The sequence below is a fragment of the Miniopterus natalensis genome, chromosome 13 (assembly GCF_054644295.1).
Source record: "Miniopterus natalensis isolate mMinNat1 chromosome 13, mMinNat1.hap1, whole genome shotgun sequence".
In the NCBI taxonomy this organism is placed as follows: Eukaryota; Metazoa; Chordata; class Mammalia; order Chiroptera; family Miniopteridae; genus Miniopterus; species Miniopterus natalensis.
In genome coordinates, this window is record NC_142093.1 from 62,203,229 (window position 1) to 62,274,325 (window position 71,097).

The 71,097-nt window shown below is 46.9% G+C and overlaps 1 protein-coding gene and 1 long non-coding RNA gene across 2 annotated transcripts; one reads left to right on the forward strand and one right to left on the reverse strand.

The window, feature by feature from the left end:
* Positions 1-14,235: 14,235 nt before the first annotated feature.
* Positions 14,236-22,837, forward strand: LOC148091741 (uncharacterized). The gene is made up of 3 exons (XR_015715567.1): positions 14,236-14,469; positions 15,976-16,015; positions 22,561-22,837. It is a non-coding gene; the product is annotated as an uncharacterized LOC148091741 (long non-coding RNA).
* A 13,411-nt stretch (positions 22,838-36,248) lies between these two features.
* Positions 36,249-47,039, reverse strand: LOC148091742 (ral guanine nucleotide dissociation stimulator-like). Its single transcript, XM_087823794.1, has 13 exons — positions 46,887-47,039; positions 43,343-43,536; positions 42,631-42,738; positions 41,803-41,993; positions 41,300-41,655; positions 40,369-40,584; positions 39,914-40,017; positions 39,365-39,434; positions 37,763-37,831; positions 37,270-37,341; positions 36,939-36,971; positions 36,474-36,595; positions 36,249-36,285 (listed from the first exon to the last, which is right to left on the reverse strand). The coding sequence occupies exons 1-13, from the start codon at positions 47,037-47,039 to the stop codon at positions 36,249-36,251; spliced, it is 1,725 nt and encodes a 574-aa protein (XP_087679920.1).
* Between the last annotated feature and the right edge of the window lie 24,058 nt (positions 47,040-71,097).

The following is a 71,097-nucleotide window of genomic DNA, read 5'->3' on the forward strand; positions in this document are numbered from 1 at the left end:
GGGCTGTCCCTGGCGCTCACCGGGGTGTCTGCCAGCGGGCTTCCTTGCTCCTGCCTAGTGATGTGCACGCGAAGTTGACCTGGGTGTCTTCTCCTTCCACTGGGTACCCCGTATTTCCTTTTGCACCCCACCACACTGTGAGGTCTGAGCGAACTCAGGTCCGGAGGACACAGGGACCTGGGGCCATGTTTGTATTCCTTCACGCCCGGGCCTTCTTCATCCCTGTCCTGGGGTCTGGGCCTTCCCGCCTGCCCTGGTTGGTGCCAGGGCCCTTTCCCCGTGTGCACTGTGCTTGGTAACTTAGAGACATCTACTTGCATAGAACCACTACTCTGAGTCCTGCTGTTAATTTTGCCATCGCAGAAGACACTGCCCCCCAACTTGGGGAAGCCCCTTCACCCGGTGGTAACAGCTGGACCAAGCTTATCCGCAGGCCAGCATTGTGGCCAGCTCCTCCACTCAGACTCCCAACTTCCCCATTTCTCCCATTGGCTCCTGGCTCTTCTGGTTTCTTCCCCATTCTGTTGTTCTGCTGATGAAGCTTCAGGCTGAGGGGGAGGGACATGCTCTTGCCCCAGGGCCTGGTTCTAGAACAGACAGCGGGCTGCGGGATGGGCTGCGGGAAGGAGCTCTCCCTGGGGAGACCTACTGGCCGGGACCTCAGGAGTGACACCCTGGCACAGAAAGTGGCTGGTGTGCAGCGTGGCGGCCACGCACTCTACCGCTCTCCTTAAGAAGGTGTCTTGGAGTGAAGTGTTGGGGATGCAGAGGGTTTGCATTTCTGGAGTGCAGGGCCCAGAGCTCAGGGTCGTGGTGGTGCTGAGGAGTTGCCCCCCAGTCTGACCTCTCCTTTTCCTGTTTTGGCAGCTGCCCCGGTGGGCAGTCCCACAGCCAGGGGTCATCCTGGACCCTCTGCCCTCCCCCCACCTGGGCAGGCTTCTCCTGTCTGTCTCTCTGCATTGTCATCAGAACACCATGGACCTTTGCAAGGCTGTGTTCAATCAGCGCTCCTGTCATCTGTGCTTGCCCCCTCCTGGGCATGTGCACATAGGCATGTTGTAGTCTACCTGTGCTGTGCCTCTCCACCGCCTTCCTGGGCTCCACAAAAGACCATGAAGGTTTAACTGGGAGAGGGGAAATGCAGGAGAGACCAGGGCTGTATGGGGTCTGCCCCCCGTAGAGCCGCAATAGGAAGCCCACTTGGTGTGCATGTGGGGATGTGGGGCTGCTCAGCACCGGGTGTCGGGGAGCTGCTGTTGGAGTGGTCAGGAACAGAGTTGATGGTCAACTGCACTGAACGCGGGCTCTGCTGAGTCCCCCTCGCTGCTGCCAGAGGTGGTCCCTCCAGGGTGGTCTTAGTTGTGCCCTGTGGGGACTTGTGTGCAAGGGTCATGTTTTCTCTGTCCTCTGTTGTGCCTGATCTCTAAGTGTCTGAGTGGTGTCGGTGCTGATGTCTGTCGCTGCTGCCTGGTGCCCCATCAGAAGGCAGCCTGCTTCTGTTGGGACCTGTGGCTTGTTTCCAGATTTGGGCCAGTGACAATCTTGTTGCCCTCGGCATTCGGTCCCTGTCCCTCACATCCACCTCCTGTGGGTGGGTGGGCAGGCCTGTTGTGAACACCTGTTGGCAGTGGGGTTTTGGGGCGTGTGCCCAGCGTTACTACTGGGCAGCTCCCCAGGGTGCTGTGCCAGCTCCGGCCCCCTCGGGCATTTTTGCTGGCACGGCCTGACTTTTAATTTTTGCTCGTCTGGTAGGTGTGATGTGTTGTGGTTTTCATTTGAATCTCTCTGATTCCTAATGTAGGCCACTTAGTCCACTTGTCTGTCCTCAAAAGTTAAATGTTTTCGTTTCTTTTACCAGGTTTGCCTCCTTTCGCTGAGTTGGTCTCAGCAGCTTGTTTGAGGGGTGGAAACCCTGTTTTGCCTAGATGTGTTGGGGCCCCTCTTCGGATGAGGTGGCATTGGCTGCACAGCCTGTGATGCTCCCGAGGTCTGAGCCTCTTCAGTCTCATTGTCAACATCGACTCCTTCCTGCTCTTCCCTCTTGGGTGGCAGGGTGGTTCGGTTTTGCGTATTTTCTTGTGGTGACACAGGGTTCCTCCCTGCTGGCCCCGAGCCTCCTGCACCAGGGCCCACCCTCGCCCCCCTTGTGTCCCTTGTCCCTGTGCTCCAGCAGGGTCTGGGTCACTTATATAGTCCCTTGTACTTACCGCCGCTGAGGGTCACAAGTTAATTGTTAGTTTCTGAGGTCGGACATATGTTTGCATCTTACTGTCCCTGTACACATTTTAAAAATATATTTTGATATTTTGAGAGAGAGTGAGGGAGAAAGGGAAACATCGATTTGACAGAGAAACACCCATCAGTTGCCTCCTACACGCACTCCAACTGGGATCGAGACCCACAACCTGGGCATATGCCATGGCCAGGAGTCGAACCTTTGACCTTTCAGTGCACAGGCCGACACTCAATCCACTGAGCCCCCTGGCCTGGGTGTTCCCACACAGTTTTCCCCAACCTCCTTTATGTCCCATCGCCCATTGAGGGAGGTCATGGGGGTTCCATTTACACACACAGAAGGTTCTTCAGCTGGAGGTGTGGATGTTGACAGCTGCATGCCCATCGGCCACCCCAGCAGGCCAGAAGGTCTGCATCTTGGCTCAGCACCCCAGCATGTCCCACCTGTCTCACCTGTCCAGGGACTTCAGGTGCCTGGCTGGAGGGGGCTCTGGGGCCTGGCCTTGCCCTGTCTGCACTGCAGCCCAGGTTCTCTTCCTTTTCCCTGCTGCTGGCCATCCCGTTGCAGGAACAAGACACACTCTGTTTAAACCTGCTGCTGGTGGTAGGCGTCTGGGTTGTTTCCAGGTCGGGGCTATTGTGTTCAGAGCTGCTGTGACCATTTGGCACAGGCTGTGGGAATGTGTCTTCTCTTCAGCAATAACTGGCCACAGGGCTGGTGGGTGGCTGTCAGTGTCATAAGAAACTGTCCCATTTTTTGAAGTGGTGGCATCACCATCCGCTGCCTCCAGCTATATTACCTTCCTTGTCAGCATCTTTTTTATTTTTATTTTTTTTTAATCCTCACACGAGGATATTCTTTCCATTGCTTTTCAGGGAGCATGGAAGGGAGAGAGAGAAACTGATGAGTGAGAGAGACATTGATTGGTTGCCTCCTGTAGGTGCCCTGACTGGGGCCAGAATTGAACCCAGGACCCTTCAGTCTGCAGACCGATGCTGTAACTACTGAGCCAAATAGGTCAGCGCTCATCATCTTTGTAATTCTAGCTCTTCTGATGGCTGTGTGATGGGTGCTCCTTAGGGTTTTGTTCTGTGCTTACTGTGAATGGACACTGAATGCAATCAGACACTTACCAAATTGACCTCATGTGATGCTCCTTTAGTTGCTGATCTGGTAATTACATACATGGGTTTCCTGGTTTTAAACTGGCCTTCTGTTCTTGGAAGCATAACTGCATCTCGTGCATTCATTGGTGTGCCTTAGGGTATAGATGTCTGTTCAGGCGTCTGTGTCTGCGTCTGGGGTTTGTGATTCCTGTCATCTGCTGCCCATGTCGGATTCTGGTGCCGGGACAACTTGTGGAATAAGTTGATGACTGTGTCGTCTCTCATTGAGCCACAGTGTCATTTGTGTAAAATCGTAATTGTGTGTCCCAGGAGTGTTTGGGAGAAGTCACCTATAACATAGCCTGAGCCGGGAGTTGCTTTGTGGGAGGTTTGCCCCTGGATTCGGTTGCTTTGGTTGTAGAGCATGTTCTCGGTCCCTGCGGGTTACTTTCAGAAATTTGTCTAGGAATTTGACCACTTTGTCTAGATTTTCAGGTTTATTGGCATAAAGCTGTTTTTGAATCCTCAGCTGAGGGTATGTTTATTGAATCGAGAGAAAGGGTAAGGGAAGAAGAGAGAGAAATATGGATGTGGGAGGGAAACATCGGTCAGCTGCCTCCCATATGTGCCCAGGTCGGGGATCGAATCCGCAGCCTTTTTGACATATGGCCGATGCTCCAACCAACTCAACCACCCGTTCTGTTGTTTTATTTCTGAGGTATCTGCGGGGCTGGGATGTCCTGTTTAATCCCTACATTGACTCTTTCTGCAGGTAGACACTCCAATCGATCGGTCTCACCACGGGCTCATCAGCTTTTGAAATGAAATTAGTCTTTTATTGCCTTCCGGTTTTTTTTTCTCCTCAGGTTAACTTTGCTGTTCCTGCTCTGATTTCTTAGGATACACGCACAGCTTATTGTCTTTCCCCCTTTCCTTGTGCAAATGCTTGTGTAGCTGCAAAGTGACGCTTTAGCTGCACCTCACATGCTTTTATGCTCCATTTAAAGTATTGTAACATTTTCCCCATGATTCTTTCTTTAATGTGATGAGATATTTCAAAGTTTCTTAACACCTTGCTGACCGGCTACTTAGTGTGGCTGGCTACTTTTCCGTCAGCAAGGGGCTTAAAGTTACTTAAAATAAGTGCAGGCACAAGTTTTCCCATGACTGGTCAGCAACGTTTGGACACGGAAAACACATGCATACTCGTGACCAACCAGCAAGGTGTATCCAAACATACGGATTTTTTCCTGGATATTTTTCCAGTGTCAAATTTGTGGCTTGTCCATTTTCCACTATTGATTTCTGACTTAGTTATGTTGGGGTCAGAGATGATGGTCATTGTGACTCCAAGTCCTTCAGACATGTTGGACCTTCTCCATGGCTGAGCTGGAGGTTGGTTCCCGTGTGCGCTCTGCTCTGTTCTGTTCGTATTGACGAGGACGGGTCTTTGGTGTCTGCACTCGGTCAAGACCCCCGAGGTTTACTGTGCCCCTCTGTCTGCATCCTTTGTATTCACGTCTTCTCACTGACGGCAGGTTTGTCCACTTTTCTGGCGGCTCTGTGACTTTGAGACCAACTTACCAGGTACACAGACGTTTAGAACTACACTGCCTTCCCAATGTGAGCCTGAGCGGCTGTGACTCCCGATCCGTGACGCCTTCTGTCTGGACGTGGACTGGACGGCGGCAGCTCTGTGCACTGCCCCTGGACAGCGCTGGCCTCACTCCCTTCCACCTGTCAGCTTCCCTGTGTCCTTACACATCTAGATGTGTCTGGTTACTTGATGTGAATCGAGATTCTGTTTTTACTCAGTCTGAGGATCTTTATTTTTTTACCCAGAACCTTCAGTCCTCTGTCATTTACCTAATTGGTGACATAAGGCCCCACATCTACATTGCCATCCTGTGTGTTTTTCTTTGTCTCTCCTGATTTTGCATTGATTTTCTTACTCCATTTCCCTCCATTAGCTACAGGTGTCACTATCCCTGTCTTCAGTGGCTGCTCTGTAAATGGTAATTTGTGTCCTGGTTGTTAAGTTGAATAGTGAATTGTGTCTTTACTTTCTTCCTGGATGACACGGGGACTATGGTGCTTGCCATTCTGACCAGCCCCTTCATGTTTATAGGCTTTTGTTTAATGTGTGTGTTGTCATCTCCAAACTGGGGGCATATCCCTCTTCCTTCTGCATGAAAGTGCATCTTCAGGGTTTCCTTCAGTGAGAACCTGCTCTTTCAGCAGAAAACGATCAACCTCACCCCTGGGAGTGTGTCCTGGTGTGGAGTTCCAGGTGCAGGTCCCCTCTGCATGAACAGGTGCTCTGCTGGCTGTGGAGTTCCAGGTGCAGGTTCACTGTCTGCACCTGGAGGATGCTCCTCCTTGACTTCGCTCTCAGTTTTTGCTGTTGAGAATAAGCATCAGACAGGTGTGACTCATTCGAAAGCCTATCCTTTGACCTTTGCGGCTCTGGGAAGCCCTTTCTGTCTGGTCTGTGTGTGGCTTCTCTTGTTACTGCCTGTGTCCATGTCATAGGCTCTGGATTGTGGACGGGTCATTTTGATTAGTTCTGGGAAGTTCTCGGCCACTTCCTTCAGTTGTGTGTCTACTCTGTTCTCTGTCTCCCCACCTTAAGAACAACGACCAGACATGTGGAGCCTTCTCACTGGGCAGGCTCTTCATGTTCCTGGAGCAGTGGGCAGTTCTCAGCCCTTTCTCCCCAACTATCTGCATCCCATTGCCCCGCCAGTATGCAAGGTGCTGTGGCAGGCAGGGGCTTGGTTGAGGGGCGGAGTCCAGCACCCCTCCTTCTGCCCAGAGTTCCTGCAGAGGAACCTGTAGTTGAACAAAGATGTCGGGTTCAGGATGTGGGTTTAAGTTTGGGGAAATTGCTGATCTATTTTGAGGGTGTGTGTTTGGGAAAAGGGTGCTGGAGCTGAGGTTGGGCTGGCTGCATGCAGGGGCAAGTGAATCGGTGCGGAGTCCGGGGTTCAAGCTGGGTATGGTGTTGGTAGCCTTTGGGGGATGGGCGCTGCCCCAAGGGAGAGACTGAAGACATTGATTTGGGGTGCACCGCCTGTGGGCTGAGTGTGACTGGAGGCCTGGCTGTACTGTTACCCTCTGTCCATTGCTGTGCGCACTCCTGGGCCAGTCTGCACCTCCCTGGTGCTTGAACTGGGCATTGGTCTCTATGGGACTCGTGCTGCTACAGCATCTCATCTTTGGGGGCCAGTTCACTGTCCTCATTTCCTGAACGCCCGGTGCAGGAGTGAAGTGTGTATGCCTGGTGGGCTCCGGCACATCGCTGGACAGTGACTCCACAGAGCAGCCCTGAAAGTAGCACTTGCTCGAATTCAGAGTCAGGTTCCTCCTGCCCCAGAGGTGGCACCATGGGTATGGCCGTGATCCAGGCGACTTGGAAACGGCATAGCGCACAGTGAGAACACCTCTGTCTTGACAATTGTCTGGAAGTCTACTTTGTGTTTCTGAGCATCTCCAGTGAACATCAGCCCTTGTTCACTTGAGGGAGCATTGCCCAGGGTGTAAAAGCAGTGCCTCCTGGCCTGGTGGTCATCACCTGGAGTCCAAATCTGCCATTGAGGGTCATCTGCAGGGTGAGTCCCCTGGGCGGGGCCTGGTAAATGAGGGCAGAGTGGGTGCTGGGAGATGCCAGGAGCCGGCCCTCTTTCTGAACCTGGCGCTCCCAGGTGATGGGCACTTGATACATTCACCTGGGCCCTGTGGGGTGGCAGCCGTGATCCAGTGGAGGGAGGTGCCTTGCTGCAGGTCCCCGCAAGGGACACGAGGCTGCCCATCAGCTGGGGTATCTGAGTTGAGGCCTGGGCTTGGGGCCATCTTTTGTGTCGGCCCCCCTCCTACTTCCCTGCTCTTGACAGGGAGACTGAATGGGACATGCTGGGGTGGCTCCGGGTGACTGTAAAGGTCGTCCTCAGACACCTGGCACAGACAAGGAGTGACTCTGGGGGGCTGAGTACCTGTCCTGGGCCCAAGGGAGAGACATTCACTCCTGGTTTCCCTCTTTCCTGGAGAAGGCTCCCTGGAAAAGGCAGAGGCTGGCTGCTCACAGACATCCCTCCCCTACCACAGCCTCAGGGCACACTCAGCACTTTGGCCCTGGACTGACTGACATTCCATCCCTCTGCCACCACCACAGGGACCCACGGGGGCTGCACAGCTGCCACGACCCTCCAATGCATCTCAGACAGTGCACTGGGCTCATGGTCACCCAAAAGCTGAGTCGTCTGCCTGTCCTGTGCCAGGGCTGCCTCTCAGTGGAGATGTGGGCCCTGTGGTGGGGGCAGGCACAGTGCAGAACCCTGAGTGTGGGCAGGTGCAGCAGCGTAGGTGGGAGGTCCCATAGCCACTTTCCTTAGGAATGAGAAAGTGTGGTTGCCCAGGCCCTTGGCAGGGTCCAGCTGGACTTCCTCCCGCACTCTCAGTTCTGCTGAGCTTCCTGAGGGGTTCCCTGTTCTGCATGTTAATGACCAGAGGGCCTCAGGTGTCACAGGGACCCAGTATTGAGCATCACAGATGCTTTAGCTGTGGAAGTGACTTCACTCAGGACCTGCCATCACCTTCACACTGGATGATGCACCAAGTGCTGTTTTCTTCTTGCCTCAGTCTCCAGGTCCCACCCCTGGGCAGTCTCTCCTCCAGCCTCTCAGAGTGGGGGCAGCAGGAGGCTGGGGTTTGCAGGGGTCCTGGGGTGATCCCTTGCCCAAACTGCCCGTCCAGACCTTCTCCTGGCCTCTTGCATGTCCTGTGCCAGGCTTGGCACTTACTTTGTTATTCAAGATTTGCTTCCTAGCTACTGTCGCTTTCCCTGCCTGGACAGAAGCCCCCAGAACCAGGCCCAGCTTGCTCTCCTCTGCCTGCTGCTCCCTCCAGCGAGCACCATCCACAGGACTCGACTGGTACATGGTCGAGGGGGTAACACAGGCCCTCAGGAGGTCTAGGCAAGTCTGGGGTGCTCCGCCTTGCCCCGCCTCTGCAGTGCCACACACCAGGGGCCTGAATATCCTTGGGGGGCCTCTGGTGGTAGGCATGTGGCAAGGCCTCTGCTCCCTCAGGCCGGCACCCATTCCCAGGGCTCGTGTAGTGGCTATTTGAGATCCAGATAGCCCCTCTGTTTGGGGCACAGCGGAAGACACTCCTGCAGGGGCCTTCCCGGACCTGTAGCTCTGGTGACAGACGGGGCCTGTTGTACCCCTCTTTGGAGGTGAGCCTGCATTCCAGGGTGGGTTCATAGCCCAAATGGGCAAGAACCTCTGTAGTCAAACTATTACCCCTGGGACCTGGGTGGGTTCAGAGGGAAGTGAGTGCCCCCCCACTTGTCTGCACTGCTACTCAGCATGGGGAGAGGAGGCTCCAGCCACACAGATGTCCCCTCAAGAGAGGATGGGCTGAGGCAGGATCCCAGATCAGTTGCTCAGCCACTCAGCACCCATGGACAGCACCAGGCAGGATTCTGATTTCAGGGTGGGAAAGCCAGGGGTCCCGACAGGGGACCGCTGTGCCCATGCAGGCGGTGGAAGTGAGCTCTAACACCACCTTGGTGGGACCCTGTCCCTCACCAGTGAAGCCCAGGCACACAGGACCACCTTGTTGGGGTGGCCTGAGGGCCCTGGAGTGGCTGACAAGAGAGGCCCCCTCATCCCTGAGCTCCACAGAACATGTGGTTGAAGGGTGAGACGGCTGACAGCCAGGAGCCCCATCCAGGCTTCTAGAGGAAAGACCAGCTGCTGGTGAAGTGTGTGGTGACTGGATCCCAATTTTGAGAACACCGAGGGGTGTTATCAGTGATGCGTGTGGAGCTTGGTGGTCTGTGGCCACAGGAGAATCAGAGAGGAGGGGCCGGGAGGGGGGTGGCTGTCAGGGAGAGGCTGGGAGCTGGGTGGCTGGATGTGGCTGGTATCAGGGTTTGCGTGCTGTGTGGGGCTTCTGCTGTTTGGGTGCAGGCCAGGACGAATGCCATGTGTTTACAGGTGGGAGCAAGAACCTACTGTCCCCCCATCACTTGTTTTTCAGCATAGCAAATGTGGAGCCAGGGAGGCAGGGATGTGAGGGTGGCCCCTCGAGTGGAGGAGAGGGGCCTAATGTCCCTGGACCTGGGCTGGCTGTGTCCAGCATCTCAGGTGCAGAGTGGCCAGGGGGTGGTAGTGGCAGAGCTTAGGGCTAGTATAAGTGAGAATGGTGGTCCAGCCACTTGGAGGTGGCACAGCACGTGAGGGCAGCATTGTGGTTTCTCACCTGTGTAGAGCCTGTGACCCCCCCCAGAGCCCAGCGTACAGTGGGCCTGCAGCCTTGTGAGCTGGGCTGAGGCCCTTGTAGACCATATGTAGATGTCATAGAGATGCGTGGCAGCCCCCTTTCCCTGCCAGCCTTGTCTGCTCCCCCTCCGACTGCCTGCTGTCCCTGGTTCTGTCAAACCTTCCTTCTCACCTCCGTGTCTGACACAAGGTCACCTAGTGTCTCCCCGATGGCCATGCCCCCACAGCCAGAGGGGCCAGTTCTGCTCTGCCCTGACTCAGACCAGGAGAGGGTGCCTGAGAGGCTGCCCCTTCCCAGGTGCCCCAGGGTGGCTATGCTTGGCACAGGTGCACTGGCTCTCTGGAGGATGCTGTGGGCCCTGCCTCCTGGTCCTCATAGAGTCCCACTACTGTGTTGACCGGGCTGGGTACTGGGTGTTCTTAGAAGGAAGCCTGGTTATTGCCAGTGTGGCCTGGGAATGTGCCTGAGACAGGCTGTACTGGGGTGAGGTGGGCTGGCTCTCTGAACCCTCAGGATAGCTGAATGTTTGTGGAGCCGGAAAATGGGGTTCCTGCTTCCAGGCCCATCCCCAAGCATCCCGCACTCCTCCTAACCCTCCCCTGTGCCCAATCAGAAGTTGGGGGGAGGGACTGGAGATGGTAGACTGGCAAGAAGCCCAAGGAAGGCATCGCCTACACCCTGTCCAGGCTGACCCTAGGGCAGCTCCGGCCAGGCTCCAGATCTTCTGGCTGTGTCACCTGGAGCCGGGCCATCAGGGCCATCACTCGGTCTCCAAAGTCTGCAGTGGCAGGTATAGTCCACAGGCTGTTCAGCAGGGTCACATGGCCCTACTCAGGTGCTTTCAGGGCTCCCCAGCCTGCGTCTGGGCTTCCTGCAGTGGCTGCTGTCCTGCACCCAGCTTCCCAGCTGGGACTGTGTGTGTCTGCTAAATTAAGGCCCTTTTCAGGGGGTGGGGGATTCTCGCTCACGGGAAGGCCCTGGGCAGGGACCCTGTCCTGTCAGGGAGGTCATGGGGTTCTCTGCAGCGTTGGAGAGGTGTGCCTGCAGCCTGGGGCTGTGAGCTGGAGGCAGGTGACCTCTGGGGCTCTGAGTCACCCAAGTAGAGGGTGCAGGCCTGCAGTGGGGGTGTCCTGATGGCTGGGACCAGAGTGGGCGATGGCCCCTGTATAGCAGCCTCGTCACTCGCTGGCGGGAGCTGAGGTGATGGCGTTTTCCAGCATTGTCCACACAGCCCCTGGGAACCCGTCCCCCACAGACACACGTGGGTGCTGGGCTGACCTGGCTTCTGGTGGGGAACTGGCCTTTCCATGAGTCAGTTGGTAACTGACAGCCTTTCTCTTGCTGCTTTTAAGATTCTTTGTGTCTTTCGCCTTTGCCATTTTCATTTTGATGTGCCTTGGTGCAGGCCTCTTTGGGTTCATTTTGTTTGGGACTCTGCACTTTTTGGACTTGTGTGTCTTTTTTCTTCACCAGAGTTGGGAAGTTTTCAGTCATTATTACTTTTAAGGTTCTGTATCCCTTGCTCAACTCTCTGAGGGGAGGCCTGCAAATACCATCAGAGGCAGGGCTTAATTTAGCACAAATGCTTCTTTTCAGGCATCATTTGACTGCCCACCATGTGCCATCAGGTGAGTTGGGCTCGGAAACCTGGTGACCCAGGTGCCGCCCTCAGACTGGAGATGCACCTTCCCGCTTGGGCACCAACAGCTGCCCTGGGGAAACACGCCTCAGGCCCATGCCCTGCGCCGGCCCCACCCCTCCAGCTACATTCTTAGAAAAAGGAAGCGAGAGCCCCTCAGTGCGCCTGCGGGGGTGGAAGTGCAGGGTGGACATTTGAAGAGTGAATGAGGCGTGTCGGGGGCGGAGCCGCGCCCCCACAGTGGTTCCCTCTGCAGGAAACCCCGGGCTCGGAGGCGGGGCCTCTCAGCAGCCGCAGTGGCCGTGCCTTGTGCAGGAGGGTGAGCGAGGCGCTGCTGAGCCTGGAGTGTGCCCTGCACCGGAGGAGGAAGCTGCTCCTGGGCATCGCGCTGCTCGCCTCTGTAGCCTGTGAGTGAGCCCCTGCAGCAGGGGAGAGGGGCTCTTTCATTCGTGGGCCGCCGGATGCGGTGCGGGGGTGGGAGCGCTGTGTGCGGCCCCAAGGGTGGCCCTGCTGCCCCGGAGGCCTCCCCGCCGGGAGGTGCGCTTTATGCTCCCACCCTTTTCCGAGGGCTTTGGGTTCTTGTCCTTTCCACTTTCCCGGCAAAGCAGCTGTCCAACTTGGGTCAAGACCTTCGACGGGTTAGGCCCAGTGCGGACTCCTGGCTGCCCGGCTGCGGGCCCCTGTCCTGAGCGCAGTGACTGCGATCCCACTTGGTCGAGGCGCGGCTGTCCTTGGGCAACCTCCTGAACCGAAGCCCCAGTCCACTGCCCCAAATACCCGCTCCCCCACGCGTGGGGCTGCTGTCCCCATCGCCCGGGAGTCTGCCAGCCCTAGGGGAGCCTGCTGCGCGGGGACACCCTGGGGAATGCGCTGCCCTGCCCTGCTGGTTAAGTAGGATAAAAATACTGTTGCCTCTGGCATAGACCCTGCTAGACTTTGCTCCGCAGGAAAATTACTCAGCATTTAACTGTTGGGGAGCCAAGTATTGCCGACCCTCGCCGGCCAGCAGCAGCTCCCAGGTGTGTGGGCGCCGGTTCAGGGGCTCCGCTGTGGGCTCTCCTTGCCCAGCGCGCAGGCGCTTCCCCATGTGCGGTTCTCATCGCTGTGGTCACTCAGGGTGGCACCCGAGCTAGGGCAGTGTTTTTTTAAAATTTAGGAGCTGTTTGATGGGAGTTTATTTTAAACATCTATTTGATTGGAGGATATTTTAATTGTTGTTATTAATACCTTACCAAGTACAAAAATGGAACCAGAAGTAGCTCCCAATGTGAGCTCTTTGAATCCTGACGGGACACACACTGAAATAAAACCACCTGCTAACGGGTTGAGTTACAAGATCTGATTCCAGAGGTGAGAGGGGACCTGGGAAAGCACTAGGAAGACTTGTGTGATTAGACCTTGTCTGTCTAGTGGAGCCCAGCTGCTTGGGAGATGGAGCTGAGGACTCTAGCAGGGCTTCTGGTTGCTAGGCAAGGTTTCAGGCTGGGGTGGGTGTTAGCTGTGGGGAGTTTGCAAGGGAGGAAGTGTGTGTTCAATTTTAAGAGAGCTGGCACCTGAGGGGAAAGACCACTTAAAGCTGCCTAATTATTGTTATGACAATAATAATACCAAAATTTGCTTAGTGCTTCCCGTGTATGTGCAGGCATGAGTCTCTTTCATTGTGTCATTTAATTATCTCAACACTACTAGGAAGTAGGTACTGTGATTATTCCCTATTTAGAAGTGAGAAAATTAAAGTGGAGACAAATTGGGAAAATTTATGGATGGTTACACAGGTGATAAGCTCTGGAGAGTCAGGTGTGGCTGTGACTGGTTACTACATCCCTCAGGGTGGAAGGGTCTCATCTTCCCCAGGTGTCAGAGTCACCTGGGACACTTAAAGAATACTGACAGCCCTGGCCCCTGTCCTGGGATTCTGAATGAGGAGGCCTGCCTGGGTTTTATCAGTTGGGACTGGAGAATGCAGAACCCCCCTGGACTGCTCCACCCTCACCTCATTCTTGGCATTGTTAGGTCCTGAGAGCCTTTTCGAGCTAAAGGGCACCGTGGGTTAGGAGCCTTTGCTGTAACACCACAGGCTATGTGGCCCCTGGCAGTGACTCAATAATAAGTGTTCCCATTTTGAAAAAGAGACCTGTGTTTGTGGGGGTGACTGTCTCTGTCACCACTGTGCAGCCTGCCGTTGCTCCCCATCCGGAAGGACTGTATCTTTGTGATCTGGTCAAGTTCCCTAGTGTCTCATTGGTGTCCAGTGCCCCACCTTTTCCTGCTGGGGGGGTGGGGGGGTTAAGCTGTTTCTTCCCTGTAGTCCCAGGTGGACCCCTACTGTTTCTGGTCACCCACGCCTTACCTCCTTTAGGATCAGTCTTTTCTGGCAACTGCTCTTGGGGCCCTCCCTGTACCTTACATGCACGTTGCTTACCACAAGCATGATGTTTTTTGCTCAGGGTCTTACACTGTGTGCATCCGTAGGCACCAACTTTATTAGGTGGATGGCTAGTACATGAGTGAGGACGGATTTTAGGAAACACAGAAAAAAGAAGGCGAGTCCCCCATGGGTTCCCCCATTCAGTAAACACTAACATCACTATGGCAAGTTGGTGAGCCCTGGTGCATGGATCAGCTCAACAAGGCCACGCCTTTCATACTGGGTTGGTTTTGCAGACAGGGCCTTGTTGAGCTGATCCATGTACCAGGGCTTGTGTTTGTCTCCTAAGGCTTCTGTGTGTGGCTAGGTGGGTTGTTCCCACCCCATTTAAAGGCTCTCTGTTTATTTAATTGGAAAAACTCCATTTTGTATTAAATCCCAGGAAAGCCCAGCAGTCAGAATTGTACTCCTGTAGACACACCCCTGCTTTGAAATCCCTTGTAGGGTATTATGTGAAAGCAAGATTATTTTATTTAATAGAAACAACTCTAAGGCAGTAGTGAGCATGCGAGATGGATTTAGGGTATTTCCTTTCCCTGGTTGACCTATTTTCCACTAGTGCATCCCCTTCCTGAGGGAACTGGCACATATGACTGATATTTGGGAAGGATAGGGAGGTGGTCTGCAGCCTTTGATTTGTGTTGTGGAAATTTGTTCAGAAATAACTATTAAAGTCATAAAGCCTTTCAATTAATCTCAGCTTTGTAGCTTTCTATTCAACAGGTCCATCCAGGAAAATGGTGAAATAAAAATTGAAAGGAAGATTGAAGAGGTTAGTCTCGTCCATATTTTGATTCTATTTTTTCTATATATTTATCTACTTTTGTTGCTTTCCTTGTACTGATGTGTTTATTGTAACAGCTTGATGCTTATCCATGATTTGGAGACAATCTCTCAAAAATGATCCCTGCCCAGCCACAGTGGCTCAGTTGGTTGAGTGTCATCCTGTGCACCAAAAGGTTGCCAGTTCTATTCCTAGTCAGGGCACATACGTGGGTTACTGGTTCGATCCCCAGTTGGGGCACACACAGAAGGCAACTGATCAGTGATTCTCTTTCATAGCGATGTTTCTGTCTCTCCCCTTCCACTCTCTAACATGTCCTCAGGTAAGGGTTAAAAAAAAAGATCCCTTATTTATGGATTTTTTTTTCCTCTCAGAGGAAGGGAGAGAGAGAGAGAGCTACAAACATCACTGATGAGAGAGAATCATTGATCGGCTGCCTCCTACAGTCCCCCTACTGGGGATCTAGCCCACAACCCAGGAATGTGTCCTGACCAGGAATCAAACTGTCACCTCCTGGTTCATAGGTCTCTGCTCAACCACTGAGCCATGTTGGCCAGGCTGCTCCCTTATTTAATAGGAGGCTTAATAATTCTTGTTATGCTACAGATACATCTTTGTGTCAGTCTTTGTCCATTTTATAAGTCTTAAAGGGAAAAGGAGTTTAAACTTTTATGTGATTTTTTTGGGTGAACCTTTCCAGAATTTCTTAGAGCAAGGGAAGTGATTACCTGTTCAAGGGATGGAGGCCAGTGCCAGCATTCACTCACGTGATCAGATGCTATAAGGAAAAATGCCCATCTCAGATGCTCAGACTCAGGGTGTCCATAGGCACAGATGGGAAAGTCACACACCTCCCTCACTGATAGCTAGCTCCTCTGGTTGGCAATACACCTTCTATTTTAAAGTAATTTCTTATGTTTTAGTCAAGTAAGTGTAGATATGGATAGGCCATTGTACTGTGCACCTGGGAGGGGATGAGGAGTTCCTCATTTTCATTTGAAGCCAGGTGCTGGATTCCTGGGGAAGCCCTTGTTCTGTCCAAGCTCATGGTGTTAACACACATAGATGGGGATTGCCTCATAGCCTGTGATTTCTCTGCTGGAGCTGATCCCTTGGAGATAATATGCAGAAGCAAGATGTTAAGCTTTTGTGGGCAGCCATTAGGGGTTTTTTCGTTTCTGAAAAGACACCAGTGGTGGTGAGCTGCCTATTTTTTGAGCCTGAACCACCTTTAATATTGTTCATAGTAAGTTGGGAAAGTTAAAAGGTTATTTTTCTCAGAGACTTATGCATCTATGGAGAATAATTCCAATGTGCATTTAAGTCTCTTGATTTTAGAGTTGTGATTGAAGTGTTATAACTTAATTTCAGACAAGAAGCAAATTATAGGAGGAATTGAAATCTGCCATGCCTATCTGGAACATCAGAGTGAGGGGAAAGTGGTGGAGCACTGTGTTTTTGCTTTAGAACTGATACCGGTTATTTTTGTTTTAGATTGTTGAACCACTTTGAAAATAAGAGGTTTGGAAAAAAGGTATGTATACTTTTTGTTTTGCTTTAGGAAAAGGTTTATGTCTTATATGTTTATCTCAGCTGAGTAATTCCTTAGTATGATAAATATACGGCACTGTCAAGACAAGAACCTTTTTACCACAAGGTACATTTTTACTCTAAACTTTGGATGCAGTGTTTTTTAAACCTTTTTTTCTTTTGCAATTAAGAACTATTTTATTTTAAATTATTATTTTTTATTTTTTATTACAGCTCATATACATTATTATATTAGTTTCAGATGTACACCCCAGCAATAAGACATCGCATAGCTTACTAAGTGATCATCCTGATAAATATAGCACCCATCTGACACTGTACATAGTTATTAGAATATTATTGACTAGCCCTAGCCAGTTGGTTGCAGGCTTGATCCCCAGGGCACGGGAGGGAACCAATCGATGTGTCTCTCTCACATTACTGTTTCTCTCTCTCTCTGTCTCTCTCTCTCCCTCCCCCCTTCTACTCTCTCTGAAAAGCAATGGATAAAACAGCCTTAGGTGAGGATTAAAAAAATATATATATATATTATTGACTATATTCCTTATGCTGTATTTTACATCCCCATGACTATTCTGTAACAGCCAATTTGTATTTCTTAATCTCTTCACCTTTTGCACCCATCTCCGAACCTCCTCCCATCTGGCAATCATCAAAATATTCTATATCTCTGAGTCTGTTTCTGTTCTGCTTGTTTGCTTATTTTGTTTTTTAGATTCAACTGTTGATAGGCATGTATTTATTGCTATTTTATTGTTCATTTTTGTAACCTTATTTCTTCTTAAAGAATACCCTTTAACACTTCATATAATCTGGTTTGGTGGTGATGACCTCCTTTAGATTTTTTTTGTCTAGGAAGCTCATTATATGTCCTTTGATTGTAAGTAATAGCTTTGCTGGGTAGAATAACCTTGGTTATAGGTCCTTGCTTTTCATCACTTTGAATATTTCTTGCCATTCCCTTTTGACCTGCAAAATTTCTGTTGAGAAATCAGCTGACATAATTATGGGAGCTCCCTTTTAGGTAACTACAGGGTAACTGCTTTTCTCCTGCTGCTTTTAAGATTCTCTGTCTTTAAACTTTGGCATTTTAATTATGATGTGTTTTGGTGTGGGGCTCTTTGGGTTCATCTTGTTTGAGACACTCTGCACTTCCTGGACTTGGATGTCTATTGCCTTCACCTTGTTAAGAAAGTTTTCTGTCATTGTTTTTACAAATAGGTTTTGATTTTTTTGCTTTCTCTTTTCTGCTTCTGGCATTCCCATGATGTGAACGTTCGTTTGCTTGAAGCTGTCCCAAGGCTCTTAAAGTATCCTCATTTTTTTTGGATTCCTTTCTCCTTTTACTGTTCTGATTGGGTGCTTTTTCCTTATATTGCAAGTCACTGATTTGCTTCATGGCTTCATTTACTATACTGTTGATTTCCTGTAAATTATCCTTCATTTCAGTTAGTTTATCCTTCATTTCTGACTGGTCCTTTTTTGTGCTGTTGAGGTTGTCATTAAGTTCATTGAGCATCCTTATAACCAGCGTTTTGAACTCTGCATCTAGTAAATTACTTGTCACCATTTTTTTAGTTATTTTTCTGGAGTTTTGTTCTGTTGTTTCTTTTGGAACATGTTTGCCTCCTCATTTTGGCAGTGTCCCTCTGTTTGTTTCTATGTATTAGCTTGAGCTTCTATGTCTCTATCTTGGTAGAGAGGCTTATAAATGTTCTGTAAGGTCCAATGACAGAGACTAACTGATCATCCAAGCTGAGCTCATAAGGTGTGCCTTCTGTGTGGGCTGTGTACACTCTCCTCTTGTTGAGCCTGGATTGCTCTTCGCATGTCAGTGGGAGGCCTTTATGTGTGAACTGATCAGCTGCAAGGACTGGCTGCAACCACCTACCTCTGTCCTCAGACCGTGGTGGAGGATCAGCAGTACAGGGGCCCACCCACAGAGCAGTACTTACTTCAGCCAGGCTCTGGTGCCCACTTAGTCTGCCCCCTGAGCATGTCACTTATAGAGGTGGTTGAGGGGTCCTTTAACATGGTATAAAACTGTCCACTGGGTACACCTGCTCTGTGGCCTCTCTGTAGGTGCAGGCCAAGGTCAGCCGTCACCTGTGTTCTGCCTGGGGCCATCCAGCATGAGCTACAAAATGATCTGCAGATGGCTGTGACTTGTGCTGGCCTTGGAGGTGCCCTGGTGAGTCAAACCAGTGAGCCAAGACTGGCTGCTGCTACTGCTGGGCCTGTCTCTTACCAAGAGATAGGAGGCTGATACTGCTTGTTTGAGAGATTTTAGGATGATCTGAAGCATGAGCCAAGACAGGCCATTCATATGGAAAAGCCACTGAAAACAGCTTGAGTGGGCCTGAAAGTTGGGCAGGTTGGGATCTCAGGGAATCTCCAAAGAGGTGCAAACAGTGTTAGCCATGTTGATGGCTATAGAACCTGATATAGAACCTGCCTGCCAGCTCTATGGGGGTGTTCTCAAAAAAGGAATAGTGGCCTCTCCCAGCACTTCAGTCTGGGAGAAAGCTGCCCCCCCAACTCTCACCCTGATGCCAGACAACTCAGTTCCTACCTATATGTCCCTGGTTCCTTTCAAGCTGCTGTCTCTCAGTGCTGTAGCTCAAGAGCTGTGAGTCTGAATTAGTCCCTTTAGAAGTGACTGCCTAGGACTCCTGAAGCGTCTGGCTCACTCACCACACTTCCCACTGTTTTTTACAGCCAGAAGTTCTGGGGACTTCTCCTGGAATTGGAACCCTGGGCTGGGGGGCCTGGTGTGGGCCTGGGACCCTTTATTCTTTAGGGGGGGACCTGTGGAACTGCGATATCCCTCCCAATTTTTATTCACTGCAGGTGGGTGTCTAACCAGCCTGTTCTACATCTTCGCCCCTCCTACCAGTCTTGATGTGGCTGCTTTTTTAATTCCTTAATTGTAGGATTTCCATTCAGTCAGATTTTAGGCTGTTGTGAATGACAGTTTTTCTATAGTTTACTTGTCAAGAACTGTTTTTCTTTTAGAAGTTGTTTTAATTGATTATTTTAGAGACAGAGAGAGGAAAGAAGAAAGAGAGGGAGAATCCTTGATGTGTTATTCCACTTCTGTGTACATTCACTGGTTGATTCTTGGATGTGCCCTGACAGGGCAGCCAACCCTGATGCTCTTGCATCAGGACGATGCTCCCACCAACTGAGCTACCTGGCCAGGGCTGTCAAGAACGATTTATGATGAAAGCTATGGATTCTCTCCATCGCGGAAGATCATGGGTGTATGTATGTATGTATGTATGTGTAGATGCATGTGTGGGTTTATTTTAATTTATTTTTTCAGGGGTCTTTGTGAAGCCCAACCAAAGATCCTATCTAAAAAGTTCTTCCTCCAAAGACTCTGTGAGTTTGATTCTTACAAACTATGATGATCTAAGCCAATGTCTATATAAATGTTTTTGTTTTTCCCCATTTGAGTAATACCCAAGTAGTCAGAACATTGGTAGAAGAGACGGTCTGGGTCTGTTGAAATCCTTCTTTTCTAAACCCTGTGCATTCCTAAATTCCTGCAATTTAATTACATTTAAGTGAGGCTGAGCCTGTGTCTTAACTTTTGCAAGGCGGTCAGATGGTTTCTAGCCTATATTAATTATTCTAAGAGAATTATTTCCAAAACAAGAAAATATTTTAGAGGGTATAAAACCAAGTACCATATGTTAAGTTCTATAAGAAGTTATGGTCTGTGATATCATGTTGAGCCATTTATTTGCTTTTATCACCAAAATACATCAGGAAGTTTTCAGAATTCAGTCCAGGTAATGAGTGAGGCAGTGAAGAATTGTGTCCTATGGTGGGAACTTGATTTAAATCAGATTGCAAAGAAGATTTCTCCTCACCCTTTGCGTTGGTGGTTCTGTTGCAATTTTCCTCTCTGTCTTAAACAGTTGAGCTTCAGGCACTATGACTTTTTCCTTGACTGTATTTGGAGAACTATGTTTCTGGAGTAACAGTTGGGTCTTAGAGGTTTACAAAAGAAAATTGATAACATTCATTAAAGTTTCTGTATTTTTTTTTTTTATAATCAAAATGTGTTTATTCATTTCCTTCTTGTCTTTAATCGGTAGCTTATATGTAGTCAGAAAAACTATTAATGTCAGCTTTTACTGGAATAAAAATTGTATTTTTAACAGATTCAGTTAGTTACAGAATACTCTTATTTGTGCTTTAAATCACTTTTGCCATGATTTGGTGCTGAAATTATGCTGCTTGTATAATTCCATGGGATGAGAGCCAGAATTTCTGTCTTCAATGACTGGCATAATTTGAGATTTTAATTGAAGCTTAAAAAAATAGAAATAACCCACTACAGGCTTTATGTTTGTCCCCCCTAAAAAAATAATCTGTCCACAAGCAATCATTTTATTTAGAGAATAATATTTATTTATCTGTGAAAAATGAATGAATTAGATTATTTCCCTATAAGGCAATGGCTTACACACATGATATCTTTAAGTTTGAGAATTATAGAATTCTCTTTGATACTTTCTTGATATTCTTTGTAATTTTAAAAAATTGTGATAAACTTGGCACATAATATTTTATCAGTTTAGGTGCACAACTTAATAATTCAGTGTTTATGTACACTACGGAGTGATCACCACAGTGAATGTAGTTAACATCTATCCCATGTGCAATTGAACCCCTGCCCCCATTACACCCAAGCCCAAACCCCCTTCCCGTCTGTCAGACATCAGTGCGTTCTCTCTATGTATGACTTTTGTTCTGTTTTTTTAGATTCCACATATCAGTGAAATCACACAGTATTTACCTTTCTCTGCTTGACTTATTTCACTTAGCATAATACCCTCAGGGCCCATTCCTGTTGTCACAGATGGTGAGATTTCACTCTTTCTTATGGCTGAGTAGTATTGCATTGTATATATGCACCACAACTTCTTTTTATATTCATCTATTGTTTTCATATCATGGCTATTGGAAATAATGCTGCAGTGAACATAGGGGTGCATATATCTTTTAATTCGTGTTTTTCATTGTTTTAGGATAAATACCTAGAAGTGGAATTGCTTAATCACATAGTGTTTCTACTTTTAATTTTGGGAGCAGCTCCATACTATTTTCCACAGTGGCTGCTCCAGTTTACTTTTCCATCAACAGTGCACAACCATTCTCCATACCCTCCCCAACACTTATCAGTCTTTTTGAGAATAGCCATTCTGACAGGTATGGGTGAAACCTCATTGTGCCTTTGAGTTTCATTCCTCTGATGACTAGTGACATTGAGCATATTTTCATGTCCCTGCTGGCCATCTGTAGGTCTTCTCTTGAAAAATAACTATTCATTTTCATATACTCTGCAGATTTTTTAATTGGTTGGTGTGTTTTTTTACTGAGTTGTATGAATTCTTTTTATATTTTGTATTTAATCCCCTATCAGAGATATGATTTGCAAATAGCTCCCCTTTTGTTGGTATCCTTTTCATTTTATTGTTGGATTCATTTGCTGTACAGAAGCTTTTTAGTTTGAAACCCTATTTTATTTATTTTTGCTTTAGTTGCCATTGATTTTGGAGTCAGATCCCAGAAATAATTGCCAAGACCAATATTAGAGAGCTTACTGCCTGTATTTTCTTCTAGGAGTTTTAAGGGTCCAGGTTTTCCTTCAAGTCTTCAGTCCATTTTGAGTTGGTTTTTGTCTGTGGTGTTAGATAGTGGTCCTTTTTCCTTTTTTTTTTTTCTTTTTTACATGTTGCACTTCAGTTTCCCCAATACCATTTATTGAAAAGATTGTCTGTTTTTCATTGTATATTCTTTCCTCCGTGTCCTAAATTGATTGACCATATATTCTTGTGTTTATTTCTTGCCTCTATTGTGTTCCATTTATTTGTGTCTGTTTTTATGCCAGTGCCATACTGTTTTAATTATTATAGCGTTGTAGTATAGTTTAATTATTAGGGAGCATGATGCCTCCACCTTTGTTCTTTTTCAAGATTGCTTTGGCTACTTGTGACCTTTTGTGGATCCATAAAATTTTGGATTGTTTTATTTCTGTGATAAATGTCATTGAAATTTTGATAGAGATTACATTGACTGTAGCTTGTTTGGGGTAATATGGCTATTTTAACACTATGAAGTCTTCCAGTCCATGCACATGGAATATCTTTCCATTTATTCGTGTCTTCAGTTTCTTTCATCATTGTGTTACAGTTTTCAGAGTACATGTCTTTCACCTCCTTGATTAAATTTATTCCTTGTTATTTTATTCTTTTATTGGAGTTGTAAATGGGCTTGTTTTCTGAGTTTCTCTTTCTGGCTACTATTCATTGTTAATGTATAAAAAAGGAAGAGATTTTTGCATTTTGAATTTGTTCCCTGCAACTTTACCAAATTTATTTATTCTAACAGTTTATAGTGGTGTTTAGGGTTTTGTATTTATAAAACATGTCATCTATAAATAGTGACAGTTTTACATCTTCCTTCCCTGTCTATGTGCATTTTATTTCTTTTTTGTACCCAATTGCTGTCTAGAACATCCAACACTATGTTGAATGAAACTGGGAAGAGTGGGCATCCTTGTCCTGTTCCTTGTATTACATAAACAGCTTTCACCCTTCCAGCATTGACTCTGATGTAGGTGTGGGCTTGCCATTTGAGGCCTTTATTATGTAGAGGTGAGTTTCAACTGTGCCCACTTTATTAAGACATTTTCTTTGTAAATGGATGTTGAATTTTATCAAATGCTTGATATCATCATGTGATTTTTGTCTTTTATTTTGTTAATGTGGTGGATCATGTTGATTAATTTGTGGGTGTGGACCCATCCTGGATTCCCTGGAATTTCCACTTCATCATGGTGAGTGATCATTTTAATGTATTGTTAAACTAAGTTTGCTATTATTTTGCTGAGGATTTTTACAAATGTATTCATCAGGTATATTGGCCTGTACTTTTCTTTTTTGTGGTGTCCTTTTCAGGTTTTATAATCGGAGTAATTTAGGCCTCCTAAAATGACTTTGTAAACTTTCTATTCTCCAATTTTTTAGAAGAGCTTGAAGAACATGGGTGTTAAATCTTTTTTGAATGTTTGAGAGAGTTCATCAGTGAAGCCATCTCTTCCTAGACTTCTTATTTTTTATTTTATTTTCATTTTTTGTTAATCCTCACCTGAGGATATTTTTCCATTGATTATTAGAGAGTGGAAGGGAGGAAAGGATGGGGATGGGAGAGAGAGAGAAACATCAATATGAGGGAGACACATTGATTGGTTGCCTCCCGCATGAGCCCCCACTGGGGCCAGGGGTGGAACCTGCAACCCAGGTTAAGTGCCTTAGACTGGGACTTGAACCCGAGGCCCTTCATTGTGTGGCCCACGCTGTAACCACTGAGCCACCAGCCACAGCTGTTTCTGGACTTTTAAAAAAGTTATTAAAATGTTTTTGGGATATATTGGGGTGATATTGGTTATTAAAAATACATGTTTCAGGTGTATGATTATATAATACATTATCTGTATATTGTATTGTGTGTTCACCATCCTAGACAGTGTCTCCTTCCAACACCATTTACCCCCCTGCACCCTCTTCTACTTCCCCCTACTACACTTTCCCCCTGATATTCACAGTAATGTCTTCTTTGAGTATAAGCTCCGTTGTGTGTGTTTTTAAAATTTATGTTTTTCTTCTCATTGATATTTTTCTTAAAGATAGAGGAAAGGAGAGAGAGAAACATCAATGTGAGAGAGAAACATTGATCAGTTGCTTTCCATATGCACCTCAATCAGGAATCAAACCCATAAATGGGCTATGTACCCTGACTGGGAGTCGAACTGGTGACCTTGTGCACAGGAAAACACTCAACCAACAGAGCGACACTGGCTGGGGCTATAAGTTGTATTTTCCCCCCTTAATATCTGTACACATTTCATCCCTCTCCTCAACCCTGACAGCTTACAGTCCATTCTCTGAGTCTGTTTCTATTTTGTTTGTTTATTTTGTTCATTAGATTCCACGTGTGAGTGGAATCATATGGTAGTTGTCTTTCTCTAACTGTGTTATTTCACTTAGCATAATGCTCTCCACCTTCATCCATGCTGCTGCAAAGGGTAAGATTTCTGTCTTGTTTATGGCCAAGTCGTATTCCATCTGTAAATGTACCACAGCTTTCTTATTCACTCATCTACTGATGGGCATTTGGGCTGCTTCCAGATCTCAGCTAGTGTAAATAGCGCTTCTATGACCTTAGGGGTGCATAAGTTCTTGGTGTTTCAGGTTTCTTTGTATATATTTTCAGAAGTGGGATCACGGGTCAAATGGCAGTTCATGTTTAATTTTTTGAGGAAACTCCACACTGTTTTTACAGTGGCTGTACCAGTCTTCATTCCAACCAGCAGAGTAGTAGGGTTGCCTTTTCTCCACATCCTTGACAGCACTTGTTGTTTGTTGATTTATTGATGGTAGCCATTCTGACAGGTGTATGGTGATACCTCATTGTAGTTTTAATTTGAGTCTTTCTGATGATTAGTGACATTGAGCATTTTTTCATACGTCTCCTGGCATCTGTTTATCCTCTTTGGAGAAGTATCTATTCAGTTCCCTTGCCCATTTTTTAACTGGATTGTTTCCTGATGTTGTGTTGTATGCATTCTTTGTATATTTTGGAAATTAACCCGTAACCAGATGTATCATTGTAAAATATATTCTTCCGTACAGTGGGTTCCTTTTTCATTTTGTTGGTAGTCTCTTTTGCTGTGTAGAAGATTTTTAGTTGGATGTAGCCCCATCTGTTTGTTTTTCCCTTTGTTTCTCTTGCCCTTGGTGATCTATCAGTGAAAATTCTACTCTAAGTGATGTCTAAGATTTGACTGTCTACATTTTCTTCTAGGATTTTTATGGTTTCATCACTTACATTTAAGTCTTTTATCCATTTTGATTTTATTCTTCTGTATGGGGTAAGTTGGTGGTCTAGTTTTATTTTTTTGCATGTGCCTGTTCAGTTTTCCTAGCACCATTTATTAAAGAGACTGTTTTTACTCCATTGTGTGCTCTTGCCTTCTTTGTCAAATATTAATTGACCATACTGGCATGGGTTGATTTCTGGGTGCTCTGTTCTGTTCCATTGGTCTATATGCCTATTTTGTGCCAGTTACCAGGCTATTTTGATGACAGTGGCTTTGTGGTATAACTTGATATCCAGTACTATGATTCCTTCCAACTTCTTCTTTCCCAAGATTGCTGTAGCTCTTTGGGGCCTTTTTAATTTCGATATAAGTTTTTGAAATAATAGTTCTAGGTCTGTGATATATGCTGTTGGTATTTTAATAAGAATAGCATTAAATCTGTAGATTGCTTTGTGTAGTATCGACATTGTAATGATGTTAGTTCTTCCAACCCATGAACATTGTATATGCATCCACTCGTTTGTATCTTCCTCTGTTTCCCTTTTCAAAGTCCTATGCTTTTCCAAGTACAGTTCTCTTAAATCCTTGATTGATTCCCAGGTATCTTTTGTTGTTGTTGTTGCAGTGGTAAATGGGATTATTTTTTAGTTTCTCTTTCTGAGAGTTCATTATTGGTGTATAAATATGCCATTGATTTCTGGATGTTAATTTTGTATTCAGCTATTTTGCCGAATTTATTTATTAAATCTAGCAGTCTTTTGGTGCAGTCTTTAGGGTTTTTTGTATAGAGTATCATGTCATCTGCGAATAATGACTGATTTTCTTCCTCCTTTCCAATTTGGATGACTTTTCTTTTTGTTTTCTAAATGCCATGACTAGGACTTCCAGTAATATGTTGAATAAGAGTCATGAAAGTGGACATTCCTGTCTTGTTCTTGATCTTAAGGGAGACACTTTCTGGTTTTGCCAATTGAGTATGATGTAGGTTATAGGTATGTCATATATGACCTTTATTATGTTGAGGTGTGATCTCTCTGTTCCCACTTTGTTGAGAGTGTTTATCATAAATGGGTGCTAGATTTTGTTGAATGCTTTTTCTGCTATCTAATGATATGATATGATTTTTATCCTTTATCTTTTAAATGATTTATCGTGTTTATTGATTTGTGAATATTGTACCAGCTTTGTGTCCCTGGAGTAAATCCCACTTGGTCATGTTGCATGTTCCTAATGTATTGCTGGATCCAATTTGCTAATATTTTGTTGAGGATCTTAGTATCTGTGTTCATCAAGGATATTGGCCTGTAATTTTCTTTTTTGTAGTATCTTATATGATTTTGGAATCAGGACAATGCTGGTCTTGTAAAAAGAGCTTAGGAGCCTTTTTTCTTCTTGAATATTTCAACTAGTTTCAGAAGGGTAGGTGCTAGTTCTTTTGCGGTTCCGTAAGATTTTCCTGTGAAGCTATTTGGTCCAGGACTCTTGTTTGTTGGGAGGTTTTTGATTACTGATTCTGTTTTGTTAGCAGTAATCGCTATATCCAGATTTTCTGTTTCTTCTTGATTCAGTCTTGTAAGATTGTATCCTCCTAGGAATTTATCCATTTCTTCCAGTTTGTCCAATTTGTTGGCATATAGTTTTTCATAATGTGTTTTTATGAAATCCTTTGTATTTCTTTGGAGTTAGTTGTTACTTCTCCTCTTTTATATCTAATTTTATTTATTTGGGTCCTCTTTTTTTCTTGATGACTCTGGTTATATAGGTGTGTCGGTCTTTTTTGAAAAGATATTTTTATTGATTTTTAGAGAGAGAGAAAAACGGAGAGGGGAAGAGAAAGAGAAACATTAATGTGAGAGCTGAATAGTGTTGGATGTTGATGAGCTGCCTTCTACACTCCCGCTAACATGGTGATTGAGTCTCCAACCCAGACATGTACTCTGACTGGTAATCAAAGCTGCAACCCTTTGGTGCACAAGACGACGCCCACACTAGCTAGGGCAATCTTGTTTATCTTTTCAAAGAACCAGCCTTTGGTTTCATTGATCTTTTGTATTGTTAAACTCTATTTTCTTTTTTTCTGCTCTGATCTTTGTTATTTCTTTTCTTCTACTCACTTTGCCAGTTGTCGTTTTTCTAGTTCCTTAACATGAAAAGTTAGATTGTTTGTTTGTGATTTTTCTTGTTTCTTGAGGTAGGCCTGTAATGCTATGAATTGCCCCCTGCTGAGGACTGCTTTCACTGAGTCTCATAGATTTTGTGTTGTTTTATTCTAACTTTTATTGTTTCAGCATATCCTTAGATTCCTTTTTTGATCTCTTTGTTAACCCATTCATTGTTTAGTAACATGTTATTTAGTCTCCATGTCTTTGTATTTTTCAACATTTTTTTCATTGATTTCTATGTTTTTAAACAATATATATTTTTATTGATTTCAGAGAGAAGGAGGGAGATAGAAACATCACTGATGAGAGAGTCATTGATTGGCTGCCTCCGGCACACTCCGTACTGGGAATGGATCCCACAGCCTGGGCATGTGCCCTGACCGACAATTGAACCGCGTTCTCCTAGTTGCTAGGTTGCTGCTCAACCGCTGAGACATGCTGGCCAGGCTGATTTCTACGTTATACTGTTACAGTCGGTGAAGATGCTTGGTATGATTTCAGTGTTCTTAAACTTATTGATGCTTATTTTGTGTCATAAAATGTGATCTATACTAGAAAACATCCCATGAGCTCTTGGAAAGACTGTATGTTCTACTTTAGGGTGAAGTGCTCAAGAGATATCAGTAAAATCCATCTGATCTGTGGTGTCATTTAAAGCCTCCATTTCCCTGTGGATTTCCTGTCTGGGCAGAGTTAGCCATTGAAATAAGTGGGGTGTTAAAATTCCCTAGTATAACGCTGTCCTTTTATGTCCATCAGTATTTGCTTTAAATACTTAAGGTCTCCTATGTTGCCTTCATACGTGTTTACAAGGACTGTATCCTCCTGTTGGATTGCTACCTTTATCATTATGTAATGTCCTTCTTCGTCTCTTATTATAGCCTTTGTTTTAAAGTCAGCCATGCTGGTTTGTCTCGGTTGGTTGAGTGCTGTCCAATGTACCTGGCAGTTGCCGGTTCATTCCCATTCTGGGCACATTCTGGTTGTGCGTTTGATCGTCAGTATGGGGCATGCTTGCGGCAGCCAGTTGATGTTTCTTCTCATCAATGTTTCTGTCTCTCTCTCTCCCTCTGCCTTCCTCTCTCTGAAATCAACCAAAACAAATAAAAGTAAAAATGAACTCCAGTTTGTCAGATATATCGGTATCCCAGCTTTTTTTTCTCTTTCCATTTGCATGACATATCTTTTTCTGTTCCTTTGCCTTTAGTCTATGTGTATCTTTCGTTCTCAGGTGCATCTCTTGTAGACAGCATATATATGGGTCTTGTTTTCTTATTCATTCAACTACCCTATGTCTTTTCATTGAAGAACTTACACTATTTACATTTAAAATAATTATTGGTAGGTATGTATTTATTGCCAATTTCTTTTTTAAACTATGAGTCTTTGCGTTTTGCTTTTTTCTCATTCTCTTTCTTTGCCTTTTAACCTTTCTTGTAATACGGGTTTGGTCATAACAAAGCAATATTTAGGTTTCATTTGTTTTGGAAGCTCTGTGTTTCTTCTATTTTATATGCTAGTTTTGCTGGGTAAAGTAGTCTTTTTGTAGGTTTTGTAGGTCCTTCCCTTTCATCACTTTGAATATACCACTCCACTCCCTTCTGGCCTGACTTGTTTCAGTTTAGAAATGAGCTAACAGTATTATGGGAGCTCCTTGGTCGGTAAGTAACTTTTATTCTCTTGCTACTTTTAAGATTCTGTCTTTGTCTTTAAGCTTGCCATTTTAATTATGATGTGGTGGTGGTGTTGGCCTCATTAGGTTCACCTTGTTGGGATTGTCTGTGCTTCCTAGACTTGTGTGTCTTTTTCTTTCACCAGGAAAGATGATTTTCAGTCATTTATTCTAATAGTTTCTCCCTTCTGTGCTCTCTGTATTTTCCTTCTGCCACCAGCATGATGTGAATGTTGTTACACTTCATGTTGTCTCTAAGAATCATTAAACTTTTTTTTTTTAAATATATCTTTATTAATTTCAGAGAGAGGAAGGGAGTGGGGGAGTGAGAGAAAAATCAATGATGAGAAAGTCGTTGATTGGCTGCCTCCTTCACGCCCCCAACTGGGGCTCAAGCCCACACCCAGGCCTGTGCCCTGACCAGGAATTGAACCTTGATCTCCTGGAACCTATGTTGATGTTCAACTGCTGAGCCACACCCGACCAGGATAAACTAGTTTTATTTAAAAAATTTTGTTGTTGTTGTTGTTGTTCCTCTGATTGGCTGGTTTTTCTTCTCTTTCAAATCAGTGACTTGATTGTCTGCTTCATCAACTTACTGTTCATTCCCTCCAGTGTTACGAATTAATCTGAATTTCTTCTAGTATTAGAATGAATGTGAAATTAATTCTTCATTTTATATATTGTGTTCCTAATATCTGACTGGTTCTTTTTTTATGGTTTTTATGTCCTTTTTCATGTTGTTGCAGTTCCACTAAGTTTCTTAAATATCCTCATAACTATTTTTTATTACTCTATACCTGATAAATTGTTTACCTACATTTTATTTAGCTCTTTTTGGGGTGATTTTTCCTATTCTTTCATTTGTGGCATGCTTCTTTGTCTCCCATTTTGGCTGGATCTTTGTGTTTGTTTCTATATTTTAGTCTTGGGAGGGTGGTCTTACTTTGTAGGTATCCTGTGGGTCTAGTGGCGCAGTTTTCTTGATCACCTTAGCTGCTCCAGGAATGTCCCTTTTGTAGGTTATGTGAGCCCTCCTGTTGTAATTGAGTCTTGATTGCTATTGGCTCATTCATGTGTGGTGTCAGCCCTGAGTCTGGATGACTGAGGATCAGCCTTGACCACAGTTAGGACATGCTGTGCAGGTACTGATTCCATGTAGCAGAATTCACCTCAGCAGGGTCTGTTGCCTGCAGAGATCTCCCTTTGGATTTGTCACTTGCGAAACTAATTGGATGCTGTTCTGATGTCATCTGAATCTGGCCACTGGTTGTGTTGGTTCCGGGACCTCTTGGGATGGACTGTATTGCATGCCAATGTTAGATGCCACCTATGACGAGCCATGGACAACGTTTTGGAACAACAAATGATGTAGTTTGTTCTGGCCTCTGATTGGCCTGAATGTGTGCAGGAAGGACCAAATTTTGCACCAAGGCAAGCTTTTATCAGAACTAGGCCTGAGGGCAGGTTATCAAAAGACTTAAGGCACCCTGAGATTCACCTCCACCTGCCTCTGCCTTCGGCTGCCTATTAAGCTTTAGACATTGAAAGAGCCTCTGGTACTACTTGAGTTGCATGAGTTAGGTTCTCAGTGAGTGACCAGGTAGGGGTGAATGGTGTTCACCAGATTGATTCAGGATCAAACTTGGTTCCAGTGCTGGGTCTCAGGCCACTCAGCAAATGTCCTAGAGTATACTATACCCAGCTGCCACCTGCTGGGTGCTTACACGCCTTTGTGTTGGGGAAAGGTCTCAGAGTGATCAGGGTGAGGCCAGCAGAGTTTTTCAGGCCCAAAGAGACCATGATTTGGCCATGCGAATGGAAGGCTCTGCTCCAGTTGCATTGCAAGGGAAAAATGGCCCATATGCTAGAGCCATACACTCAGCACGTCACAACTTGTGCTGGGTAGATACTGAGCTAGAAGCAGCTGTTGTGGGTTGGGAGGATGGGGCCACTGGATTTCTTATGTCTGAGAAGTGCTGATCAGGATGGGGGAGGTGAGGGGAGTGGCCTGCTTGCCAGAGCCACAGAAGTCACTCTGCAAAGATCCTGTCCAGATCTAGGCAGGGCAGAGCCAGCAGGAATCTAGAAAGTGAGGCCACTAGGAGCCCATAGAGTGAGGCTCGTGGATCTCCCATGAAGGTAAGTACCAGTCAGGTTCACGGGAAAGTGGATTGAATGGCCCCTGCCTCAGACCCACACAACTCAATCACTGACACTCCCTGAGTCTGCCCAGACATCTACACCCCAGCCCATGGGGTTGACTACTCAGCAGGCCACAAGCTCCTCAGAGTGGGCCAATGTGGAGTCCAGAGAGTAGGGCTGTTGCATTCCATGTGGCTGATGTCATATGGTGGAGAGTGTTCCTCCCAAGAAGATGGAGTCTGCAGTGTGGGAGAGGAACTCTTCTCAGGGAACTCTTCTGGTGGCTGTTCCTCCAGCTCTCTCCGCAGAGCTACAAATTCCAGTCTTGCCTCATGGGATTCAAGTCTGCTTTGCCTCTTCCTCTTCCAGAGCCTAGGGTGAGTGCCTGTGAATGAGATTTTGTGCATTTGCCCTTTTAGAGGGTATTTGTGTCTCTGGTGGGCTCCTTTCTCTCTCTGAAGGACAGAAACCCCATGCTTTTCACAGCCAGAGGTTATGCCGGTGCCTTTTCCTAGCTCAGGTATTATAGCCGGGGTACCCGGCATGGGGTTGAGACTGCATGCTTCTCGGGGCACTCCTGCTACTGAGATATCCCTCCAGAACCTCAGCCACCACCCATGGGAATGGGGCCAGCCCGTTTTTGTCTCCACACTTCTAACAGTCTCGATATGGTTTTTCTGTAAACCCTTGGTTATAAGAGTTCTCCTCATCTAGTCTTCAGTTCATTATTTAAGATGAGTGTAGCTTCCACCTACTCTAACACCATTTTGAATCTCTTCCTGGATATATTTTTGGTAACAGATTTTTTTATTACTGATTCAGTCTCCTTACTAGTAATTAGTCTGATCAGGTTTTCTGTGTTTTTCATGATTCAGCCTAAGAAAATATGTTTTTAGGTATTTAGCATTTTCTTTATAGTTGTTCAGTTTGTTGGTGTATAGTTGGTCATGGTGGCATTGTATGATTCTTTGTATTTCTTTGATATCAGTTGTAACTTTTATGATTTTATTTATTTGTGTCTTTCTTTTAGTTAGTCTAGAAAAAGGTTTGTAAACTTTTTGGAAAGCAGCAGCTCTTAGTTTCATTGAATTTTTAATTGTCTTTTTTCCATGCTGATCTTTATTTCCTTTCTTCTACTTTGTTCTTCTTTTTCAAGTTTCTTTTGGTTTAAAGTTACATTGTTTACTTGAGACTTCTTTTTGCTTCTTCAGGTCGGCTGTATGGGTTATAAAATTCCTCTTTAGAGCTGCTTTTGCTGTATTTCATAGATTTTCGAGCTTTACATTTGAATTTCCTTTTGTCTCAAGGTATTTCTTATTTCATCTTTGTTTCTTGTTGATGGATGTGTCAAAGAATTTGTAGTTATGTTTTATAACTTCCACAAACAATAAAACTTAGCTAAAATTAAGGGTATCAGCTCCACTGTATTAATTTCATATTTGACCTGTGTCAAAATAACATTGTAATTATTTTAGAAATATGTTTTTATTGATTTCAGAGAGACAGAGAGAGAGACACACATCAAGGACGAGAGTCATCTATTCGCTGCCTCCCACACTCCTCCTGCTGAGGATGGAGCCCTCAACCTGGGCATGTTCCCCCTGCCTGGGAGTTGAACAGTGACCTCTTGGTTCATAGGTTGATGAGCAACCACTGAACCGTATCGGTTGGCAACATTGAAACTTAATATCTTAATTATTTATGTGATCAAAATATGGGAAGAAAAATGTGAGCAAAAACACGCCCTCCTCAGATCCCTTGTTCTACATCTCTTTCCATGCTGGTAAGACCTCCACCCCAAAAGGCTACATTTATTCAACTTCAGCAGGGCAACAGCGACCTAGAGCCCATGCTGAGAGGACCACCACGCTTCCTCTCCAGGACCTGCCAAGACACTGTTAGATACTGTTCACTTTTAACAAAAAGCGGGACTGTCCAGGGCCTGCAGTGGCTCAGGAACACGACGCCCACTGATTCAAGTGCAGAAGGGCTTATGCCCAAACCAAATGGCATTGTTTTTACAGTCCATCCGGTTCAACATACCAGTGACAGGATTTAAGACTTCCCATTGCAGTCCCTATGAGCACACGTGAAATGTGTAGAGTGTCCTCAGTGACCCCATTTTAACCCACATCCATCACGCTTTCTTCTCCTACCACCCCGCCCCTTTTGCCCCTTTCAGCCTTGTCCCCAGCAGTGGCTTATAATATGCTTCCCCCTCCTGCCCCCAGTCCACCACCCAGACCCACTTCAGACCTGGCCCCCTCCCATCCACTCTGACTTCACACAGACTGCCCAATATTCAGACACCTGGTTGGCCCCAGGATACCCTGTGACGGACAGTGTGCCGTGAAGTGACCTCATCCCAGTTTCAGGGCCAGAGGGCCATGCGTTCATTTCCCATTCCGCAGAGACTGACAGCATGTGCTGGAATCCACACATGAGACCAGGACCCGGGACATGTCGCTGAGCCAATGCATGGCACCTCCGTCAAGGACCCTAGTGCCAGTCAAGGGTCTGACCACTTTGGCTCTCAGCCACCCAGGAGCCACGGCAGGGCTCTGCAGTCAAGCACTCTGGTGTCCTTCAGCTGAACCATGACTCCCGCATGCACATGCCCTCCTGCCCCAGAGCCTGGAGTTTGGGTTCTCCTTGCTGCCTAAGACCATTCCGTGTCCCTCCACCCCAATGTCTCCATCTTTAAATCTTACGTTCCCAGACTGTACCAGCCCTGCCTGCTGCGGGCACCCACAGAACCCGAGGTCTCTCTCGTCTTTGACGATTTCAGTACTTGCATCGCTGGCACCCCCTTTACCCCGTCTTCGTCATAACCCTTGGTTCAGTGCCTGTCATGACCCTCCAGCACTTACAGATTCTAAGCCCCTGAGCCTCGTGGCCTCCATTCAGTGAAGGGCAACACGATGGAAATGCAAGTGCCCAGCTCCTGCCCAGCTGGGGGACTGGGATGGTGCCCGTGGGAGAGTCCACTCAAATGCCCCGATCTCAAGGGAAGCACAACAATTGTAGTTTCCTGGGCAGCACAGGCGGTGTCTGGAAGAGCCCCCATTCGCAGTGCTGGCCTGGGTCCTGGGCGGACAGGTGCATGGCCCTGTTGCAGGCAGGTGGCCCCTCTAGAGCATGGAATGAACACGGTGCACTGCACTTGATTAACTAAGGCCAGTTAAACAGGGACACATGCTGCCCAGTTAGTTACAGGAGGGGGACACAATGGCGCCAGCAGTAAGGTGACAATGTGCAGCACAGTGAAAGATGTTTCATGGTAAGGGCTCCAGAGAGGCCCGGGGCTGGGTCTTTGACTTCCCTTCTGTAAGGACACTGGGGACACTTTCCCTCTCAGTCGGGACTTGCCTAGAACACTTCAGACCCGGAACCCAAAAGGGGGCTCAACTGGGGATGTTTATATCTTGCTGGTCATCTGTGCGCATCCCCAGGTTGGCCCCAACGATCACCTCGACCACACAAACCTGCACATCATCTTATATCCAGCATGGACTCATCCCACTTGTCTCTCTCTGTACCTTTTGTTCAGAGCCCCGGCATGTCCTGACTTCACGTTATGTATGTGCTGGCTGCTGTGACTCTTTCCTGCAAACTCGCCATCCTCACAAGCCCTTTGGGTTGAGCACTGAGCTTCTAGAGCCTGCCCATAGGAGGCGCTCTGCACACACCTGTTAGGGGAGGGAGTGCACCACGTCCTCTTAACACAATCTACAAATTCAAGGAGATCCCAATTGGAATTCCAAGGGAACTCGTTCAAGTGATTCAAAGTTCATACATACTAAAATTTAGAATGTGTGTATTTTTTAAACAAATTTTATTTGCAAGAAATTATTAAAAAATGATTGAATACCTGTTCAGCGACACCTATACAGTGATGATCATCAGAGAATTATTCCTAAAGCAGAAAGCTAAATAACATTAAGTCCATTAACTAGAGCCAAATAACGTAATTCATGATGCAGCAGGAGAAAAGACACTAGAAGGTATTCTTTTTAGAAATATTTTTAATATTAGAATATATTGTCACATAAAAATATAACGGATATATTACAAATATGGATAGGTGTATATTCACCTACATGACTAGCACATATGAAAGAATATATAAAGATCTGTACTATTATTTCCAATTTAGTGTGTGCATAATTACTTATTTTAAACCTTTACCTTTTCTGCCTATAACCCTGAGTTATTTTTATAATAAAAACTCTATTTTTGAAAAGTAAAATCAGTTCCAATTGCTTTATTGTAAAGGTTATGAATTGTGTGCATTTGTGTATTGAAGGTGGGGACAGAAAATTTTGTCCAGTACAACTCACCTGGGAAGACAAGCAGCTTCGGTTTTGCCTGAAAGTTGGGGATTGTTTTAATTTTATCTGAACCAAATTGTACTTGAAATAAATCACATGCCTAGCAAGCAAATTGCATTGTGGCAAGAAACCCGATTCGGAAGTACATACACTCGACTAACTGTAGGACAGAACATGAGTGCAGCAAAGTACAGACACACAGAACCCTGGGTTCTGGTCCCTCCTTCACCCCCTCGCAGGCTTTCTCATTTCTCTGCAGGTTTGTCTGCTTTGTTTGGTTCTCAGCATAGTTTTAGGATCCTCTGTGCCTTGCTCTCCACTTACTATTTTATATTTATTTCTATCTCCACTGTATCCAACCTTGTCTGTCCATTTTTAAGCTTCTTGCTATTCTTTCTTCATGTTTTTCTTGTCTTTAAATCTCATTGGAACATAGTTGAGAAAAAAATTCATTTTATGTCCTATAAAAAGTCACAACTTCCCACTTATTTTAGTTCTTACGTTTCCTTTGTACAATTTCACTGCTAGGAATGGACACATATCAGGCAAAATGTCTGCTACGTGTTGTGCTGCTCGTAAGAGGAATTTTTGTGTTGTCTGACTTTAATAAACTTCCACCTAAGACCTAAGAGTTTCCGTGAAGAGAGATTTTGTATTCAAACATGTTTTCTTACTTTTTAAAACAATTTATTACTGACACTATAACAGAGGCCCCCTTATATCACCCATGATGCCTCCCCCCTGCCCCCAATCCCCCCCAGGCCTTCACCACAGTGTTGTCTGGATCCTTAGGTTACACGTCTCCAAATAAATTATTTGCTTAATCTCTCACCCCCCACCCCCACCCCCTTCCCTCTGTGATCATGGCGTCTGTTCCATCCTTCTGTGCTTTCAGAGAGGGCAAAGCCCATGAAAATGGGATCCTGTTAAGACTCATTTCCTCTTTTGCTGTCTGTCATTCACTGGCTTCCTTTGGTCTCAGAATAAGTTCTGAGTGTTCAGCTGGCCAACTAGGACTGGGGCTCCAGCTGGCAGGACAGGAGGTAACTGCAGGACAGAGTGCCACCTGTGAGCTCCCTGGAGCCACACCTCAAGTGTCCCTCCCAGTGTCAGGTGACCTAGGAGGTGCTACACAACAAGGCATGGGGCTGACCAGGGAGCCATGGACACAGGTTCCCTGGACTGGCCACAGGGAAAGCCCACCCCTGCCCTCGCCAACTCCTGCCAGACCTCACCTCTCCTTCTCGCTGAGCTGCTCCAGCGTCCGGAACCAGGTCCTGAATTGCTCCTCGGGCTCTATTTCATAATTCTCAGCAGCCTCCTGCAGCTCCACGATCTCCTGCATTACCTCCAGTTCCTGGGGCCAGAGGGAGAGAGGGTGCAGACACAGTGCCGTTTGGGGGCGGGGAATGGGGCAAGGGAAGAGTCCTGGGTCTTTGCTGACATGGGCACTGTCCTTCCCCTAATTCCATCCAGGCCCTACCTGGGCTCAGAGATGAGCATTGACAGCCCTTCCTCCAGAAAGCTGTCCTTGATGCCATCCCCCTACCTGAGCCACCAACTGGAGGGGTCTCCCACCTCTGTTATAAAAGCCTCCCAATAGATGTAAGATGCAGGGGATGGAGCCCAGGAGTGTGCTGGCCTGGGCGTCCCTGATCTTCACCCCTCCCCTGTCCCCAGGAAGTGCCACAGCTGCTCACCTTCCTCTGGTTTTCTTTGTGGATCTGACTCCCCTGTAAGGCAGAGATCCCAAGTCCATCAGAAAGAGCTCCCCATCCATGGCTACCCCTGTGCCCACCCCTTCTTATGTTGAATTACTACCAGGTCCCAGGAGGGGGTGGGAAACATGGAAAGTCTGGACTTGGACCCAGCCCAGTCTCTGAGCTGCAGAGGAGGAGCACATGGATCGGTATGATGGGGAAGACACCCCAGCTTCAAAGGGCGGCTGTGCTGAGAACTCAGGGCTCAGTACTGGGGCTCTCTCCCCAAAGGTCAGTCCCGGCGATCCCAGCCTGGCTCCCAATCACCTACCTCCATATAATGCCCCATCACCGTGTCCAGCATCTGCAAGTCAGTCAGAAACTTCCCAAGGAAGGGGACACACTGGGCAAACAGAGTAAAAGTGGGATGAACCCCTGCTCTCAGGTGTCCTCACAGACCCTCCCCTCAGAGCCTGCCACCCTCAGTCTCCTGGCCCACCCCAGGGATCCCACAAGGACCTTTAGAGCCTCCCCTCAATGGTCCCTTCCCTCACTCTCCAAGAACTCCTCCTAATCACCTGCCAGAGCCTGCGTTTAGCAAATCAAAGGTCTGTGGTTAGAGGCCAGCCCCACCCCATATCCTAGCTGCACCCAGCTCTCCCAGTCCCTCCTCTTGGTCACCTCTAATGACTGGTCTTGGGTTCTGTGGGAATGGGGCAGATGCAGGAGGAAGACCTCCCTCTCTTCACTTGGTGGCCTTCAGCTGGGAGGACAGCGCCCCCTGTCCTCTGCCCCTGGAGCACTCACCAGAAAGGCTCACTCACCTTCTGCTGCAGCCTTTTCTGAGCTCCACAGAGGGTCAGCATCAGAGTGACAAGCCTGGAAGGCCGCTTCTGCCAGGGTCCAGGACACGGTCATTGAGGTCATACTCCCTTCACCCCACTTCCCCCTCCACCCCAACCTCAGACCCTGGATATGTGACCCATCCCAACTGGTACCAGGGCTACTGTCCCTCCAGCATGTCTGATTCTAGACGGCTCCCAGCTACAACACGCACTCAGTGTGTGACCTTGGGCAGGGGCCTGGCCTTTCTGACCTGCTTCCTCCTCTCAAAGTGTGAGACCTCCACCTAACTCACAGGTCCTCTTAGGGACTCAGTGTCATTACTGTCATCACTGATCTCGCCCTACCCTTCCAGATGGAGCAGTGCAGGGGCTCTGCAAAGGCCTTTCTTTCCTGAACCTCGTGAGCACCCCGTGATGCCTGCAACACAGGATGGTCATTCCTCCTTTTCTCTCACTAGCAGGCAAGGGGCCCAGAGAGGAACAGTGACTGGCTCAGGGGCCCACACAGGAGACACCACTTGTCTCTCCCAGCAGAGGCTTTGTCCCTTCTGCCCTCATCTCACCCCCAGCCCCATCACTGTCCAGACCCAGTCCTCTGGCTCTCAGGTTGTATGCAGGTCCCCACTGGACCGAGCCGTCAACGAATATGTGTCTCGGGAACCTGGCGGAGTTGCCCTGCCTGCCCCACCCCACTGGAGTCCCTGTCCACCAGACCAGAACCAAGACCATGCCAGCCTTCACCTCCCCAAATGCCCAGAACCTTCCCCTGGGCAGCAGTCTTTCTCCATCCTCAAATAGGGACCCTCAAGGTGCCCCATCTGACTGGCAGGGTAGTGGGTGTCAGGCACTTTGCCTCCTAGTTGACATGTAGGATCTGAGGTCTGTGCAGGAAGGGTCCACTAACAATGCCCCAGTTCCCCAGACACTTCTCAGAAGCACCCTGGCCCGTGTTAGTGCCCACCAGGCACCAGGTGAAAATCCTGACAGGGACTGGCTGGCAGTGAGTGCTCCAGGGGGCAGTGGGAAGTCACAGAATGCACACCTCTCTGTCTCTAGTCCAGCAATTGGGGCCCGAGGCCAGCCAGACCTTTTGTTCACCTGCCCCTTGGGAATCCCCAGCAGGGCCCCTCCCTGGGGCAGGCAGGCTCGCTCTCCTTGGAGGTGTGATGAAGACAGAAGGAGCAGCAGGCCCTGGCTTCCTGAGGACAGGCTGGGCTGGTTTGGGGAGAAAAAGTGCCCACCCACCCCATTCACCCCACAGCCCCATTCACCCCACAGCCTGGAAGAAACTAAGTCCCAGTGAAATGGACCCGCATGAAAGCCAGAGATGCACTCAGTCTGCCAGCCCTGCACCCTGTCCTGGAGCAGCCCAGCCACCACCACTCTGTGCAGTGACTGGGCCTCTTGCCCCTGAAACTGCCCCCCACCTGACCAGGGACCAAACAGATCTTCCTGTTCATCATGACAGAGGGTGAAAATTTTCAGAGAATCTTTAGGGAACAAACTACCAAAGCCACATCCTGCACCATCCCCGCTTCCCTCACCCCTTCCTCTCTTTCCAGACCTCCAGCCCTGCTCTACCTTCATAAGCTGCTCCCTGCTCGCTGGATTGTCCTCCTTGCATAGTTTTTTTAGTGTGACTCTGCTCTTCCTGAGGGGAGGGACAGAAGAAAGACATGTCTAGGAATGATAGGAGAGGGGCACTGAGGGCAAATTCCTTTTGACAATCTAAAGTTTCAAACTCCTAAGGTGAGGGTCTTGATGGGTTCCTCTGAGCAGAAAAGTCTCCATGGAACTTGGGAAACACTCATGCTGGTCACCAGGGCCCCCATTCCCATTGCTACTGAGCAGTTTTGACCACTTCTGGTTTCAGCTGGGCATAGGGTTCTGTTTCTGGAAACACTTGCCAATCTGCTATTTGGCTCAGTGCTGTCTGTGACATTGAAGGAAACTGACTCCTGAAGTAGAGCTGGTGGCCTGAGGTCCCAGGGAGGCCTAGAGACTCTGCCCACCAACAAATCCCTGCCCTGAGGGTTGCCTGCATTCCAGGATATGAGGGTACATTTGGAGACATATGGGAGACACCCCCCCCCCCCCACTCTGGGCCTATGATGGGAGAAGCCTACACACCTGGAAACTTTCTCCCATGTCTTCTTCAGACGATAGATGGACACACTCTGAAGGGCTGACAGGATCCCATGTAGGGAGGAAAAATTCCTAAGGGATCGGCACTCCTGGGAAGGGGGGAGATGCACTGTGAGGTGGGGAACTGGAGCTCTAGTTTCAGTCCCCCTGAATTGGCACCCCCTCTTGGGTGAGTCAGATGCTCAGGGTAGGCACGTTTAGCACCCAAAGACCAACACTCACAGAAAGGAGGGTCTTAGCTCAATCCAAGGAAGGAGCCAGGTAGGAAGTGAGCCTCCCACCACTGGGACCTGAGAGTCAAGGTCAGCATGCCCCTGGCAGAGAGGACCTAGAGACTGTTGGGGCTCAGACCTGAGGCCTCAGTCTTGAGAGCTGACAAAGCAGTAGAGGCCTTTTGCAAGGCTCCGTGTAGGGACTCCACTGGGCCTCCCATAACATACCCTGGCCACCTTAATCCAGTGGTTCAGGACTTTGGCCCTGTCCTGGGCCCTCATGCTTGGGTCTCCAAGGCAGGTGGTGATCACACAGGCGGCCACAGAATTGAACTGCGTGATTGTGGCACGCACAGTAGATGCCGTGTGTTCGTTGCCAGGCTTGTCCCTCTGGGACCAGATGGAGCCCAGGCACTGGTATGGCAGCACCTTTTTGAACAGCTCCTGGGAGAAAGGGAGTGTCACCCAGCCCTTCCACACCCCAGGTCAGGGTCCCTAACCTCTTTCAGGAGACACTGGTCAGGACTGAAGGCTAGGAAGCTGAGGATGTGCCCTGAGCCTTGGGGTCCCTGGGATTCATTCTCTATCCACAAAGGGGCCCCTGCACAGGACCCAAGACTGGAAGGGAAGGGACGCGAGCCCCTGCCTCCAGCCCATCCTAATGACTAGCTGCAGGATGCTGCTTAAGTCTGCTCACCCCAAGGGACATCAAACATGACCTGATCACCAATCTCATCCAAATCCCCATTCAGTGCATATTCCCCTGTAGCAGCTACAACCACAGGCTGTTTGTCTCCCTTGTAGTAAAGCACATATCAGGTGCCTAATAAGTGCTGAGGTCGCTGAGTCTCATGGGCATAGCGATGGGCGACCACGCACCTGGCTACACACAGTGAGCTCCCCTCCCACCTGGCCAGGCCACACCCAGCTTTCTCTGTGATCCCCCTCGTCTACTCTGCACAGCCCCTCTGTGCAGCTGGTCTCCTGAGTGTCTACCTTCACCGTCCGCAGGTGGACAGCGAAGGCTTGGGGGTTTAGAAGGTTGTCCAGGACCCATGGGTGGTAATAGATGGAGCTGTGATTTGCATCCAGATCACAGGAATTCAGGTCAGGGAAAGGCAGGGTCCGCCCTACCCCGGCCTGAGAGCCTTCTGCTCACCAAATCCATAGCTGTTAGTTGTTCTGCCACCAGCCTTGGAGGGAAGGTCAGGATGGTACACTTCCCCTCCCTTCCCAGGTGTTCTGTGGTCACAGACCGGGGGAAGTTGGGTGCTGGGGCTGAAGCTAGCTCAGTGCTTGTTGGAGCAAAGATTAGAGCTGGTGGCCTAGGTGGCTCCACCTCCACAGCTGGCCCTGGGGCTGAAGTTGAGGTTGGTTCTTGCTCCGTGTCTGGAGGGGTTGATGGAGGTGTCACTGGCTCCAGCACTGGCACAGCTGGACCAGGCTCTAGCCCTGGAGAAGGCCCTTTTTCTGGCTCCTGAGTACTCTGGAGCTCTGGAGGTGGTTCTGAAGCAGGTTAGAGAGACTGGTTCATGCACATGCCTCACTTTCCAGTGTCTTCCCAGAGACAGGAAAGATGCCATTGCCTTTGAGGGTCCTCCAGCCCATGAAACCCTGACCCCACAACCCCCAGTTCATCTTCCCAGACTGCAGCTCCCTCACCTTCCAACTCTGCCTCAGTGGGCTCAAGATGCTCCAACTCTACACAGTCACTTTGGGTGCTGTGCACCAGGTGTGATACAGCGTGTTTCTCCTGCACAAAGGCCTGCTTCAGGATCAACCAAGGAAAATGTAGGGGCTGCCTGAAACATTGCTCCTGGTCTGGCCAGGTTCCCATCACAGAAGCTATGGCCCTGCAGAGAGTCAGGTGGGCAGAAGAGACAGAGTCCTGGTTTTTCCTTCCACACTGCCCTCCCATGGCACTGTTGTTTGGGACTGAGCCTCTATGGCTGCTCCCACCCATTCATGGGCCAGCCCCTTGCTACTCCAACCCCTGTGTGACTGTCCTAACAGTAGCAGCCTGGTGACCAAGCAAGTTTAACACCGAGTCTGTGAGTCCCTTCCTCCCAGTGACAGCTGGGTTGAAGTTCCTGTACACTGCCAGCTCAGGCCTCCATGCCCCTGGGCATCTGGCTGACGACTCAGACAGGCATGTGAGCAGCCCACACACCAGAGTGTTCTTCTGTCCTGGCCATGGCCCTCAGGAGAGATGCATGTGGAGAGGGAAAGGCAGAGCTGGATGGGCCTGTTTTTGGGATCGGAGTCCAGGGGACAACTCATTCCAGCCTCGCCTATGGTTCTAGGGAAGCTGAGACCCAATTCACAGTTCTCTTTGACCCCTGTCCTACTGGAGTAGAAGCCTCCAGACCTCAGCCCTCCCTTGGGAATCAGCTGATGTGGAAGATCAGGGCTCTGCCAGGACTATTCACCCTAAGCCCCAATCCCATAGACACAGGAGGCCTCCCTCTTCTGGACCCAAGGGCCACTCACTTTTTGATTTGTTCCTCTGGTGTGTCACTCTGGTTGTAATATGGTTCTTTATCTCTACATCTGGTGAACACCTTGATGACATCCGATCTGACGGGTGGTGGACGGGACCTGTGAATGATGTGCAGTGTGACTGTCTGACTCGCTGACTTGGACTAAGGCCCAGGGATTGTGTCTGCTTCATTCACTGAGTTAGGCTAAGTGTCTCTAAAAGTGCCTGCTGATAGTAAGAGCCTAATAAACATTGTCCAGTAAATGAACTCTAACCAGAACCATGCCAAATGTCTGAGTGGGCCTGGGGCCCCCTACTATCTGCCCCTAGAGGTCCCTAATCTGACTTCACCAAGGACCAGGACAAGGACCAGCTAGGCAAAATCTCAAACTGCTTGGCAGGCTCTTTTCTATGTGCTTTTCCAAACTCAGATGCCACAGGCTGCCAATGGGTGAGTCAGGGGACTATTCATGGGACAGGAAAGAAATTGCCATGAACAACTGCAGCATGTCCAGCAGCCCTTTCTGCAGAGCTGACAGCAGGTAAGACCAGCCATGGCTTCTCCCACAGTAGTCCCTACAAGCACCTTACGAGGTTCATCCTCTATGACCCCACTTGTCAGAGGAACAAACTGAGGCTCAGACAGATGTGGTGATATTTTCAAGACACACAGCTAGCAGTGGGCAGAATCACCGCTCTGCCAAAGACGGGGCACATGCTTACCTAGCAAACAGATCATCCAGGAACTGCTGGGCTCTGGAGAAGGCCGGGTGCAGGGGCATGAAGCTGCAGAAGTGGGGGATGTTTCCACCTGGGAAAACTTGTGCCGTGGATGTCGTCAACTTCTCCAGGATGTTTTCCTGGAAGGCCCACATCCTGCAGGCCTCATGTAGGTTAAGAGTTAACTCAGCCACACACTGAGTGGGACAAGGAGGGAGATTCAGTCAGTGACATCACCATGAATCCCAGTAGGATGGAGGTCTGGAGCTCCCCAGGAAGTCCCAGCCCATCAGGTATGTGAGCAAGAGGAGGGACAGCAGTGCCCAGGCTGAACGAGGTTCTAGGTTTTCAAAGCACCACTTAAGTTTGGTGTGTGGGGGGATTTTCATACAACTGTTACCTTCTAGGCGTGTTTTCATTTTTTTAGCTGAGGAACATCAGACCTCCTCGCATTAATAGCTGTATGAAGAGCATTGTCCCTGTGAGTCCTCAAGAAACATCCCCATTATAGAGATGAGGTCACAGAGGCTTAGGGATGTCAACTGTCCCAAGATCATGCAGGTCAGAACTGAGAAATGCCCTGGGTGACATCCCCACTCAGCTAGCTGAGACTTACCTACTCCTCACATGGATAAAAAGCACCTGGGAATATTGTCCCCCCCACTTTGGGGAAAGTGTACACGCTAGACATGGCCTATGAAAAGCACTGACTTCCAAAAAGACACTTATTTCTCCTCATTTTACATTCAGGGGCATTTTGGGACCCTCATTATGGAGACCCCAGACTGGAGAAAGGCGATCACCAGGTAGGAGTCTGAGCAGGTGACTCAGGAAGGCGCAAATCCAGGTGGCCAGTGCAAAGCTGCCAGGTGAGCCAAAGTCCCCGGGAGGCCATTGCCAATGAAGGAGCACTGCAATGGCCTTGGACAACTTGTTTTGGGATAGATAAATATTTCAGTGAGTGAGAAATCCCTGGGCTGGCTGGGAGCAAGGCAGCGGCCATCATCACAGAGTGCTGTTGACCACCTCACTGCCACAGCCCTTTGGATTTGGAATCGGCCTGCAGCTGGGCAGGTTTTACATGTGCATGTTCTTCCACCAGCAGGGGGCGTCTATCTCCAGCGGGGCAAAGTAGACATGGTGCTGTGACTTATGTCCCCCAAATTCCATGACTTTGGAACCCTTGGAACTTCAGAACATGCCTGAATTTAAGCACGTAGTTAAGGTTAAGTGGGTTCAGTGGGGTGGGTCTTAATCCAATAGGACCAGTGTCTTTGGAAGAGGAGGGGGGACACGTGGAAGCACAGAGGGGAGCCCATGTGACAGAGAGAAAAGGTGGCCGATGACAAGCCCAGGAGAGACCCCTCAGGGAAACAGCCCTGCTGATGTCCTCAGCCCTAACTTCTAGCCTCTTGAACTGTGAGAAAATGAATGTCTGCTCTTCACACCACCCAGTGTGGTCCTGTGTCCTGGCAGCCCGAGCACCTAGCACAGTCCACAGGGACACACTGAAGTGTCCCTGGCAGCACTGCCGACCTGGCAGCTGACCTGAATTAGGGCGATGTCCACAGCACTGAAAGGCTGCATCCCTGTGACAAACGACCTCCGTCACTGGACAAGGACAGTGGAGCTGACTGCTCCATGGGATATTGGGGCAGGTAGTTTATACAACACAGTCAGCAAAACGCAAATGGGCTCATATTCTACTATGAAGTGAAACAGTGTTTTTTTCTTCTTTAATATTCCTACAAATATGTGAGGAGTGTCTTTCTAGCCTCCCATGTAGCTGGAGGGAGGAGTGGAGGTCCGGATTCCTTTGTCATAGGACTGTGGACACTCTAGGGAGAGCACTGGTTGGGCTCCTGGGAGTCCCAACATTTGGGTCTGGGTTCTGGGCACTGCCAGGTCATTTCGGGGTTGTGGGTGCAGAGACCTTTGAGGTGAGTTCTCACCTGAGTCAAGCACTGGATGGTGTCTGTGGCCTGATGCACCTTCCCCTGGTCTAGGGAGGTGGAGTAGTTGAACCCATGGAGCATCTTTTTGACAATGTCCTTGTTGGAGACCTACAGAGACAGAGCCCGGTACTGAGCCAGGAGGCATCAGGAACCCTCCAGCCCCTCTGTGGTTCTATCTCACAGCAGCCCTGGCAACCTGATACAGTCCATTAGGACACAGTGAGGATGCTCCCCTCAGCCCTGCTTAACTTGGAAGAACTGAATCACATCAAGGTCTACAGCAGTGAAAGGCTGGGTCATTGAGGAAAACTACGACCTTTATGGGGTGATAGGGAGATGAGTGAGGTGACGGCTCCTGACCAGCCGGCCTGTAGAACTTTGCTGAGCTCTGGGAGAAGACAAGTTGCAGAGAAAGGTATCCAATACTTTGTTCCTCCCGTCTTTTTGACAAACCACCCAGTCAAGTGTGATGATGTGTGAGGCTGAGAGGTCTCCTTGGACATTGGAGCTGACTGCTCCCTAGGGTACTCGGGCAGAGAGTTCAAACAAGAAAACAGCAAATGTAAATGTGCTTGTGGCCTACTGGCAAATGAAACTACAGATTTTCTCTCTCTAATATTCCTACAAGTATGTGAGGAGAGATTTTTCACTCTCCCATGTTGCTGAAGGGAGGAGTGTAGGTCTGGATTCTTTTGTCATGGGACTAAGGACACTCTGGAGGAAAAGCCCTGGAGACCCCCAGATGTGAGTCTGGGTTCTAGGCCCTCCCTGGTCATCTTGGGGTCCTGAATGTGGAGACCAACCTGGGCCAACTCTCACCTCAGACCAGCACTGGACATGGTTGTCAGCCTGGTGCACCTGCACCCTGACCCAGTTGGTGGTGTAGTGGGGCCCGTGGTCCAGCACGTCGATGGTGTCATCCTCGGAGCTCTGCAAAGACAGAGCGGGAACTGAGCCAGGAGGCATCAGGAACCTCCAGCCCCATCTGTGGTCCTGTGTAACGGCAGCCCTGGCAAACTAACACCGTCTGTAGGACAGTGAGGATGTTCCTGACAGCCCTGCTGCACTAGCAAGAACTGAATCCCGTCAAGGTCTAACAGCAGTGAAAGGCTGGGTCACTGAGGAAAACTCCCTCCTAATGGGATGTGAGGGCGGTGAGTGAGGCCACAGCTCCTGACCTGGCCTCCTACACTGGTTGGCCGTGCTCTCTGAGATGACAAGTGGCAGAGAAACCTATGCAGTGCCTGCATCCCTTTCCATTTGTTTAAATACACAGCATCTGTCAGTGTGATGATGTGTGAGGCTCAGAGACAGGCTCCAAGGACAGTCGTGCTGACTGCTCCCCAGGATCCCTGGGGCAGGCAGTTAAACAATGAAAGGAGCAAACAGCAAGGACAGAAGAATATTTTCTCCACTACTCCAGGAAATACGTGAAGCCTGAATTTCTACCCTACCAGAGACGTGATCGGGAGGGCTGGAGGTACAGATGTCTTTGGGAGTGGGCCTGTGGAAACACTGAGGCCCCAGATTTGAGCCTGGGTTCTGGTCCCACCCCAGCCACCTGGAGGCCCTGGGTGTGGGCCAGCTCTCACCTCAGACCAGCACTGGCACTGGATGGTTTTCCTAGCCTGGTGCTCCTGAACCTGGTACCAGTTGATGGCATAAGTGAACCCATCAGCCAGCTCTTCTATGGCACCCTCCGTGAAGCTCTGCAGAGACAGAGGCCGGTCCCGGACCAGGGGCATGAGGGGCCTCCCAGGGCACTGCCAGTGGGGGACATGCCTACCACAAAAGCTGCTCCCCAGATCAGGCACAGAGTGCCATCTGCAAAGACCTCCAGGATGGGAGGGAGCACGATGACCGCTGGAGGACTTCTGAGTAACAAGTGGGTAGAGGAGCTTGGTCCACAGCTCTCAGCTTCCCTTCCTGTCAGCCATGACCTGGGCCATGAACATGACAGACCCTCGAGGCTTCTAACACCCAACAACCTGCTCCTGCTTAGGATGAGCACCCGTCACCACCCCCGAAACACACACATACCCAGGATGAGGGGTAAGATTTGTGGGGCCCAAGGTGGGAACCCACTTGGGGACTGGCCTGGATGGGCCTGCCCTGGGCTGTCCCTGGCTACCTGAGGGTGCCTCAGGCCAGATGGTGAGGAGTGTCCGCAGTGGCACTTGCACCAATTTCTACAGCAACAGAAACATCTCTTACTCTGGGCATTTTTGTGCCCAGAGCCTCGGAAGCACGGGAAGCAACAGAGAGACATCCTAGTCTCCTGACTGCTCCAGTCAAGTGAGTAGGAAAGGCGGTTTTCTCTAGAATGTGGGTACCTGGTTACCAGAGCCCTACATACTATTGGGGACCTGTCACCAAGGAAGTGAGGTCACCTCTCAAGGTTCCGTGACCTGGGCCCCTTCCTCCAATCAGAGCCATCCAAAGCCCCTCTGGGCTTCTGACCACTCACCTTCCTCGCACATGTCATGTCCACACCTGCACACCAGCACCTACCCAGCCCTCCCGCAGCTCCCTGGGGATGGGCCAGAGCCTGGCTGGGAGGAGAAATCTTAGCTCGCAGCTCCTTTCCCCCCCAGTTCCGTGTCCTGGGGAAGCCTCTTTGCCTCTCAGGGCCTCCCCAGTCTCCCAACCCACACAGTGAGGATGGCGCTAAACACCATGTCCCAAGGACACCATCAGGTGTGGATGACATAATGTCCTTAATACCTGTGGGCTGGTCTCCCGTGAATCTGCTGCAAAGTGGAGAGGTGGAAGAGGGACATGAATGAGGGGACATGGAACGGAACTCCTCGCCAAACAGCCTTGGGTCTAGCTTGTGGTTTTGGGGGAGTCACTGCCCACTTTGGCCTCACTTTCAAGTCTGCTCCTTTAAGAGGCTGAAATGACAGGAAATTCAGACATTGTCATTCACTGTCTTAAAACCTTCCAGTGGCCTCTTGTTAGGCCCAGAATCAGGCCAAGTGCCTCATGACTTACTCGGAGGCTCTCATGTGGTGGAGCCTTCACAGCGGCTTCTAGTGATTCCAGCCTCTTGGTAGGAACACCCTTGTGTATCAGCTGAGGGCTCAGTAACTGGCTTCTGAACAACATACAGCACAACCCAGGCGATGGGATGTGAGGTCCTGTCACTTCTCTTGTACTCTCATCCTTGAGTTACCTTCCTTTCTCTCAGCCTCTATTTCACTTCCTCTCTGGATGTGTCTCTCTGTCTCTCTGTCTCTGTCTGTCATATCTCTGGAACAGGGAGAGAAAGCACCCATGGTTGGAGCTGCCCTATGTAGAGGCCCCTTAGGAGAGAATCAAGGGAGGGTCCAGGCCAACAGGCAGGAACCCGGGCTCTCAGTCCAAACTGCACCCTGATGAACACCAGGCGAGTGATCCTGGGAGATCTCTCCCCAGTCAAACTGCAGTTGAAACCCATCTCCTGACTCACAGAGACCTTGAGGCAGAGGTACCCCACCAAACCGTGCCCAGAAGCCTGGTCCATAGCAGTTATGAGGTGTCAATACTTGTACTTTACAGATGCAAATTTGAGAGCAGTCTTATTTGTGCCTCGGTTTCCCATCTGAACTCAGCAATAATAAAAACTTTACACTCTCTGAGGTTATGGAAAGTGTTAAGAATTAATGGTGGGAACACCTGGCAAAACACCTGGTGGTGGTTACATGTTATAAATCAGTTTGAACATTCCTCTTCCAGTGTCTGGAAGCACCCTAGGGTGGGGACTAGCGCCTGGCCCAAGGTAGGAAGCACTCCTCAACATACAATGAATACATGAATGGGAGACACTTTGGAAGCCTTGCAAACGTTCCCTCCTGCCCTGGCTTCACATCGTCCATGTGAACAGCTGGGTCAGACCACAGATCTGTGTGTGTCTGTTCATGGTTTGAGGCCAGAACTTCTCAGGGTCCCAAGGACCTATGGAGAAAGGTGGGACCCCCTGGGTGGGGGTGGGGGTGGTCATCAGGGTCAACCAAGCCTTCTTGGGGGAGGGCAGGAGCACTGAGCTGAAGACAGAACCTGCCCCAGCCCTGGGCCTGGAAACCAAGAAAGGGAGCAGACACTGCCCAGGATGCTCAGATGGAACAGGTAGTGGCTAGGAGGAGACTTTTGGGTTCCATTTCACCAACTACTCCTGCCACATGGAAGGACCTGGGCAGAGATATTTAAATGACCCCCTTTGATGCTAGAAATTCAACTTTTGTTTAAAATTACACATGTGCCTAATATTTAAACTAGCTGAGTGAAAGCTGCAGGGCTGTCAGGGGGCCCAGAACAAGGACCTCCTCTCCCAGGGGAGCGGGAGCTCTGTTCCTAATACCCAGACCAGGATCTTTATCTGCTGAATGGGAATCTGAATCCCTGCAGGAGCAAACCGAAGCCCCCAAGGAAGGAGCCCAAAACAGGTTCAGTGGGGAGGCAGCTGCCAGCCCCTTCACCCTCTCCACCTTAAAACTACTTTCTCCCACAGTATTACTAAGCCCTAAAAGGAGTGGAATTCAGATAGATGCCAGGACTGAATGCATGCATCTGGAGGACACTATGCTAAGGGAAGTGAACCTACCACAAAAGGACAAATACAGATGATCCTACTTTCATGGCATCCTATTTGCATCATAGTCCCAGGCATGAAAAGTGGAAGGGAGGCTGCCAGAAGATGGGAGGAGAAGGAATGGGTAGTTAGTGTTTCATTTTGCAAGATGAAAAGATTTGTGCAGGTGGGGGTCATGATGGCTGCACAGCAGATTGAATATACTGCATACCAGTGAATTGTAGACTTAAAAATGACTAAGATGATCAGTTTTGTATTACATGTATTTAACCCCAAGTATTATGTTTAAAATATGCTTTCATTGGTCACAGAGAGAGGAAGGGAGAGGGAGAGAGAACAAGAAACATCAATGATAAGAGCAAGTCATTGATCAGCTGCCTCCTGTACTCCCTCTGCTGAGGATCTAGCCCACAACTTGGGTATGTGCCCTGACCGGGGATCGAATCATGATCTCCTGGATCAAAGGTCGGTGCTTACCACTGAGCAGTGCCAGCTGGGCTACAATTATTATTATTTCTTAATTTAACTTCATTGTTAAAAGTATTATGTGTCCCATCCCCCCCCCATTTACCCCAACACCTCACTCCCACCCCCACCCCAGGCCTTCATCCCATTATTGTCTGTGTGTCCATGAGTTATACATATATGCATATAATTTCTTTGATTAATGTGTTACCACCTCCCAAGCACGTTCCCTCTTCCCTCTGAGATATAAACATCTGTTGCATGCTTCAATATCTCTGGGTCTATTTTGTTTGTCAGATTCTTTTGTTCCTTGCCTTCTTCTTAAAGAAGACACTTTAACTTTTCATGTAATACTGCTTTGGTGGTAATGAGCTCCTTTAGCTTTTTCTTATCTTTGAAGCTCTTTATCTGACCTTCAGCTCTAAATGATAGCTTTGCTGGGTAGAGTAATTTTGGTTGTATGTTCTTGCTTTTCATCACTTTGAATATTTCTTGCTACTCCCTTCGGGCCTGCAACGTTTCTGTTAAGAAATCAGGTGACAGTCTTATGGGAGCTCCCATGTAGGTAACTAACTACTTTTTTCTTGTTGCTTTTAACATTCTCTTTGTCTTTAAACTTTAGTATTTTCCTCATGTGTCTTGGTATGGGCTTCTTTGGTTTCGTCGTTTTGGGACTCTCTGTGCTTCCTGGACTTGTAAGTCTATTTCATTCTTGCCAGTTAAGGGAAGTTTTCTGTTATTATCTTTTCAAATAGCTATATGACTTCTTGCTCTCTTTCTTCTCCTTCTAACTTCCCCATAATGTGAATGTTGGGCTACTTAAAGTTCTCCCAGATTCCTTAGACTATCTTCATATGTGGTGAAGGCCTTGGGTGGGTGTGGGAGGCAGGCCGAAAGGGTCAATGGTCTTCATTTTTGCCCTTCTGGTTGGGTGGTTTTTTCTTTCTCATATTCCAAATTGCTGATTTGATATTCAGTGCCCTCTACCCTACTGTTGATTCCCTATAAATTATTCTTCATTTCATTTTGTGTAGCCTTCCTTTCTGACTGGTTCTTTATTATGTCATTGATGATCTCAGTGGTTTTCTTAATAGTCTTACTAAGATCCCTGAACATCCTTCTAACTATTATTTTGAACCCTAGTAGCTTGCTTGGCTCCAATTAGTTCTCTTTCTGGAGATTTCTTCGCTTCTTTCCTTTGCGACATCTTTCTTTCCTCCCCATTTGAGCTACTTCCTGGTGTTTGTTTCTATGTCTTAGGAAGAGCTGCTATATCCCCCGAAATTGGTAGAATGGCTTTGTGTAGTAGATGTTCTGTAGGGTCCAGTGGCTTAGCCTCCCCAGCTACCTAAGCTGGCCCTTCTAGGTGCTTTCTTGTGTGGGCTCTGTGCAATTTCCTGCTGTAGTTGATCCTTGGTTGCTATTGGCGTCCCTGGGAGGAATTCACCCTCAGGCCAATCGGCCTTGAGAACAATCTGCAGCTACAGCTGAAGAGCTGGTGTGCTGAACACACACCTATAGAGCAGGATTTACTTCAGTGGACCTTTGGTGTTCACCGAGTCCACCCCTTGAATGTGTCACTCATAAATGTGGTAGGGTTGTACTGTAGCATGGTCAAAGCTGACCACCAGGTGCATTGTCTCTGGGGCCTCCTGAGAGATGCAAAGTTAGCCTCTGCCTGAGTCTTGACCAGGGCCACTCAACTTGAGCTACACAGCAAGCTGTAGATGGCTGCTATTGTGCTGGGCTTGGAGGTGTCCAAGAGAGTCCAAGCTATGAACTAGTGCAGGCTTCCACTAGTGCCAGGCCTGGGGTCACTTATTGAGAGGTATGGGGTACACAAAGGCCCACTGTTGCTTGTTTGAGAGATTTTAAGAAAGTCATAAAAATGAGGCTAGAGAGGTCACTTGCATAGAAAAGCCACTGGAAATGGCTTGGATGAGCTTGCAAGTAGGGAGGGGCGGGGTCTCTGGGAATCACCAGAGTGGGGCCAAAGTTGTGAGTCAGGTGCTGGAGATTCAGAGAAGTGCTTGCCTGCCTGACTGCCTGCTGGCTCTGTGGGGGGAGGGCTTGCCAAAGGAGCAATGGCCTCTGCCAGCTGTTCTGCCTGGGGGCAAGCTGCCCCTCCACCTCTCCCCCTGGCTCCAGGCAAGTTAGTTCCTCCCTGAATGTCCCAGATTTCTTTCCAGCTTCTGCATGACACTGGAGCTCAGAGGGAGCATGTCCGAGTTAGTGTTTAGGCCCCTTAAGAAGAACTGTCTGGGACTCCCGCAGCCTCTGCTCCCTCAGCCACAATCCCCCCTGGTTTTCACAGACCGAAGTTGTGGGACTCCTCTTTTCAGCCCTGGAACCCTGGGCTGGAAACCTGGCATGGGGCTGTGATCCCCACTCATCCAGGAAACTTCCACAACTGAGTTGTCCCTCCTGGTTTTAAACCAAGGCATCCTGCGTGGGCCTGTGGCACCTCTCCCGGATTCAGCCCCAATCTGCCCGCGTCTCCCCCCTCTGACTGTTCTCAATGCTTCTTCAGTTCCCTGGTTGTAGGACTTCTCTTCAGCTAGATAGCAGGAGATTCTGAGTGAGGGTGGTTCTGTATTTTACTTGTAATCTTGATGTGGTTGCGAGAGGCGGTGGGTTCTGCAGTTACCTAGCTGCCATCTTGTTGTCTCCCCACAATTATTTTTTATTAAAACTAATGATCTGGACCTCTCAGAAGCTGTAGCCACATGGATACCCATCTGGGAGGACATGCCCTAGACATCCCTGGCCCCTGGAGCTGAGGCAGAAATATTTCACCCATTGCTCTCCAAGGCACAGGAACTTCCCTGGGGTGGCTCCAGGGACCTGGAGTGGGCTGCACTGGGCCTGGGTATGCATCTGTGGACAAAGCAGAGGGCTGACGTCCATGAAGGCCTGGGTCAGGGACAGTTCTTCTGGGCGTTAGAGTGTGACCTGGAGGAAGCCCAAACCACGTACCGACCAGCTACAGGACTCCTGCCCCCAACAATTCAAGATGCAGCCCCAGATCTCAGGAGAACACACCTTCTCCCTAGTGCTTCCATGGACTGTGACACTGGGATCGCATCCAAGGCCTTTGGGGAGAAAGCTCAGTAAGTGTTTCCTGTCCTGGGACCCTGCTCTACTTGCCAACTTTCAGAGCATTGGGTCAGCTCCAGGACAGAGACAGACCCAGTGAGATCATCCAAATGACAACTGGGCAGCTACTCCTCAAGCTTCAAAGTCCACGGGCACCTCATGCCCGCACCCTCCTCAAACACTGTCACTCAACCCCAATGGTGGCTCCTGGTAAGATACCTTAGAACCCACCCCAGTTACCTGAACCCATTCACCCTGCCCAGGAACACATCTGAAGCCAGCAGGAAAGCACATGTGCCCCATGATGGCACTGACACAGTGACGAGGTTCACTCACAAACCCTGCAGAGCCCATTTTGCTGGGTTGCTGGCCCCATCCTTTGTGGACTGTGGAGTAGCAAGTGGCCATATTGGGGAGCCCCATGAGTCATGTAGCTTCCTGTGGACTCTGGGAGCTGAGGGCGGCCTGCAGCCCCAGCCAGCAAAAAATCCAAACTCTCAGTCCTCCACCTGCAGGAAACTGGATTGTGTCCACACCCGTAGGGACATTGGAAGCCTCTCCTTGCCTCGTAGACCTCAGAAGGGAGCACATTCTCAGCCAAATCATGGTCTTGTGCGACACGAATCAGTGGAACCACTGATGCCATGCCCTCCTCCTGGCTGTAGAGGCTGTCAGATAGGCAGGAGTGTGTATTGTCACTAGGTTAATGGTGATATTGCTCCACAGCAAGAGATGACTAAACAGGATCATTTATGAATGAGGTCCCATCCACCCTGTGACCTCAGCAGTGGTGAAGGGAGGGAATGACCTGAATTAAACCTTTGGGTTAGAGACTATGATAATCCCCATTCTGTAATTGGGAAAACTGGGGCTTGGGGATTGAGATAAAAACACCCAGGGGAACTAGAGCCCTGAATTTTATGCAAATCTGGATCTTCATCACTCTCTTCCCATGTGCCCACCTATATCCCTTTGAGTTTCCTGTTCATATCCTAGACTTAGATGTCTGTGTGTGTGCCCACTTTACAGATAGATGTCTCTGTGTGTGCTCATTTTAGAATTTAGATTGTCTCTTCAATATTTGAGGGCTCTTTTTATATCAGGGATTGAAATCTTCTGTAATGTACAAATTGCAAAATTTTTGCTACAAGTTTGAGTTTCAGGCCTAACTTTTAAATCTGCTTACAGTGGCTGCCATGACAATGTCACCATCCCACCTACAGAAGAAAGGCAGAGTCACAGAGGCCCTCGGGACTCCAACTTAGCTTTCCCTCTCTTTGGAGGGAACTGGGCTGTTTCAGTGCCATGGAAATTGCTAATCCCACTGAGAATATTCTCAGCAGACAGTGGTGCAAACATCTCTCTACATCCCTTTTTCATGTGGCACTTCTCTGCCCTAGCATGAGACTGTACATGCTGTTTTCACACACTGCCTAAGGGGCCATAAAATCAGCATTGAAAGCCCTCTCCCCACAAGTTACTGAAATGCTAACAGAGCATGTTTGGCAAAGATGAGGTATCTAGATCCTAAAGACTGAATTTCTACCAAGTTACCCACTTGGAAGGAACATATAGCCAACTTACTTTACAGGATCAGGAATCCCTCTGGCATCAAAATGTTTAAGGAACACCCACAGCTTCATTCTCCTTTTCACCTGCTGACTGGGAAATGAAAACTTACATAGAACAGCCTCAGAAACAGCCACCTTTATAAGCACATACCAGGTCCTTTTACAGGAACAAAGTTAGTGTTCACTTTAGACTAAACACTTCTCACAGAAAATAAAGTGAAGCACAGGGGTTCCTTTGTACTCACAGAGCTCCTGGTGACGTGCAACCCCATCCAGTTAAATTGCTCCTGAAATTCCCTTCACCGGGCTGAGGATGTGGCAGCTGGTGCTGAGTCCCCTGAGTGATACGTGTGATGGAAAGAGCCATGTCACGTCCACAGCACAGCTCAGGAAGCCTTGTCTCCCTGATAGATAAGCAGATAAATGAACAAGTTCAATTGTTCCATGGTTTTTCCTGCTCAGAACTTTGTCCAACTGTCAACTGTCAGCGGCCACTGGGGCCCACCTGGGGGCCCTGCTCCTCTCCTGTCCTTCCCACACTACACAGATGGATGAATCTGCCTTAGAGAAATGAAAGGATGGCACACTGCCATCAGTGCAGGAACAGGGGGCTCTCTGGGTTTCCATGAGGCCCAGTATGTATGCTACAGCTTTCAAGCTATTGGACTATGCAGACAGATAATTACTATCAGAGACCCACACCCACTGGTTCAATAGTTTATATGATGTGAAGTTAATCCAAGTTTCCTGTGTTCCCTTTAAAAAATCATCACCCTGCCAGGGCCCTTCCTTAGAACCCTCATTCAGGCAGTTACATGCCCTCTGACTCTAGGACGGAGGGAAACTGCTGGGGATAACTTATGTATTTCCTGGCAGGTACCTTTAGGACTTGAGGTCTGGCTCTGGTGCCACTGCTTAGTTTCAGAATATAAGTAACTGACACCACATTTGAGTTTGTTTTTCTTCTTTGACAGATTTTTTGGGTTTTGTCACAAATCACTAGCCAATAGTAAGATTTTCTGCTCTTGCTCAGTAATGCCCTGTACTTTTTTCCCTTTTCCCCCCTCTTCCCCATTTTTACCACCCCTCACCCCTGGCAGCCACTAATCTCTTCTCTGTATCTATGAGGTTGTTTATTTTTGAGGCTCCCCATAGAAGCAAGATCATACGGTATTTGCCTTTCTCTATCTGACTTATTTCACTCAGCATCATGCCCTCAAAGACCACCTATTTTGTTCCAAATATCAAAATGCCATTCTTTTTCGTGGATGGATAATATTCTATTGTGTATGTACCACATCTTATTTATCCAGTTGTCTATCAATGGACACTTAGGTTGCTTCTATATATTTGTTATTGTAAATAATGTTGCAGTAAACACAGGGATACATATATCTATTTTGTATTTTTAAATGCTCAACTAAGGATTTCTTTTCCTTTCTTTTTAGAAAGAGTGGAAGAGAGGGAAGGAGACAGAAAGAGAGAGTGAACCATTGATGTGAGAGATGCACACCAATTGGTTGCTTCCCTCACACACCTCGCACTGAGTGAAGCCTGCAACTGAAGGATGTGCCCTTGGCTGGAATCGAACCCGGAACCCTTGAGTTTTGGGGCCAAGGGTCTAACCACTGAGTTAAACCAGCTATGCTCACATATGTTTTTGAATTAGGGGAAAATACTCAAAACTAAAGAGAAATTTTATCAATATACATATCTATGTCAATATGCTTCCCCAAAGCTAATAAAATTCCAAAAGTGCCCAAAGAAAATCCATAGAATTAAAAAACAAAATTACGATGAAAACTCATGCATACAGGATGCTGTAAAAGTACATTTACACCTGTGATTACATAAAGTTTATTTTTGTATTTTTATTTATTATTGTATTATTTTCTGTACGAACAACTGTAAGTCTACTTTTGTCCCACAGTGTATACATATAATGTTTTTAACAAGCTATCAGAGAACTCCACTAATGAAAATATGGAGTAAGAACATTCCATGCTATTCTTCCCACTAATTACTACAACAAAAACATCTGTACCATGCCTTGGCAATTTAGCTCAGTAGTTAAGAGCATCAACCTGCGTGCTGAAGGGCATAAGGGGGAAATGGAGGGAAGGAAATGGACAAAAGGAGTTTCTAAATATGTGCATGAAATCCTGGGCAGGCCCAAGTTCCTTGTGTGAAACTAACAACAAGGACACAGTAAAAGATATGAGAACTAAACACTGCTCTGTAACACCATTCGGGTTTCAGACTGGGCTCTGGGTTTCAGGTAAGTTCAGGCACAATCTCATCATAGGAACAGCTAAAAAAATAGGCCCAAGAAATACTGCTCTCCCTGAGCAAAGGATCAGGAAGGGGACAGCCTAACAAGGGAGAAACCTTTTAGACAATAACCGACCTGCTCCACACAAACACACGGAGAAGCCTGGGCTCCGCCTCTCAGCCCTGTCAGCAAAGCCAAGTCCGGAACCTAAACTTCCCCAAGTCTAAGTGTCCCCAGGAGGCCTTCTCTTAAGGATGGCAGTGACAGAGGACTGTGCCTAATGCAGTGCTAATTAGTGTTAACTAATGCCATCTGCAAACACTGTACTTTCAAATAGGATCCCCCTCTGAGCTCCGGGGCGACCTTGAGTTTGGGGAGGATGCCACTCAGGTGTGTGCAACGGTAACTGTGGAACTCAAAGTGGGGAGAAGACACGGGGGAACTGCCTGGAAATACAAAGGTCCACAGAGCAAGGTCTGCGACTAGGATTTCTCAACTTGTGTGCAAAAGCCAAGGAGTCGATTAGTGCGAACTTAGCCCCGAACCAACGTATCTGACGTGCATTCAAAAGCCTCGCTAGGTGGACCTGCTGCAGAACGAGTGTTAGGTGCAGTAAGAAGGTGTCAACCCCGTTTCCATCACGGGTGTTGTCCCCCGAAGTCACATTGCAAATAACAAGGGGCTCCCCTCCGGCTGAGCTCACCTGCTCCCAGGCCGCCCGGCACCCACTGCTGAAACGGGAACAAGGTCCCCTGAGAAAGGCCAGCAGCAGCACCAGGGCTCCTGCCCCTGCGTGAGGGGAGGACACCGCGTGGGAGCCTGCGGGGCAGGGGCAAGATCTCCCCAGAACCCACCCAAGTCCCAAGCTGCTGAGCTGCTGCCTGGAGAGCAAAGGGTAGAACAGCAGACCTGTGAGACCTTCCCCTGAGACAGGCACTCACCAAACACCTGGCTCGGAAAGCCTGCGGCTCTGCCCACAGGAAATGAGAAAAGTCCGAGCTGGGCTGCAGGGCGCTGGGAGGCTGAGCATCCAGAGCCCCGCATTTAAGGGGCCCACGGCTTAAATGGCCCACCTGCTGAAAGGGCCGGGTGTTTAAAGGGCCCCTTCTGTGAAAAACCCACCGGTTATAGGGCCTCAGGATGGAGGCGCAGCGCTTGGCCGCCCTCCTGGGCCAGCGCGGAGGCTGCGGTTTGGAAGCGCCTCCACGCCCTCCCCGGCCTGACTGCAGCCCGGGCGCCACAGGCTCCCTTCCCGAGGCCCACTTCCCGCCACCCCTGGCCCACTTCCGGTGGCGCCATTTTGACCCTGTCCCGGCTCCGGCGCAGCTTCCGCCTTGACACCAGACCCACAGGACTCCACCCAGGTACACACCGCGAGGTGTCCCGCATGTACGTACCTTCTGCCTCAGTGGGTCCCTTCTCAGTGTGTGGGGAACGGGGTCAGGGGAGCCCGGGGGGCTGAGCCTGAGGGAGCAGGATCTTCCCGGCTGGCGGGGAACAGAGACGGAGACGCTTCTCCTTGCGCCTCAGGGGCCGGAGCGGAGGCGCCGTGTGAAAGGGCCTGAGGCTTTCTGTGAGGAGGCGCAGCGCTAACCCTAGAGGGAGGCTTGCGGGCGGTTGGGGGGGGCTGGCTGTTCGGGGTACCCTTCGCCCGCCCTCGCCTGACTGGAGCCAGGGGCACAGGCTCACTTCCGGAGGCCCACTTCCCGCGACCTCTGACCCACTCCCTGCGGTTCCGTTTCCGCCCTGGCCTTGCCCTGCGGCCTGGCCCCAGCGGCGCTTCTGTCCTGAAGCCGGACCCACAGGACTCCACTCAGGTACAGTCCCTGAAGTGTCCCGCGTGTACTTACCTGCTGGTTCAGGGACTCCTTTCAGAGCTTGTGGGGAGCGCGGGTCAGGGGAGCCCGAGGGTGGGGCCTGAGGGAACGGGTCTTCCGGAGACGCAGACTCTTCCCAGGGAGAGAACAATTACATCTGGGCAGCTCCAGGAGGAAAGGCCAGGCCAGGGCATGGCCGAAATCACCCCCGGGAAGGAGCGGCGTGCCCCACCCGTGAGCTGAGGTGGGGCGTCCTGGAGGCGGCGCTGCACAGAAACCTGCTGCGGAAGGTTTTGAAAGCTTAAAGTCCCAAATGCGTTCAGCTTGAGGTACAGGGGTTCCCTGGGTGGCCCTGAGCCAGGACCGGGCGGCCTTCAGAAGCGGGGTTTCCCTGGCGGGCTCCAGAGGAGGTCAGAGCTCTGACCCACTGGGAGGTGCCACCCCGGGAGGGGGTGCCATGGCATGAGGATCTGTGACACGCCAGGGGGCCCTGAAGCTGTCTTTTAGATGGAGGGGCCATGATGGCGAGAAAGGTGGGCAGTCGTCAGGTCCAGCAGTGCCGACCTCAGTTCTGACCGGGAGCTGAACCCTGCCCGCAGCTCAGGATCTTGGAGGTGGCTTCTGACATAGACCCTCCAGTACGAGCCGGCTGGACACCCCTATATTTCAGCTGTATTAGACCCCCAGCAGAGAACCAGGTAAAACCAAGCTGGACGTATCACCCGGGGTGACTGTGAGGTAGTAAATGTTTTAAGCCACTAGTTGTGGTCATTTGTTATGCAAGTATTGGAAAGGGGACGATCCAGACAGTAGGGGTTTGGTTGGGGAAGGACAGGAACCTCAAGTATCTCATCCAAAGAATGAATATGTCAGGATGTCTTAGAAACTGATTGACAGCAACAGCCTTCAGTAAGAGCCCATAGAAGGTCTTTAGGTTTTGGGTTCATTCTTGTAAACTTGGGATCAACCAGCACCCGTGGACTCTAAGTTGGCCCTGTTACAGACCCCTTCCTCACAGGGAGGTGACCACTTGCTCCCTGTGGTTTTCAGCTCAGGGTCCTTGATCTAAGCTGGAGGATGCTGAAGGATGGATGCTCAAAGAAGCTACAGGGCCAAAGTGTCCTACTTCTAGCAATAACTAGGTTAATTCTGTCTGTAAACCATAGCATAGGCGATTATGGAACCAGCTAAACTACTTTGGGCACATCCCTTTCCATGGTATAAGCCATCTGGTCCTCAGGAGGTAAGGCTGTTGGTTATATATGGCTGGGAACCAGATGTAACCCTGAGAAGGGTTAGGTAAACTACCCAGTGTCAGACTGCTGTTACTTGGTAGAAACAAAGTGAGATGCTCATTTGCATTGCCTTTTACTGTGCTTGTCCTTCTAGAGAAGGTTACTGCTTCCTGGTGGAGGAGTCTCCAGGGAATGAGACAAAGTGGTCCATTAAATCATTGATCAGAACTCTTCTAGAGAGGAATCAATGTTTAAAAGGCTTTTATTATTTTATTAGTATTTTCAGCCAGTCAAAAGTTCTGGAAATGGATAGCAAACAGGTTGCACAACTTCGTGAATGTACTTAATGCTACTGAATTTGTACACCTAAATGGTTAAAATGGTAAATTTTATGTTATGTATCTTTAACCACAATTAAAAACCCACCATAAAATGCCATGAAATAACTAGTAATTGCTTGTCAGGCGTGCCAGTGAAAGTGAATGGCATCTCCCAGTTTATATTTTGTAAGGTGAAAGAGAAAGGGTAGTTTCTCTAAATATTTTTCTAAAGTGAGCCTAGGAATGTCTAAGAATGATAAGACCATTAAGTAAGTCTGGAGATTATAAAATAGCTCTTCTGATAATCTTTAGTTTTATATAAGACATACAGTCTAATACAGGTTGATCCACTGTTTGAGGTCACATTTGTAGATTTTTATCTACTACACAGAAGCCTTCCCTTTTCATAAAATTTATTGCACACATAGTTTATCTTTCCTTATATTATTATTAATTAGTCTAACTTTATTTAATCTTGCTCTTTTTTGTTCCCATGTGCATGTGTTGAGCTGATGAGGAGACAGTTTTTATGTAGTTGTCATTATTATTTAGATATCATTCATTAATGGGTTATTATTTATATACAGATTTCTTAGGTAAGAATTTTGTTTTAATTTTAGGCATTGTGGTGTTACTTCGTTATATCACAGGATAAGTCTGAAAAAGCCTACAGTAAGTTTCTTTTTGAAATTTTATTGTACTTTTTGATTCCCAATGTGTATCTCATTTTTTTGTTTGTTTGTTCAAAATAAGTAGCTACCAATAATAGTGGTTTTGCCAAAGCATTTTTTATTGCTTATTAAAGAATTTGTGTTATTGGGAAGTGTATTTTGTGATTGCTGGGATTTTGTGAGGGGGGAAAAAGCATACACCTTGTTATATCCTTTCTTGCAGGTAGTGCTGAAGTAGAAAAATGTATATGTGTATTGCAAAGCTCATGTATCAACATGCATAAACTCATGTATCAACATGCATAGCATAGAAGGAAAGGATTACGTAGCTTCTTTACGTTTTCAGGTAAACTTGAGTGTTTCCATGTTTTTGTGTTTGGTTGGAGAATATTCTTGAATTAATTGATTTCAGAACTTTTGCTAGTATTATGTCTTATCAAGAATGTAATTTTTCTCTAATGAAATTTAGCAGATTTAGTGCTTACCATTTTTCCATTTGCAGAAAAAGTAATTTAGTGGTGTGAATTATGAAGTCTTTTCTGAGGTTTCTTTTCATCTGAAGTGATTCATAGGAAATAAGTTTGGTTATAGTAAGCACATGACAGTATTCGTCTTTTTCCTCTTTCTCATCACCTTTTTCATACCTAGGGCTAATGTTGAAGTTTTATCACATTGTCACTTTGTTTCTGATACTTGCTGACTCTGGCAGGAAATTTAGATTGAATTTTTCCTTAGATTTGAGTTTGTCTTACATTTGCTCATTAGAATTACTTTTTAAAAATGCTATAGTTAATGGTCATGTTATTTTGTGAAGCTCTTATTAAATTGGAAGAACATTTAATGTTATATATTGTTTCCTGAAAACATGTTACAAAGAGTAACTTTCTTTACTTCTGTTTTTCCCACCCTTTTACCTGGCAGGTTGCAAATGTTTGACCCACCAGATATGGATTGTTGTTCGAACGAATCAGTTCTGCACATGAGGTACCTCAGGTCCACCCAGGTATCCAGTTTACTCAGTTCCCAGTATTATTACTTGGGCTTTTTTGTGTTGGTTTTGAGGTGAAAATGCTTCCCTATGAGTGTGAGATGATGATAATTTCCATGGTACCAAAGTAGACCTATGCCATTTTCCCTCATCTCAGTGATGCACACTCTTGAGTTCTACTCCTCACTTGATACTGAGCCATCTACAGCTTTTCCCAACAAGTTGCAAAATTGAACAAGCATAAGGCTTAAAGGTAACAATACTCAGTTCTTGTTCTGCCATCTTGTGCTGCTTTGAGTAAAACATTAGAGCTTTGTTGGCTTTAGTTTCATTATCTGTTACAGAAATACTATCACTGTCTTGGCCTGTTTGGCACAGTGTCTCTCATATTGATGTCTCTCCCCCGCCCCCTTCCTTGCTTCCACACTCTAAAAAGTAAATGGACAAAGGTCCTTGGGTGAGGATTAAAAAAAAAGAAGAAATACTATCACTCAACTCTTAGAATTTATGAAGGATTCAATGAGCTAATGTGTATAACCTTTGATACGGGGCTTAGTAGGCATTATAAGCACAAGAAATGGTAGGTGCTCATTGATGGTATGTTTTCCTGCCTCTGGAATCAGTTATGAGGTCACTGAAGGGAAGGGGCATACAGTGCCTCATTAACAGTGTCATGCTATATTTTTAGAAAATTGCTTACAGATTTTAATTTCTTTCTGTGTTTAGGTAGAAGGCCTGCCCCTTTCCCTTTTTCAACCACTCCTTAAAAACATGCAGCCTCTTTATTGACTTGAATTTTTTTTTTTTCTTTTTAAATGCACTCCTGTGTAAATAGGTATAGGAGACAAAATTGGTCTCTTAGCTTCCAAACACACAGTGCTCCTAAGAGAAGTTACAAAAAACAGACGGCCTTATGCCCATTACCCCATTGGTTCTGCTGTTCCCTGGGCTGCATTGATTCCCCTGGGTGTGTGTATGTGTAGAATCTCTTGCATAAGAGGGATTTCTAGGAATGAAGTAGAAGAGACTGTGAAAAACAGTATGTAGAAAGTATAGAGGTTTTCTTTTTGAGAGGGTAGGTTTCTAATTGCTAGACTCAGTTCTTCAGTGATTAATAAGTGAATGAATGATACTTAGACAAATTAAAATTCTTTGTTACTTTTTTTGAAGAAATAGATTCTTAGGCCTATAGTGTGTAAATGTTAATACTTCATTTTCCCTGCTCATAATACCCTGATTTCCTAGGGCTCAGAACTTTCAATATTTGCTGCAGGTATTTTTGGATGTGTATTTGAAAATTTTCATTGTGGCCAAATATGATAGATAATCATGGCTAACAAGGATAGAAAGCTAAAAAAAATTCATGTTTTACCTCTTACTTTTAGGACTTTATCCCAAGCACATATTCTGGAATATCACAGAGGTGTTTGTCTTCTATGTCAGGGCTTGCAAACCGTGGCCTGTAAGGCTTAAGAGCTGAGATTGTTTTTTGCCTTTTTAAAGGGTGTAGAAAACAACAGAAAAGATTCTGCAGCAGAGTCAGTATGTGGTCCACAAAGCCTAAACTAGTTATCACTCTTTGGTCTTTTACAGAAAATAGTTTGATAATTCTATATTATATTGCTAACTATTATAGACAAACTAAACAAACATGTTAGCACCTGTGACTGAATTGTATGTAGCCATTATTGATCATGTTTTTGAATAACGTTTAATATCCTTAGGAATTGCTTATTCATAACGTTAAGTAGGATATAAAACAATACAAATCGATTTTGATTGTGTAAAGACCTAAGAAGTGGCTATTTTGAGATGGTGGGATTATGAGTGATTTTAAGCTTTTTAATGAAATACTTAGTTTTATAAAATAATTGTATATTTTTATTTTCTACTTTAACTAAAAGGGGAACATTTAGGAGGTTGTCAGATAGGGACAGAGAAGTCAATTCATGGTACTATAGAGGGATAAACTGAGCTCACTAGGAAAGCCTTCTTTTGTGTGTATAGTCACAAAAGCAGGAACAGGTGTACTATTCAGCACTGTTCGAATGGTGATTATAGAGGACAGACTTCATACAGAAGAAGAGAACCAGTAAAGGAAGTCAAAATTTGAAGAATAGTTGATTGAAATTGGTAAATAAGTTGGTTATTGGAGTTGTGGATCGTTTACCCATGGCTCATAAATTTGATGGTGGATGAGCACACATCTTCACCTTTTAATAGCGTGTATGTGAAATTGAAACTGGTAGCACTCTCATCTTTAGTGTATTCTGAAGAAGTTGATGTCCAAAGTACATATATTAACAATACAGGGTTAATGAATTAATATAGTAGTGGATATTGTGCCTTCATTGGCCTGGTTTCTCTTGATCTTTAGGAACTGCAAGAAGTCTTCTTATAAAGAAAGTTTTGTAAAGTCCATTGTTCAAAATCTGATCATTTCTATTTTATCTCTAAGGTCTTTTTGGTTCATCACGGGTGCGATATGTTGTAGACCATGCGATGAAAATAGTTTATCTCAGCACTGACCCCTCCATTGTAATGACCTATGACACTGTTGAGAGTCTGCATTCTGTGTGGGTTCTCCGGAAAGTCAAAGCAGAGGTAAGGATAAATGGTAGTTAATACTGAAACCCTTGGCATATTTTTGTGAAATAGAGCTTCTTAGGGAAAAAGAAAGATTGCGTCTGTAACAACTCGAATCTACCTGTAACTTTCACAAGGAAATTGCCCTTTTTATCTAATTATTATCTTTCCTCCCTTATCATTTTGTCTTGAGGAGAATGCTGTTTTAAAATTCTCTGAACCTGGGTGAACGCCTCAGAATGTGGCCCTGAGTAGCTCCCTTACAGGGAACCTCAGCAGCCTCTTCAAAGGAGATTCCCCATGACCTCCCCTTTCCAGAATGACTCCAACATCCAGTCAGAGTCGCTCCACCTCCTCTCCCCGTCTGCACTCTCGCTCTCCTTCTATCTACAACATGGTGGCTCCAATGTGGGAATCCAGTGTGGGGTGTTTCCTAGTTTTACCAAGATAGCCCAAGAAGAAGATAACCTTTTTGAAACTTTCTCTTAGATTTGAGGGATTTGAAATTCCTGTAGCTTGCCCTTGGGTAGCTTATGGGGAAGATACCTGTTACTCCAGTTGTATTAGAAAGACTTCCAGGTCTGTACTGTTACTCTTTTTCAAGGAGTCATATTTGGAGGCTGCCTGCGTTTGTCATAAAATTGGTTCTCTCATTTGTACTAAGTGGCAGCAGTTTGATGAATATTGGTTGCAGAAATATTTTTATATTGGCTGTGATGCTCTCTCTCTGTTTGTTTTGTAGTTGTGATCATTCCCCTGCCTTAGGAGTCCACTCTTTCACCAGGGTGCAAAGCTTCAACCTTTCAAGACAATCAATCTCCATGGAGACACAGTATTTCTCGTTCTCTAGATGGTAATTCAAATAGCTCTCTTCTTGCACCAGAAACTGAGTGAATTGTCCCTGAACTTTGTATTGACCATTTATGGACAGAGGCGATTACTAATACAAGGTTTGGAGTACATATTTTTATATTCAAAGAAAAATGTTGCTAAAAGTTTTAGAACATACTTGGTATTTTGCTTAAACTCTCTCGTAGTATATTCAGTTATTAATACTTTTAAAAACATATAGACATGTATTGAAGTCACCTCTTTTTCAGTAGAGGTCATAAATTATATTAAAGTGATCTTAAAAATAAATTTTTTTGTTATTTTTTTAACTTAGTGATAATCTCTCAGATGGAGGTGTTTGATGGTATAGGGAGAACCAACTAATTTCTGTAGAGTAGGGAACTTGGGGTTTTGGTAACATTTTTTTTTTTTTAGACATTCACTAAGCATTTATTAACAAGCCACGGCACACTGTCATTCAAAGCCCATCTCAAATGTTTTTTTTTCCTCCACAAAGTTCTCTGCAATCTTCCCCAAATAGGTGTGCTGTCATTTTAGTTCCAAATTCCCAACACCACACTGGGCCATGCTCATGTCTTCCATAATTTATATGTCTGCCATAGATATAATGTGCTTGTTTTATCCATACTTTCTGAAGCCTAAGCCCCTTCAAGTAGGAGGCTATGTTATATTCAGCTATTTAAGGCCCCTTTTAAATCCTAGCACTGCTCAAGAATCTTTGCTGAGTTCACAAGAATCAGATACAGACCAAGGAATGTAGGGATATGAAAGCACCTTTGAGAAAACACAGGGGCAAAAAAGGCAGCAAGGTTTATAGAAATTCAGAACCAAAAGTCTCCCTTTGGAAAATGCTTCCTCATTTTCTGATGTTTGGTGGGCACAGCAAAACAGCATCATTTGAAAACATTGGCTATGACTGAACAATACATTAAACGTTTTTTTTATTATTGGCAGTTAAAAAGCATTAAAAAATATATATATTAGTTGAGTATTGGCTGTTCCTTTTAGGAAACACAGTTCAGATCCCTGTTCCGTGTGACCTTTCTCTTTTTATGTTCTCGTTAACTATGCATTTTTTAATTCTGCCAGTCTCAGTGTGTGTGCTAGTGGCTGTGGGTTAGCAGGCAGATTAGTCACTGTCCATGTCCTCAGACATGGAAGGTTGGTGACACAGGAGACAGTCCCTATTCTGCAGGTAGGGCTTTGGAAAGATGGAGAAGGCACAGTGGTCAGAGGGCATCAGAACAGAAGTTCAGAAGGAGGAGTGTTTGGAATGTTCAGGAAACCACAGATGTGTTCACGCTGCTTGTGCCAGCGCCGAGAGAAAGAGGAGATACTCAGAAAGAGATTCCCTTTAGGGCTGTTCCCTTTGATAAGAGCTGTAGGAAGGTGTTTTTTTTTTTAAAAAAAAAAAAAAAAAAAAGTTTTTGTTGATTTCAGAGAGAGAGAGAGAGAAACATCAATGGTGAGAGTCATTGATTGGCAGGCTGCCTCCTGCATGCCCCCTACTGGGGATGGAGGCTGCTTGTAGGGGTCAGGTTCCTGGGGGCCTGTGGATGAGGTTGGGGTTGCAGAAGGTCTGGTAAACCCCTAGAACTGTGCATAGTAGTTGTGTGTATGTGTAGTGTGTAGGCCTTTTCCTAAGGATAATGTTTCACATTCATTAGAATCTCATAGTGGGTCTGTGACCTCCATATAGTTAAAACCTGGTGATGTGGAATCAGAAGAGAGCTAGGGACTGAAGGCTTAGAGACTTAAACTTCTGGAGATGAAAAAAAGAAAAGAGAGAGTTGTTGCAGAGAGCAAAGCAAGAGAGGTCAGGTGGGAGAAGCAGCAGGAGAGAAATGTCATGGAACCCAAGAAAAGAGGCTTTACAAAGAAAGTGCCAATATTGCTTGTTGCTGGTGAAGTGTGGCTTAAGACATACCTGGAGGGCAGTGATTTCACTGGTGACTTTGGCTAGAACACTTGGGGAGCAAGGTGGTAGAGTTGAATGGGGTGGAGGAAGTAAGTGGGGCTGAGGAAGTGAACATAGACGTAGGTACTGTTTTAAGTAGATTGCCTTTGAATGGCCATGGGGATACAAAACCAGCCAGCCAGAGTCTTTGGGTCAAGGGAGAGCTTTGTTTATGCTGACCAACTTACAGAAAGTTTGTCTTGATGACTAGGTACCTCCGTGTGTGTGTCTAAAATGTAAGGACAATTCCTTACCCAACCATAATACCATTGTTACACCTAGTGAATTAACAGTAAGTCCTTCATGTCATCTAATAGCCCATCTTCATATTTTAAGACTTTTATCTGAATATGAGAGAGTAGCTTTTAAGGAGCATACCCAAAGCAGGGAAAGCATTGAACATACAGAGGAGAGGAAATGGCCGATGGGTAAGGAACCAGCAAGGAGCACAGGTGGAGAGGTTGGCCTGGGGAGAAAAGGCAATGTTTATCAGACAGGCAGGGGCTGAGCCTCTTGTCTGAGACAGAGGCAAATGCATGTTCTTAGAGGGGCTTTGGAAGAAAGTAGAGGTGAGAATACACTGTTCAAGCAGATTCTCTGTTTCGGTCCTCATATATAAAATAAAAAATTCCAAACTTTTAAGACCTATTCGTAAGTTGAATATACTGCAGATCCCTATTTTACAGATTTCTGGCTTTCTGCACCATTCTAGGAAGACATCTTTGGCAGTTAGAGGTATGGCTTGACAAAGAGAAAGGAAGTAGAACCCAATCTGAGAGAGAGGAGAGATAGGAAGGGCATGCTGGGGAAGGTCTGATTCCTTGAAGGGATAGGAATTCACATCTGTGTTACTTGACAGCAGGTGACTTTCGTACTATGGAAGTGGAAAGTGGATTAATGTTGATTAAATTTATTGTGATTTTCATCCCCCAAAAGCTGTGGAGTGGACTCAGACACAAGTAGCTGAAAGGAATCTCAGCATCATGAAATTGAAATCCTAGAAGTGTTTTTGGGTCTTCAAGGTTATTGCTTGGCCCATGTAGTTTTTAGGATTTTTTTACAGAATACTTTAATACTTCTAATAGTTACCTTGGTAGATTTTTGAACCAGTGCTGACAGTTACTGCATTTATGTATCTATTGCAGGGAGAAAAATTCACAGGCCTCAAAAGTGTTCATTACATCTGACCTCTGTGAGCAAAAATTCTGCTTTTTAGTAGAGACCTATCTCCGGTTAAAGGTAAGTGCATATTCCCATTGATTCTGCATAAATGTAAGGCTGCTCGCTCATCCTCCCTCGCTCCCTCCGTCTCACCCTTCCTCCCATCCTCCCTCCCTCTCTCCCTCCCTTTATTCATTCCCAGCTTTATTGCAATAATATGCATACCGTACAGTTGAGATGTTTAAGTGTAAAATTAAACAACTTTTAGTAAATTTACAGAAGAGTGCAGCCATCATCACAGTCCAAGTTTTTTAAAAAATATTTTATTGATTTTTTTAGAGAGACTGGAAGGGAGAGTGAGAGAGAAAGAGAAACATCAATGTGAGAGCAGAACATTGATCTGCTGTCTCCTGGATGCCTCCTATTAGGGATCGAGTTTGGAATTCGGGCATGTGCCCTGACTGGAAATTGAACCAGCAACCTTTTGGTTCATGGGACGATGCTCTAACCAACTGAGCCACACTGGTCAGGGCCACCACAATCCAGTTTTTAAAATTTCTCTCATCTTAAAAAGATCCCTTGTGCATGACGTGCAGTCAGTCTCATTCCCAAACTCAGGCATCTGCTTTGTGGGCTTTTGGCCTTTGTGGATTTGCCTTTCCTGGACATTTTATAGAATCATACAAAATGTAGCATTTTGTGGCTGGCTTCTTTCACTTAGCATAATGTTTGCTAGGACCCACCATGTCATCACATGTGTTAATGCTATAGTCCTCTCTGTGTGTCGTCCATTGTGCAGATGCACCATGTGTGGTTTATCCCTCAGCAGTTGATGGATATTTGGTCTGTTTCCACTTTTTGACCATTGTGAGTTGCTGTGCTATGAACCTTGGGTCTAAAATCTTTGTATAGACATACATGATTTTTTTGTCCTTGGGTAGATACTTAGGAGTGGAATGGTTGGGTCAGTGGTAAATTCATTTTTAACTTTTTAATGAATTGCCAGATGATTTCAAATTACGTTGAACTATTTTACATTCCCACCAGCCACGTTTGAGGGTTTCAGTTTCTTTCTCCTTGACAAGTTTGGATATTGTCAGTCTCTGGTTATAGCCATTCTCCTAGGTGTGAAGGGGTTTTAATGTGCATTGCATTAATGACTTATGATGTTAAATGTCTTCTCACGTTCTTACTGTCCATTTATTCATCTTTTTAGGTGAAATATGTATTTATGTTTTTCCCCAATTATTTTTCATTTTATTTTGAAATAATTATAAATCAGAGGAAATTGCAACATAGTTGAGAGTCCTGTGTACCCTGCACTCTTTGCTCCAGAGGTAACATCTTACATAACTTTAGCAAATGATTTAGTACATAAGAAAAACTAGGAAATAGACGCCATTACAATCTACACACATTATTCAGGTTTATCAGTTTTACATGTACTCGTGTGTGTGTGTGTGTGTGTGTGTGTGTGTGTGTGAGAGAGAGAGAGAGAGAGAGAGATTGATTGATTGATTGATTGATTGATTGATTGATTCCAGGAAGTTTTCTCATGTGTATAGATTTCTGCATGCATCACAATCAAGGTACAAAACTACTTTATTCCTCAAGGATCTCCCTTGCGCTTCTTTATAATCACATACACCACACCCACTCCATCACTAATTCCTCACAACCACTAATCTATTCTCCATTTCTATAATTTTGTCATTTGAAGGTGTTATATAAGTGGAATTCTACAGTATGAAACCTTTTAGGATGGGCTTTTTGCAGTCAGCACAATACCCTTGAGATCAGTACAAGTTGTTGCATGTGTCGATATTTGGTGTTTTTTTCAATTTAATTTTTAGCTGTGTAAACTTTCAAGAGAGTAATGATAAGACCCAGGTCAATTTTGGCTCCATCACCAACATACAGGCAAAGGATGCAGCACCAGTGGAGGTAAATGCAATCACTTTTTTTGAGAAATTGAAAATCGTTACACTTTGTAAATTGCACAGACTGTAAAATAAAATCTGTGCCCTGTTTTAGAAGATAGACACCATGCTGGTCCTGGAAGGCAGTGGAAACCTGGTGCTGGACACAGGAGCGGTTCGGATAAGTAAGAAGCAGCCTTTGGTGCTTTTGTAGGGCTGCCTCCTTAGGTACGATTTTGTAATGTTGCTTTAGTTTGATATTTAATATTTATTACTTTTTGTCTGTAGGCTTTGGCAGAAGGTTTTTTCTAAGAGTTGAAAAT

Bases quoted from the DNA above. Each gene is read 5' to 3' on its own strand.
- LOC148091742 (XM_087823794.1), bottom strand. From the start codon at position 47,039: ATGCCCCTGGTCCGGGACCGGCCTCTGTCTCTGCAGAGCTTCACGGAG. The intron at 37,342-37,762 runs GTGAGTGAGCCT...CTGTTTGCCCAG, and splicing joins AGAAAAGGCTGCAGCAGAAG to TGTGTCCCCTTCCTTGGGAA. The intron at 36,972-37,269 runs GTAGGTGATTGG...TCTGCCTTACAG, and splicing joins TGATGGGGCATTATATGGAG to GGGAGTCAGATCCACAAAGA.